General features: G+C 42.2%; 2 protein-coding genes and 1 long non-coding RNA gene across 5 annotated transcripts; 2 read left to right on the forward strand and 1 right to left on the reverse strand.

The window, feature by feature from the left end:
• The first annotated feature begins 12,372 nt into the window (after positions 1–12,372).
• Positions 12,373–14,306, forward strand: LOC311589538. Its single transcript, XR_014776574.1, has 4 exons — positions 12,373–12,511; positions 13,544–13,625; positions 13,840–13,907; positions 14,116–14,306. It is a non-coding gene; the product is annotated as an uncharacterized lncRNA (long non-coding RNA).
• Positions 14,194–46,928, reverse strand: MCMDC2 (minichromosome maintenance domain containing 2). Of its 3 annotated transcripts, none has more exons than XM_084767795.1 (15): positions 46,902–46,928; positions 42,042–42,229; positions 41,828–41,958; positions 41,695–41,754; positions 38,479–38,674; positions 37,739–37,861; positions 37,528–37,632; positions 34,500–34,625; positions 31,455–31,692; positions 27,933–28,138; positions 23,549–23,715; positions 22,077–22,256; positions 21,108–21,250; positions 17,075–17,184; positions 14,194–15,578 (listed from the first exon to the last, which is right to left on the reverse strand). In XM_084767795.1, the coding sequence occupies exons 2-15, from the start codon at positions 42,133–42,135 to the stop codon at positions 15,412–15,414; spliced, it is 2,046 nt and encodes a 681-aa protein (XP_084623921.1). In that variant the 5' UTR covers positions 42,136–42,229; positions 46,902–46,928; the 3' UTR covers positions 14,194–15,411. The 3 variants fall into 3 exon arrangements, with proteins under 3 accessions (XP_084623921.1, XP_084623922.1, XP_084623923.1); XM_084767796.1 differs by having other exon boundaries at positions 46,851–46,922; XM_084767797.1 differs by lacking the exon at positions 46,902–46,928 and having other exon boundaries at positions 42,042–42,357.
• Positions 43,476–44,401, forward strand: LOC311608335 (short coiled-coil protein-like). Its single transcript, XM_084800793.1, has one exon. It carries the CDS (start codon positions 43,580–43,582, stop codon positions 43,826–43,828), a length of 249 nt encoding a protein of 82 aa, XP_084656919.1. The 5' UTR covers positions 43,476–43,579; the 3' UTR covers positions 43,829–44,401.
• Positions 46,929–51,926: the final 4,998 nt, after the last annotated feature.

The raw sequence follows: 51,926 nt of genomic DNA on the forward strand, positions 1-51,926 counted from the left end.
ATTGCAAAAAACACAGTTCACAACTCAAAAGGAATAAGTGACAACTTATTCTGGAGGTGAATATGAGTGACCATGGCTCAGGAACACAGATTTGGGTTACCTCAAATAACATGTTTTAAGACAGCAACAGTTTTCTAGGTGTGGTGGTTCACACCTGTAATCCCAGCACTCTGGGAGGCAGAAGCAGGCAGATCTCTGTGAGTTCCAGGACAGCCTGGTCTACAAATTGAGTCCAGGACAGCCAAAGCTACACAGAGAAACCCTGTCTCAAAAAACAAAACAAACAACAAAGAAACAAAAAAACCCATAGCAACAGTTCATGAAGTTTTTTAAAAAAAGATTTATTATATATATTGTTCTGCCTTCATGTATGCCTGAATGCCAGAAGAAGGCACATTACAGATGGTTGTGAACCACCATGTGATTGCTAGGAATTGAACTCAGGAAGAACATGCAGTGCTCTTAACTGAGCCATCTCTCCAGCCCCCTCATGAAGTTTTGTTGTTTGTTTTTCAAGACAGGGTTTCTCTGAATAGCCTTGGCTGCTTTGGATTCTCTTTGTAGACCAGGCTGACCTCACATTGATCCACCTGCCTCTGCCTCCCTGAGTGCTGGGATTACAGGCATGCGCACCTGGCTTCAACACACTTCTTAAATACATAGGTAGAATCATCAATAGGCTGAGTCCAGCACAGTAGGCAGAGTCTTAGCTACAGGGTCCTATACCTAACAGTCTTAGGATCTAGTATGTTCTAGAGGTCAGCAGGTTATAAACTACATGTGACATCCCCCACTAAAGATGGGTTCTATTAACTGGGAGCTAAAGATAAGAGTCTAGCATAGGAAAGAGTCTGGAATAAATGTTCTGAGTAAGGGCTGCTTCCACAGATAGCAAAAGGGCCACCAGGCTGTTGACAATATCCATCCCAGCCTTCTGTGCAGAAAATAAGCAATTCCTTCTTTGAGGAGGGAGAGGCCCCTGAGCGTTTAACATTCCTGGTTCCCTAGTGCTCTGTGGGTGCATACACACACAAACAGAACCACAAGACATCATGTGAAGAAGAGAAATGTGATTTTTGACTCCATAAAGATTAGTTAGTTCACTACCTGAAAGCTCTAAGCTGGGTCCTATGGCAGAGACCTATATTAGGCAGCGTTTAAGCAAGAGGGTCCTTCGAGCCCAGAGGTTTAAGGTCAGCATGAGCAACACAGCCAGACTCATCCCTAAAACAAAAACAAAACCAAAAAAACCAAAAAGCACAAAGAAGATCAAAACCCAAAAAAGCTAGAAGGAAACCAGAAAAAGAGACAAGTGAAAGAGTTGTTTCCTCTACATAAACCAAAAGAAAACCTAAACAAGAAGAAAATGATGGGGAAAGGATCCCAGCACAGCTGTCATGTGAGAGGCTTCACCCAGCAACTGATGGAAACAGATGCAGAGACCCACAGCTAAATTTCAGGTGCCAGAGGGCTCAAGAATACCACAAAAAACCTCCACAGAATCAACTAACCTGGGCCTATAGGGGCTCATAGAGACCGAACTGCCAAACAGAGAGCACGGGCCCTCTGCACACACGGAACTGTTGTGCAGCTCAGTCTTTACGAGGGACCCTGATAAGCAGGAACAGGAGTTGCTGGACTTTGGATCCCTTTTCTTTTCTTTCTTGCTTTTTTTTTTTTTTTTTTTTTTTTGAGACAAGGTTTCTCTGTGTAGCACTGGCTACCCTGGACTTGCTTTGTAGACCAGGCTGGCCTCGAACTCACAGAGATCCGCCTGTCTCTGCCTCCCGAGTGCTGCAATTAAAGACCAGTGCCACCACTGCCCTGCCTTCATTCCTTCATTCTTTATAACGTAGCCTCCACAGACTCCTCAGGCTTCAGTATAAACTATATCCAAGTAATTTATTTTTAAAAAATGCCCCCACCCCTGGAGATGTGACCAGCTTGTTTCATTCCCTTCAGTTTACTTCATCAGCTAAGGTGAGGCACAGCCCTCAGACCCTTTGAACCCAGAGCCTGTCTGCCTCCATTGACAGTTTTGAACTTTGACTGAGTTACTCTGTGTACAAACACACACTGCTAGTTTGTTTGTTATTTGAAAGGCTGGGGCACAAAGCTCCACATCCACAGCCAGTTTTTGCTGATGTTGTTTTAGCACCAAATTTTATACCAATGACATTTTAGGAAGATTCTTCTGTGCCAGGTGACTTAGACGTGGGGAGAGGAGACAGGGTACCATCCATCTGAGTGTGCCTCAGCCCTCCTGCTCCTCAGCTTCTGCTAGGTCCTAGGATTTTTACAGCTGGTCTCCTTTGTCCTAATATCCTTCTGTAAAGGGAAAGGGAATCAACTTAGATTGTGTTCTAACAGGCCCGATGTAAGAAAAGACCCAGAAGAATTTAGGGGACAGGTGCAATTTTGAAAGCTGCATAGGAATTGACAGAGAAATCGTTAAGGTACAGCAAAGAGAGAGCAAAAGAAACCTACTTGTGAAATGCTGTTTAAACTGAAAACAGCAAGACTCACAAAATCCAATGGATGACTTGTGAAAGAGAAGACATGTGCTTTTCTTCTTTTTACATACTTAAAAAGTGCTGGAGCTGGGCACAGTGGCACACGCCTTTAATCCCAGCACTCGGGAGGCAGAGGCAGGTGGATCGTTGTGAGTTGGAGACCAGCCTGGTTTATAAAGCAAGTCTAGGACAGCTACGGCTACACAGAGAAACCCTGTCCTAAACAAACAAACAAAAAAGTATTGGTAGTATTAGTGTGCATGCACACACGTGTTCACACCTTGGTGGGTGTGTGGAAATTAGAGGACGATTTGAAGGAGGTGACAGTTCTCTCTTTCACCTTTACTCGGACTCAGGAGATCGAACTCAAGACGCCGGGCTTGCAGGGCGAGCTCCTTTTCCTTTATACCCTGAGCAACCTCACCAGCCCCGTTGTTTGCTTTTCTTGAAAAGGGTGCTTGCTATTTGCTCTTGTGCCCTGGGTGGTTAGCAAGCACACAGGCAGGGTGTGTCTGTCTGCATATTCCTCACCAGGAAACTAAGTTTTCCGGGTTCTTGGGAGAGGGGGCTCACAAAGTACGACACCCTTTGGGAGGCAGGCACAGGGGTCTCTGACACATATGCATAATATATGGGAACCAGTGTGTAAATATACACACCGAGGGTATTTAAATTCACTTTCCATGTAGCTGTAATTGCAGTCTTATGCCCTCCAGTTAACTGTTCCTTTCAGTTAGCATACTCCTTGTCAATCATCCTATTTTTCCCTTAGAGACTTCTCAGAACAGCATGCTTATTGTCCTTTAAAAAGGAAGCTGGCAAATTTTGAGAAAAGAGTCATTAATTCCTTATTGTAACTCACTGGAGGCTTAATGGGATGTTAATTGCAGGACATGATTTATATTAGACTATGATGGAGGGATAAATAACCTTAATTTAACCTTAGTTTAAAATTTTCAGTTACTTACATTTTTGACTATGTAATCATTCTTGAATATTTTTTTTTAAAGCAGTGAGAAAAGCTGTATTATTTCATATAACAGGAAGCGGACGCTGGTGGCTTCGTGGTCAGTAAAACCTAGTTCATCGGGAGACTTAATGGGGTCTCTAGGCTGCTTTGCTCTCCGAGGTAGATTTCCCTTCTTGCAGAAGGACTTGGGCAACAACTCCAGGCATTCTTCCACAGTTGAGAACAGACAGGGAAAGAGGAGCTACTTCCTTCTCTTGTATCTATTAGTGCATGTATATGTGTGTGTGTGTGTATATATATATATATATTGGTCTCTCAAGTCCCCTAGGGACTTCCCCCTCAAGTCCCACTGGCCAGTCAGAACAATTTAAAAACACCCCCTTATGCTGAGCACTTCTCATGGTGGGATTTAAGTAGTCGTTTCCAAAGCTTATTAACATGAAAGTTAAGCTAACCGGAGAGGGAAAACCCTAGTGTTTCACGCTGACAATTAAGCGCATGGCTGTTTTAGATCCAGACGGGAATCATAAGTAATTTAGGTAATTTTCAGCAAAATTATCTCAGTAAAGTTCATGGGCTTTAAGTGTTTAAGCATCACATTTCATCCAGATCAATGCCCTATTTTCTGACAATTTAATGTATTTTTCCGCAGATTTGGACTTTTAAATTGGACGAAATATATAAATGCTATGATTATCTCAATGTCAATATTATGTTTAAAAATAACTTTGCTGGAGGGTGAAAGGATTTTATATAGGAAAGCCGTGCGTTTCTGACTAGGGTTATTTATATTCCTCTTGCATCCACTCTACTTTGACATGCTTACCGCTGAGCTCCAGAGCACAAGGGTGTGGTTATTAGCTCTAGTGCCCGGCAGGGCAGTGTTCTCGTAGAACACCTAGGGGGTCTTCAAGCCCCTCACTGCTCTAAGCGAGGCCCACCGGCCAGCCAAAGGGATCAATTTACTAATGGGAGCTCCATGTGGAAGTGCCGGTGACAGGCCTTGGCACCTGGAGAAAAATACTGTCCACATGCGTCTCCAGAAATAATAGCCCACTTTTGAGACAGTGTCACTGAATTCGTCCTGTAACTCAATGTGTAGACCAGGCTGCCCTCGAACTCACAAGATCCTCCTGCCTCTGCCTCCAGAGTGCTGGAATTAAACGCGTGAGTGCACCACTGCACCCAGCTAAATGCTAAGCTTTTAAAATTCTGGTCCTATTAATCAGTGGATAATTGTTTTTTTAGGTCTATATGACTTAAATCAGTATGCTCCCCACTAAGCTTTTAAAATTCTGGTCCTATTAGCAATGGATAGGGTTTTTTTTGTTTTTTGTTTTTTGTTTCTATATAATTTAAATCATTACACGTCTCCCGCTCCCCGGTCCAGGTATATTTGCAGACTGCAGCGTTGACTCGATTCATCAGTTTAGGGGCCAGCAGCCCCCGCAGATCTGCTCCCTGCTGGAGAATGCTGGGTCCTTTTCATGATGTATGATGGCTATCTTTATGTTTTAAGTTTAAATTCCTGTGCTTAAGAGAGCTATTAACACTCCTGACCTGTAAGCCGCGCTTGCCCACAGCCAGCTAGCTTCCTGGAAGGCTGGGGGCTGTTCATGTAAGGTGACAAGCTGCATGTTCTTGATGCTGTAAACAAGCAAGCTTGGTCGCCCCAGCTGCACACACACTTGATCACACCTAGGCAGGACGCTGGTCAGGATATAAGATCCTTCCCCAAGTGAAGGCAGGCCTTTTGGATTTGGCCTTTATAAACTCCTAATGAAGGTAATTTTGTCTGGGAACCTCAAGTTTGGACCTGGCTGCCATCCATCTTCCCGGCCAGTATTTAATAAAGCTTGCTTCAAATTTGGCTCAAAAATTGTGATGGTGGACTTATTCTGTCCTGGTGGGATTAGCAGAAGGTGCGGCAAGATGTGGAGAGTTCTCCACAGGCCTCAGGTACTCTCTGATGCTGTTCTTAGCTTTTGGGTTGGTGTAAGCCAGTGGTCTGCTAAGATAATATATTCCAATTTAAAACAATTTTTAAAAACAAGATGTTAGTTCAGACAGAGAGCTGTCTGTGCAAGGAACGGCTGTTCCAGAGGGCTAGGGCTAGCTCAAGATAAGATAACTGTCCTCTGGACCTAAAGATTTCAGTCTCTCCACAGCACTGAAACTCTAATCCATCGGTTTCTACAGGCACAGCTTCTGTTTAGGAGTTTCCAGTCGCATACCGTATTGAGAGTATAAAAGCAACACACCTTCACAAGATTTTTGAGGTGTTTTGAGTCAGTTTTTATCCATGATGTAAGGTAGGGACCCAACTACATTAAAAATATATAGTTACTTATTTTTATGTATGTAAGTGCTCCATCTGCATGTACACCTGCATACCAGAAGAGGGCGTCAGATCACTTTTGTTTTATTTTTTATTTTTGTTTTTGTTTTTGAAACAGGGTTTCTCTGTGTAGCCCTGGCTGTCCTGGACTTGCTTTCTAGGCCAGGCTAGCCTCAAACTCACAGTGATCCACCTGCCTCTGCCTCCCGAGTGCTAGGATTAAAGGCATGCGCCACCATGCCCAGAACCAGATCATTTTTTATAGACAGTTGTGAACCACCATGTGGTTGCTGAGAATTGAACTCAGGACCTCTGGAAGAACAGTGTTCTAAACTGCTGAGCCATCTCTTTAGCCCCCAAAACTGCATTTTTTATTATCGTTAGTTAATTAGTTAGTTAGTTAGTTAGTTTTTGGGTTTTTGTTTTTCAAGACAGGGTTTCTCTGTATAATAGCCTTGGATGTCCTGGACTCACTTTGTAGACTATGCTGGTCTCAAACTCACAGAGATCTGCCTGCCTCTGCCTCCTGAGTGGTGGGATTAAAGGTGTGCACCATTGTACCTGGCGATGATGATGATGATGATGGTGGTGGTGGTGATGATGATGATGATGGTGGTGGTGATTTATATGGCCGTCCAGTTTTCCCAGCACCATTAGTTGAAAGTCTGACCTTTCCACCATTGAATGTTCTGGGTAGCCTTGTAAAAAGTTAGTCATAAACATATGTGAGATATACAACTCTAAGTTGTTGACATCAGTAATTTTATTAGTTACTTTTCTCGTCATTTCACAGAAGGGAAGAAGGATTCATTTGTACTTATGGCTTAAGAAGGGGTACGGAAGCTGGGAGGTGGTAGTGCACCTTCCAGTACAGAGGAGGCAGAGGCAGGTGGATCTCTGTGAGTTGGAAGCCAGCCTGCTGGTCTGCAGAGTGAGTTCCAGGACAGCCAAGGGTACACAGGGAAACCCTGTCTCTCTCTCTCTCTCTCTCTCTCTCTCTCTCTCTCTCTCTCTCTCTCTCTCTCTCTCTCACACACACACACACACACACACACACACACACACACACACTGCACGGGAGGGGCTGGAGAGATGGCTCTATGTTTAGAGAGAACTGACTACTCCTCCAGAAGACTCGGTTCAGTTCCCAGCAACCACATGGCAGGTCACGGCTGTGTGTAACTCCAGTTCCAGGGCTTCTGACACCCTCTCACAGATAAGCATGCAGGCAAAACACCAATGCACATAAATAGATAGATAAATAATAGATAGATAGATAGATAATAGATAGATAACTGTCACCACCACCCAGCACAGGGGAGGCAGAGACAGGTAGATTTCTGAGTTAGGTTTTTGTTGTTGGTTTGTTTCGTTTTGTTTTTTTGTTTTGTTGTTTTGTTGTTTGGTTGGTTTTTCAAGACAGGGTTTCTCTGTGTAGCCTTAGCTGTCCTAGACTCACTTTGTAGACCAGGCTGGCCTCGAACTCACAGCGATCCGCCTGCCTCTGCCTCCCAAGTGCTGGGACTAAAGGTGTGCACCACCACACCCGGCTGGTTTTTTGGTTTTTCAAAACAGAGTTTCGCTGTGTAGCCTTGGCTGTTCTGGACTCGCTTTGTAGACCAGGCTGGCTTTGAACCTGCCTCTGCCTCCCCCAAGTGCTGGGATTATAGGCATGTGCCTGTACCTGGCAGGATTTCTGAGTTTTTGAGGCTAGTCTGGTCTACAGAACAAGTTCCAGCACAGCCAGAGCTACACAGAGAGACACTGTCACAGAAAACAAAACAAACAAAAACAAAAACCAGCTTTGGCATAGAGCCTAATCAGAGGCCTGGAGGCGCATGCACGGAGGAGGGACAGAAAGCTATGAGCGAATCAGGAGCCGTCCCGCAGGACCTAGGGTAGAGGAGAACGTGTGTTCATGTTTGTCTCTTTAAAATCTATCTTCATTTTGGGTTCCTTAAGTCTCTTTCTTCCTACCCCTCCCCAATCCCTTCCAACAGCCCAACACCAGATAGGAGAGAAAGGTAGGTGAAAAGAGGGGGCATAGTTTTCCTTAGCTGCTTCCTGCTGTTTAGGGTCCTAGTAGATTGAAGTCCAATCTTCATTTCCGGATATCTCCAACTTCTTCCCATCACACGGCATCAACAGCAACCAGGAGCCACAATAGGGACCACTAACAGCCTTCTTCTCTCTTGGAACATCCTGCCGCCCGACCCCGAGCCCGGGTCTGGCATTTATTCCAACCGGCAAAGACTCAGACCCCATACCAGGCAGTTCACAGCTGACAAACATCACTCACCCTCTCATTAGGCAATTATCAGCTGTGGACAAACTGGAGCAGCCCCCCCCCCCCCAAATCCCACACCTGGGATTAAAACAAAAACATGTTTACATATAAACCAAAACTTCCACGGCAGTCTCTAGTACTTTCTCACAAGGCCCAGAACTAAGTGGCCCTAGAACTTGCCTAATCTGTGCCTTAGCTTCAACCAGCTCAGCTTCAAAGTCCCCCTCCTTCTACACCCCACCTCAGCTGCCCGCGGCAAGATACATGTTGTGGGCTGGAGAGATGGCTCAGACATTAAGAGCACTGTCTGCTCTTGCTGAGTTCAAGTCCCAGCAACCACATGGTGGCTCACAACCATCAATGATGAGATCTGGTGCCCTCTTCTGGTGTGCAGGTGTACATGTAGGCAGAACATTGTATAGATAATAAATCTAAAAAAAAAACAAAACATGTTGCACATTAAGTTGTTGGAGGATTTCCAAGAAAATGAGAAGAAATAGCTTGCATTTGGGGCCCAAGACAAAGATTCTAAACTCCTCTGCTTGGGTCTGTACCATTTTTTTTTCAGTGTTAGATTTTTAGAGGATTTTTTTAGGTCTAGTAGAAGGGTGCTGAGACAATTACCCTTCAAAAGAAATTTCTTAAGAGGGTCATATCAGCAATACTATAGAGGAAAGAAATGGGGTCCTGAAAAGACAGCTTTCAGTTCAAGAATGACAAAGGTAATTTCTCTCTTACAAATGTCTGGAGGACTGGGGCCTCCACACTATGTGGTCTATCCTAGGACTCACAGAGGCAGAAGGCACTAGATAAGAGAGTAAAATTGTAATTCAAGAGATGGCTAAGAGGTTAAGAGCACCGGCTGTTTTTCCAAAGGTCCTGAGTTCAATTCCCAGCAACCACATGGTGGCTCACAACCGTCTGTAATGAGATCTGGTGCCTTCTTGTGGTGGGCAGGCACATGTATGGGTAGAATACTGTATAAGTAATAAATCTTTTAAAAAATTGTAATTCAAGGTCACACTGTTCCTCAGTGAGTGGTGGGCTGGGGTCTATGATCTAATGCAGTCTTGTGTGTGTGTGTGTGTGTGTGTGTGTGTGTGTGTGTGTGTGTACATGTTCCTGCATGCACCTACGCAGAGGCCAGTGGTCAATATCAGGTATTTCCCTCAACCACTCCCAACCTTATTTCTTGTGTGTGGAGGCAGGAAACAGACCTCAGATATAGTCCTCAACCACTCGCCACATTTTTTTTTTTGAGACAGATTATTATTGAACCCGGAACTCAGATTAGGCTAGACTAACTGTTGGGTTTCAGAGCACAGAGTAAAGAGAGAGAAGGCTAGAGACCAGAGTCTGACCTCCATAGATGAAGCTGCCTGTTTGAAATAGTGATGGTCAGACAGTACAGCGGAGAGTAAGTGAAGACTGCGATGGTCTTTCCTTCCTGGAACAGTTGCTCCAGCAGGACAGATTATCTTGGGAGACAGGCTCTCTCAGCGAAACTTCTCTAGGTGTGGCTGACCAATAGCTGTTTAGCAAAGTCAGCTGTAATCTCGCAGAAATCCTGTTTTTACAACTGAGGCTTCCTATGACTGGCAAAGTCAGCTGTAATCTCTCAGGAATCCTGTTTTTACAGCTGAGGCTTCCTATGACTGGCTAGCCACTGAGCTCCAGGGAATCCCCGTGTCCACAGCTCCAGTGCATAGTGGCCAAGTTCACTTCTCTGTTACTGTGTTTAAAACAAAGGCCAAAACCAAATTAGAGCGAAAAGGGTTGGTTTTGGCTTGTAACTCTACCTCATAGCTCATCCATGAAGGAAGTCAACACAGGAATTCAAGGAAGGAGCCGAAGCAGAAATGGTAACTGAATGCCACTTCCTGCCTTGCTCTCCTTAGCGCGCCCAGCTCGCTTTCTTATACAATCCAGGACCACCTGCTCATAGGTGGCCCCGTCGCCAGCAGGCTGAGTTCTCCCATATCAGTCACTAATCAAGAAAATGCTCCACAGACATGCCTACAGCTAATCTGATAGAGGCAATTCCTAGGCCAAGCTCCCTCTTGCCAGATGACTCTAGTTTTGGCCTGGCTTTACCAATTTAATAATTTGATTTTCCTTTTGCATGTTTTTCTTTCAGACAAGATCATAAACAACCCCCCCTTCTCCCCCCTTCCCCCCCTCCCCCTCCAACCCGCCGCCCCACCAAGCCTAATGTTCTGTAGCTAGGACTGAAGAATACTGATTGAGATAAACAAGATGGATAAAATATGAAAGTCCAGCCTATAAGATGGCTTAGCAGATAAAGATGTTTGCTGGGCTGTCCTGAGTTCTCACCCAAGAATACATAATAAAGATGGAATGAAAGAACCAAGTCCGTATAGCTGTTCTCTGGCCTCCATGTGAGCACACACGTAATGCACCCTCAATAAAAAAAAAAAATTCAAAGCTAGCAAAGCATAACATATTCATTAACAAGGTAAAGGTGGTGGCTAGTTTGATGTCAAGGTGACATTAAACTAGGGTCATCTGAGAGGAGGGACCCTAAGCTGAAAAGCTGCTTCTGTAGGTCAGGCTCTATGCAAGTCTGTAGGGTATTTTCTTAATTAGTGATGACTGATGGGGGAGGGCACAGCTTATTGTAGGTGGAGAGACCCCTGGGCCATGGTTCTCTAAGCAAGCAAGCCAAGAAGGCATGAGATAAGCCAGTAAGCAGCACCCCTCCTCCATGGCCTGGGCGTTGTTTTCTGCCTTGCCTGAGTTCCTGTCTTGACTTCCTTCAGTGATGGACAGTGATGAAAGTCAAATAAGCCCTTTCCCTCCCCGACTTGCTTTTGGTCTCTGTGTTTCATCACAACCATCAGGTTCAGCAACAGTAACCCTCCTACTCTATGCCTCCTTAAGACAAATTTTAGCTGGGCCTCATGGCACAGGCCTGTAATCCCAGCACTTGGGGAGGCAGAGGCAGGAGGAGCTCTGTGAATTTGAGGCTAGCCTGGTCTACAAAGTGATTCCTGGACAGCCAAGGCTACACAGGGAATCCCTGTCTCTCTCTCTCTAAAAACCAAAACAGCTTTTTTTTTTTAAAGATTTATTTATTATATATACAGTGTTCTGCCTGCATGTACACCCGCAGGCCAGAAAACGGCATCATATCACATTCTAGATGGTTGTGAGCCACCATGTGGTTTCTAGGAATTGAACTCAGGACCTCTGGAAGAGCAGACAGTGCTCTTAACCACTGAGCCATCTCTCCAGTCCCCCAACTTTTTCTCTAACAACCAATTTCTCTCTCTCTCTCATCTCTCTCTCTCTCTCTCTCTCTCTCTCTCTCTCTCTCTCTGTTCAAGTTTAAGGGCGCACATGTGTGCATGCTATCCAGAACACTAACTCTAATGGAACTGCTGTGGGTTGTGGGTTGGAGATGGCTTAGCAGTTAAGAACACTGGCTGCTCTTCTAGAGGATCCCAGCACCCACATAGTAGATTGGCTCACAACTGGCTGTAACTCCAGCTCCAGGGGATCTGAAGCCCTCTTCTGAATTCTGCCACTACCAGACTGCCTCACAGGCAATGCACATACACACATGCAGGCCAAATACTCATGCACATAAAATAAAATAAATCTTAAAAAATAAATAAATGGAAGTGCTAATACAACCATTTTGTTGTTGTTTATAAAGATTTATTTATGTATTATTATCTATACACTGTCCTGTACAGTATACACTGTACACCTGTAGGCCTGAAGAGGGCATCAGATCACATTACACATGGTTGTAAACCACCATGTAGTTGCTGGGAATCGGACTCAGGACTTTTGGAAGTTCAGGCGGCGCTCTTAACCACTGATCCATCTCTCCAGCCCGTGTTTTTTTGTTTTTGTTTTTTTTCTTTTTTTTCTTTTCTTTTTTCTTTTTTCTTTCCTGAGACAAGGTTTCTCTGTGTAGCCTTGGACTCATTTTGTAGACCAGGCTGGCATCGAACTCACAGAGTTCTGGTATTACAGGTGTGCACCACAGCACCCAGCTTGCAACCTGTTTTCAAACACTGAAGTAGGTGAGGATTTAGAAGAGGGAACAAACATACGTACCAGGACTGGGAGCCTGTCCTGTTTTAAGGCATTATTCGTCACTTGCAAAGTCAATTAAAAAGCTCTAGTCGAAGTATTCCCCTAACTCCCACAGCCTGCTCCCTCCGCCCCGCAGACCGGGGAAGGGGGGCTGCGGGGGAGGACGCGACACAGACTGGGTAAATAAGGGACCGGAAGAGGCGGGGCCTAAGAAGGGCCTTAGGGTTGCAGCAAGCTTAGCCACTTCCTTTCGGCGCAGAGCCCTGGAGCGTACTGCATGGCGGGCGGCGGAGGCCCGGGGCGGCGGAACCCGGCCTGCCCTCCGGCTCTAACAGGTGCGAGTCCCGCGGTCTGTCTACCCTGTGGGTGCGGAGCGTGGCTCCTTGCCAGCGGCACCGGGCCCTTGCCCGGTACGGTGTGCCCCGTGGCCTGCTGTGCGCGGAGGGCCGCGTTCCTGCTCGCTCTGGCTTCTAAATAATCTGTAGATCTAAAGGGAGCCCTTAGTTAAAAGGCCTGCGCCTCAGGACACTTGGAAGCGTGGGGAGAAGCGGCCTCTACTGACTACAGCTTTCACCGGGCCTGCGTCGTGGCGGGTGTAGGGGGTGGGGGTTGTGTCCCCAAGAAAAGCCACCGTGCATTTGGTAACTCAGGTATTTCAAGACATGAAAGTGATCAAAGTTTCTCGGTCGAATTTTGTAGGTCTTCATAAGTCTTCTCCAGTAACAGGTTCAATGATTTATTCTCTTGAGTTCTGTAGGACGTGATGTGTGGCCCTGGCCCTTTACTGTTGGAATGTGCCTGTGATGGTCTGCACAATTGTAGTTATGCGTCTATCTAACTTTACATTGTAAGCCCTGAGACCAATGAACCCAGGGAATTGTGTCTTAGCATTGCCGCATTGAAGGGTGTGAATAAAATTGTTTCTGTCTGTGATTGATAAATGATGGGACAGGACTTTAGAAGTCTGGAGTTAGGAGCAGATGCAGAACCCATGGAGGGGTGGTGCTTACTAGCTTTAAGTTCTTGCTTCTTATAGAATCCAGGACTTTGAGCCCAGGGGATGCACCACCCACAAGGGCTCATCAGCCGCCAATCAGTAACTAAGGAAATGCACTAGAGGTTTTTCCAATCTTACAGAGACAATTGAGGCTCTCTCCAGTGACTGGCTTGTGTCAAGCTGAGGTAAAACTCACCAGCAGACTTTCACATGGTGCTAAAACATGGAAGTGCAAATGAGAGCTCATGGCCATATCTAATTTTTAGGTGCAACAAAAGCCTGTCTCTGGTTTTGATTTTGATTTTTTTTGAGTGCTGGCTTCACAGGTGTGCACCACTGTGCTGGACTTTAAAACCTATCTCTTTTGAAGGTACTTGAACAAATGTTTTCCAAAAACTTGTCATGGAAAGTGATTGAAACAACCCACCAGGACTATGGTTGCCAGCAATAAGGTACAAATTGTGTGTTCCTCTTTCCTTTGTGTTTTAACACAGGATCTTTCTTGACATGGGTTTAATAGCTGGCACATGATGACTTAAGTTTTTGCCGTTTACCCAGCTGAGGGTTTCCTTGAAGAAATAATCTTAAGACTGAGATGCCAGCAGTGTATAGATTATGCAAACTACTAAAATGTGATGAGGTTTAAATGAGTGCTTTTCTATCCAGCATGTAGGTGGCTGCAGGTGAATGTTCAACTTCAGAAGCTGTGATATTTTAAAACTTCATTGTTTGGGGTAAGTTTGCTCCGGCAGTCACATCTTGTGATTGAGCAGTATTTGATAAGACTCAAGGACTGGAGCTAATTCCTTTGAAACTGCCTTTGAATGTCTGTTTACTTGGCATTCTTTTGAAGAGCATTAGGATGGATACCTGGGCTTAGTTTGTGAGATGGAAGAAAAATGATTCGGTGAGTTTCTGACTGTCTCTTTTTCTTTTGGGAAGGTGCAGCACACATAAAATGAAGAATTGTCAAGAACCGTGAGCAGAAGCAACTGACTGAAAATTAACTATTTTATTTGGTATTAATAAACAACTAAGTTATGAAGAAATATACAAGTTAATTTTAATTGCTGCGGGCACTATTTGTTTAAAATGTCATTCTCATAGTGAAATAAAGTTCTCACCTTTCACGAGCTGTAGATTTCATTTACTTTATGTCAACACATGCAGTCCTGATGGCTAGTAGAAGAAGCTAGCAGTACACTGTAGATAAAGTAACTAGATGATCTTTCCAGGATCACTTGACAACACTAAAATTAGATTTCCTCTTTGATCAAAGACTTGGCTAAACTTTTAATCACTTGAGTCCCTAGGTTTAGTAAGCAGCATAAAAACACAGCAACAGTCTGGTGACTTGGGGCATTGAGACACCTTGGTAAGGGTGGGGGAAGTGGTTGCTTAATTGGCACAAAGCTGTGGGTTTGAGCCTCAGGAAAAAAATTCCTAATGTTAGATTTTCTAGAGGTAATGTGTGGTGGTTTGTTTTGTTCGTAAGAATTGTTTTGCTTCACTTCAGAGTCCTAGACTTTCCACATATGAAAAGACAAAAGTCAGCCTTAATTTATATGTACTATTGTTAACTTGCTGTTCCAAGCTAGTACATAAAAATAGCAAAAGTCAGGTACTGTGTGACTGTAATACCAGCTAATTGGAGGCAGGAAGGCGATGTGGCCCCGGGAGTAAAATAGTTGTCTTTGGAGTCACTTTTGTGCATAGCAGGAGATGCATGTAAGATTGCCACAGAAGACCCATTATATACACGGTAATACATAAAAAGGCCTCACTTTAGACACTTGGTCATTTAAGTTGCAGTCATTTGAACTCATTAATTTGGTAAATGAAGCTTCTATGTGTATCGTTGATAATGGGATAACCGGGAAGTTTTGGGGTTTAGTTTGGTTTTTTTTGAGACAGGGTTTCTCTGTAGCCTTGACTGTCCTGGACTTGCTTTGTAGACCAGGTTGGCCTTGAACTCAGATTTGCCTGCTTCTGGCTCTCAAGTGCTGGGATTAAAGGCGTGTGCCACCACCACCCAGCACTCCTTGGTAACTAAATACAAAGTTGTTTTTTAGATGTTTGGGTTATCTGTATATATGTAATTAAGGGGCCACATTTTGCAGTCTTATTGGCATTCTAATAACCTTGAGACAACACACATCTGAAGCATTACTCCCAAATCACTCATGCATTAAACCAAGGCTTACAGAGACATGAAGAGGAATTCATTCCTTAAATTGCTTATTCCTCACTAGCAAAGATAGCTGTCCCAGGTCCACACGTGGCAATAAACTGTTGGAGCTGCTGTTGGCACTGAGTCAGGTAGAGATCTCTTTGCTCTAAATATTCTTCATTGTATAGTTCAAATGGAAATAATGCATTGGGAGCAACACAAAACGCAGTGGCCCCTGAATGAACAAAATGCAGTGTGAGACTTAAAAATTAAAACTGGAAATACATTTCAACAAAAGTAATAAAAGGTTTAAAAGTTCTGAACTGCTGAGTAAGTTTTATTTTTGGTCCTTGAGGCAGCCCTTACTCTATAGCCCTGGCTGGCTTGCCTCTACCTCTGAGTGCTGTGATTAAATGTGGGGATCACACCTGACTCTTAAATATATTTTAAATATAAAATGTTATGTGTATTACCCAACCAGGTTGTAGGTCCCTCTACAAGACCAGTCCCCTCTCACATGCCTTAACATATAAAATTGGCAGCACATGTCTTTTTCCTTGTATAGCCTTGGCTGTCCTACAGCTAAGTTTGTAGACCAGGCTGGCCTCAAACTTAAAGATCCACCTGTCTCCATCTCCAATGCCCTGGGATTAAAAGTGAGCACCAGTACCATGGATTTGCTGGTAACACATTTCTTCATGGTCTATACAATAATGTGTCTGACAAAATTTGGCCTTAGGTAAAATGAGACAACTGTTTAGTATTTGTTGGAAGCAGTGTTTAATTCAGGATAACAACCTTTTCTAGTAATCATTAGTCTCCATAACCTACTTTAATACAATTTACAATCTGTCTCCTTTGGAAAGGACACACAGGAATTTGTAGATAATGATCTACATGTCCCTGGGGTTTGAAGCATCCACAGACCTGGTTAAGGATGATTGCCACAGGGCTGGATAGATGTTTCAGTGGTTAAGAGCACTGGCTGTTCTTCAGAGAACACATTCACTTCCCAGCACAGCAGCGCACAGCTGTCTATAACTCTAGATCCAGTGGCTCTGACACTCTTCAGACAAATGCACATAAAATCAAATTTGCTGGGGGCAAAGGCAAGCAGATCTCTGAGTTTGAGGCCAGCCTGGTCTACAAAGCAAGTACAGTACAGCCAAGGCTACACAGAGAAACCCTGTCCCCAAAAAACAAAGAAGACCACTTGCTTCTTTTTCAGAGGGCTCGGTAGAGGGTAGCAAGTCAAGGGTGAGCATGGTCCCCAGTGATGAGGCTTAACTCTCACCAAAACTCCAAACAGCAATGTGCATAATTAGGGTGTTTATTAACAGATATGTCACACAGCTAGAATTCCAGTGCTGAGGTGGTACAATTTTGAATTAATAGCCAGCCTGGGCTACATGATGAGAAAAACAGTAAATATTCAAATTGAAATAAGACATACCCATACCCAATAACAATAAGATTAATTATCCTTTTATGAGCTTTGGTGTTTTGCCTGCATAGATGGCTGTGAGGGTGCCAGATCCTCTGGAACTGAGTTACAGACAGCTGTGAGCTGCATTGCTGGGAATTGAACCCTGGTCCTCTGAGAGCAGCCAGTCCTCTTAACTACTGGGCCATCTCTCCAGCCCCCAAGATTAATTAATTTGGAGTATTTAAAATGCATGTAATAATTTAATAAGCTAAGATTACTTAGGGGTCATTACTAATGTGAATTACCATATTTCAATGTGAGAGATAATTCAAACAGTAAGGCTGCAATGAGTACGTCTTCTTTGAGTACTTTACTCCTTAAGTTCAGCCGAGCATGAGCTTCAGATAAAGAAACTCTAAAAGAAAGAAGTTAACAGAGACATGTTGATATTACAAGAAATACATATTTACACAGGAACAAGCAAGACATGAGCCATGTGCTAACGAGCCGCATCTTTTGTTTTCCACATACCCTACCCCAAGTTCTGCTCCAATAAATATACAGGAGGGGAAACAAACCTAACTAAACATCTCTTATAGCAATATAAGATATATGGATATACAGATCCTCGGTTCTTTCATCAGCTCCTCGTCTATCTATAAAGTCTCCATGGAATCTCCATGTTAGCCTCGGCTATCCTGGACTCACTCTGTACACCAGGCTAGCCTCAGAACTCAACAGCGATCAGCCTGCCTCTGCCTCCTGAGTGCTGGGATTAAAGGCATGCGCCACCACGCTAGGGTTGGCTTATTACTATGTATGTATACAGTGCTCTATGTGCATGTACACCTGCGGGCCAGAAGAGGGCATCAGATTACATTATAGATGGTTGTGAGCCACCATGTGGTTGCTGGGAATTGAACTCAAGACCTCTGGAAGGGCATTCAGACAGCAACATAATTTTTTGTTTTGTTGAAACAAGTTTTTTCTAGGTAGCCCTGGCTATCTTGAAACTTGCTACCAGGTTGGCATTGAATTCACAGAGATCCTCTTGCTTCTGCCTTCTGAGTTATGGGACTAAAGGTGTCCTTTCCTCAATACTCTAGCTGTTTTCCTTATGATCAGATATGATTAACTTTTACAATATAGTACTGTGTGTGTGTGTGTGAGAGAGAGAGAGAGATTTGACTGTCAGAGTGGAAGTAGAGTTATCATTTTCTTGCTCTTAATGTTCTTTAATAGGATAATACAGTCTAAATCTCAAAATGACCTCTCGTGCATCTCTCTCATATTAAGGGGCAGCACTCTTCTTACATTCACACTTGGACTAGGAAGCTTGGGAGCATATTTGGAGACTTTACATTTGCCCTATTAATCTTTTTCTTGCTAGATGAAGATCATAATTCAAGCAGGGCGCAGTGGCACATGCCTGTAATTCCAGCACTCCAGGAAGCAAAGGCAAGCAGAGCTCTGAGTTTGAGGCCAGTCTGGTCTACAAAGTACAAAGTGAGTCCAGGACAACCAAGGCTACACAGGGAAACCCTGTCTTGAAAAACAAAACAAAACAAAAACAATAACAACAAAAAAATCAAATCTGTGAAGGTCTCTCAACGTGGCTCATAACATATTCAATTATTGTAACCATAGCTCTCATTCAAAATCCGGAAAATATGTGTGGAGCCTTCATAAAAGGAGAAATGAATATTCTATAGAAGAGCAGAAAACTGAATAATGATTCTTCTAGGTAGTAAATGTTCTTTTATCTTGCTTGTCCATAAACCCCATATCCACTCAGTATGTGTCCATATACTATGATAAGGTACGATTATATTAAAATTAACTCTGCTTGGCCTGGGAGTCAATATAATGTAACATGAGGTTATATAAATTTAAGTACAGAAAATCTTTTACCACAGACAAAAGACAACATCAAATAGTAGATTTTTCGATTTTTGATACAATATAGTTTTTTCTAAGTATTCTAATTATGGCTTTATTACATAGTTTTGATTAGCATTTGAAATTGTTTCTTAAGGAATTACTTTTTACTTTGGCTTACCTTTTGGATTTTCAGCTTTACTTAAATAATCATATAGTTAAGGGAAGTAATTAAATATACCTATCTCTTGTAGACCTATACTTTAGTGCTTTCTACACTCATCTGTTTTACTTTGTATTGCAGTTATAACAAGAGATCCCATTTGTTGTTTATTGGGTTATTTTACTCTTGATCAAATGGAATAATAGCCTCTAAATGAGGGACTATAACCTATGATAGAGTCACATCATAATGTAATAGATCACAGCACAGTGACACTGATGTGGCTTTTAAAATAGTACTCTATAATGCTTTCTCTGCTCTGTGTGTATATCATTCCATTTGGGAAAACAATGTATTTATTATCAATATAAAATACATTTGTACATACTGACTTATGAATATAACACTTAAATGGGCTGTATTTACTATCAATATAAAATATATTTGTACATACTGACTTATGAATATAACACTTAAATGGGCTGAAGAGATAGCTCACTCAGCAATGGTACAGTGCTTGTTCCACAGCATGAGGACCTAAGTTCAGTCCCCAGGACTTACATAAAAAACCCGGTGCAGCTGTGGGAGCCTGCATGGCAGTGCTAAGGAAGGGGAAAGGAGCATGCCTGGAGCCTGCTCCACACCTAGTCAGGTCCAGTAAGAGCTCCAGGTACAGTGTTTCTACCTGACTTCAACTACTGGCCTTCTTGCCCCCCCCAACATACACACATTTACACAATCACAAATATGTGCACATATACATGCCTAGGGAGACAGTTCAGTGGGTAAAGTGTTTGCTGTATAAACACAAATACCTGCATTCAGTTTCCAGAACCAATGTAAAAAGCTGTGTCTGGTGGTACATGACTACCATATTTTTTGGACTATAAGATGCATCCCCACCCCACTCCCCAAAGTGTGGGAGAAATTAGGGTATGGATGCCTTATGGTCTGATTGCTGGTTTTTGTTTGTTTGTTTGTTTGTTTTACTGTTTTTCTTGTTTTACCGCTCTAAAAACTGGGTGCGCCTTATGGTCAAGTGTGTCTTATAGTGCAAGAAACACGGTAATTCCAAACAGGGAATCCCTGGCCAGCCAGCTTAGTCTACTTGGTGAGCTACAGGCCAGGAAAAGATCCCGTTTCAAAACCAAGGTTGATGGTATCTGAAGAATGACACCTAGGCTGCCCCTGGCTTCCACATGCATGTACCCATACATGTACACATATGAAAAAAATGAATATGTATATGATAGTATTTGATGCTTATCTGTCCATCTATCTATCTACCTACTGCCTTATCTCTATTTATCTGGCCTTGAGCTCACTACAAAGTTGAGGATGACCTTGAACTTTTGATACTACTGCCTCCACTTTGTTTTTGTTTTTGAGACAGAGTTTCTCTGTGTAGCTCTGGCTGTCCTGGAATTCACTTTGACTCAGAGCTCCGCCTGTCTCTGCCTCCCAAGCGCTGGGTTAAAGGTGTGCCACCATTGCCTGCTGCCTCCACTTTCTTAGGGCTGAGACTGTAGGTGTGCACCGTGCCCACTCTGCGCAGGATTGGAGATTGAACCGAGGAACTTGTGCATGCTATGCACATATTCTACCAACTGAACTGCATCTTCAGCCTATGCTGATGTCTGAACGGGTAATTTCTGGAAATACTCATCAAAACTGTTAACAGTGTGATTACCTCTGGGGAGATGGTAGTAATAGACAGTGTTAGGAGGATGCATAAAGTACAGCACAAGGAACAGGGCTGGATATGGCTCAGTGTAGAGTGTTTCCTTGCACATGGAAATCTTGTGTTCAATTCTTAACACTGCGCTAAATACATAAAAGAAAAATAGGACTGCAAGGAATAATGTAGTGTGGTCTCTATCGGGGAGGATGAATGGAGGAGTTGGAGGGGAGGGAATGGAAGTGGATTGGATCCAAACACATTACATGTACATATGAATATTAAATAAGTTACTCAATAGGAAAGTTCTTTAGGCCCAAGTATAATATACTTGGAATAAAAATAACCACATTAAAAAGCAGTCATTCGCATTGAAGTCTTTGCACTTTTCTCAGGCATATCTCATACCGAGGATCCAATAAAATAATTTAGGGAAAAGAATTATTAGTGGTACAAATGACTTACAAATATAACAAAGGAAGTCATTAAGTGATCTTAAATTCTTCTGAAACAAGTAACCAGCCATAAATCAAACAGATAAACAACTACAAAAGCCAAGTTGATTAAAGCCATATCTAAAAGTCAATTTTGGCATTACAGTCCCGAGTGGAATACTTACAAGTATTTTAATGCAGATGCTGACAGCTTTGATCCATGTATAGAATCTGTTCTGACTCTGCGACTCGCTAGATAATAGCCATGAATCATTCTTTCTGCCTCCAAGCTGAATTCCACATTCAAATTCTTTGCAAAAGCCAGAAGCTAAGTTAAAAATATAAAAAATTAAAAGATTTAATTTTATTATGGACTCATTATAATTCCAAAGTATGCTGGCTGATTTTGTAAAGTTTCCATAACTTTTACATCAAACTTAAGTAAATATGTGGGCCATTTCCAAGTCACTGAGCATTTTAAGCCATTGCCATCTGCTTGTAACAAACATGAAATTTACCTAGAATAGCCTCTCACAGTGCAGAAGTGCACTATGCACCAGAACTGAACTACTGGCTGATTTCTGTGCTTCCAATGGGATAAAGTCACACTTTTCCCAGAAGCTCCACACCAACACACACAGACACACACAGACACACACAGACACACACACACACACACACACACACACACACACACACACACACACAGATTAAGAAATTGGGATGGTGAGGTGACTCAAGAGTAAAGGCTCCTGTTGCCAAGCGTGATAACCTGGGTTTGATCACAACAAGCCACAGGGTAGAAGGGTAGAACTGCATTCTACAAAGTTATTCTTTTACCTTTATGTGCACACTAGGTACACTTGTGCACACATACCCACACACACACCACATAAACAAACAAATGTAAAGATAAATAAATAAGTAATTGAGAAACAATGAAGTAGGCATTCTGGGTAAGCATGTTATCTACCTCTACCCCCCCCTTTTTTTTTCTTTTTAGATTTTTGAGACAAGGTTTCTCTGTGTAGCCCTGGCTGTCCTGGACTCACTTTGTAGACCAGGCTGGCCTCGAACTCACGGCAATCCGCTTGCCTCTGTCTCCCAAGTGCTGGGATTAAAGGAGTGCACCACATGCCCGGCTGTACCTCTACCTTTTCAAAATCTTCGGTTGTGAACTGTTTAGAAGCTAAATAAAGCAGCCCCTCAGGATCCATAGCTTTCTTTAAAGTATGTTGCACAGTAGGAAGAAGTGGGTGGCAAGGAGATGACTCATTGCAGTTAATCAACAATCCAAATGCCTCTGCAAGGTTAGCTGGAATCAAACTGCAATCCTACATCAAACACAAAGGTAGGGCAAACAGTGAGCTAACTAACTAGAAGGAGTTAAGTACAAATTGATCATTATAGTATTTAACTCATCTAGTATTAACTATAGTTTAGATTAATTTCTAGAAACAATGTGAAACTTGTGGGATGCAACTTTTTTGTTGTTGGTTGTTTTTTGTTTTGGATTTTGGGTTTTTTGTGTGTGTGTGTGTGTTTGTTTTTCAAGACAGTGTCTCTCTACATAGCCCTGGCTGTCCTGGAACTTTCTCTGTATACCAGGCTGGCCTCAAATTCACAGAGATCCCACTGCCTCTGCCTCCCAAGTTTTGGGATTAAAGGCGTATGCTACCACCCTCTGCCCCTCCCCCCCCCCCAGCGATGGAATGTAATTTTTAAAGAAAGTTCTTATTAAGTACTTATCTATTATTAGTAAAGCCCTCCAGGGCTCAGCAGATGTACCAGTCAGTAACATGCTTGCTGTAGGAAGCAAGAAAGGCTTGATACCACAACAGGTGCCTGTAATCTCACTGTGGGGAGGTGGAGACAGGAGCCTGTAGGCTAGACAGTTTAGCTAAATTGCTGAGTTCCAGGGAGAGACTCTGTCTCAAAAACTAAGATGGACTGCAACTGAAGACATCTGACTCAACCTGAACACACACACACACACACACACACACACACACACACACACACACACACTTGCACTCTCATGTTCACACACACATACGACTTCTCAACTCTTCAAACAAATTTCTACTGACTAGACATCTGATTGGCATGAATGAAAATTTAGGGGTGGGATGTAACGTAGACAAAACAAAAACAAACATTAACAACTGGATCACTATTCAGTAGTAATGTCTGATAAAGTATATAAATGCAAACACATCATGAAGATGTTGCTGGATACAATAGTCATGTCTGCACGCCAGCTCTCAGCACTCAGCAGGATGGCTACTTTGAGGCCAGTCTGGGCTACATAATGAGCTACAGTTAGTTATATGGTAAAGAAGAGGAAGAAATGTAAGAAGGAAGAGGTGAGAAGGGGAGAGGAATGTGAAAGCAGTTCTGAGAGAAGCATTTAAAAGTATTTTTCTTTCTTTTTTTAAAGAAAGCGCTTCTCTCTCTCTCTCTCTCTTTTTTTTGTTAAGAAAGCGCTTCATGTATCCCAGGATGGCCTCAAACTTACGTAGCAGAGGATAACCTTGAATTCTAATCCTCCGACTTCCGTGTCTCAAGTGCTAGGATTACAGGTAGCTTCCAAAACTATATTCTAACAATAAAACAGAGCCCTTACCATCTGACCAATCAGAGTACTGGTTTTCTGCACATTTTTCCTTGAAGGTGAATCCATATCAACAAAAGACCAAAAACTGCACTGAATTGGAAAAGTCATTTGCTGATCGATATCATCCCCGAACTTCTTTCCAGGGATGAACACTGAAATGCTTCTGCTCTCCAGAACTGCATCAGAAGACATGATCATGTGTTACCTAAAGATGCTGCACATCTGAATAGCTTTGATTGTCAATCTTTTAAGATTTTGTTATTCACAAATTGACCAAAGGAGAAAAACAAGATTATTGTTATTGTCATCCCAGTCCCAGATGTTAAGGAAAGAACCCTTCCAAAGGCAAGGCAGGGTGTGGAGGTTCTTGCAATGGTGCTTTAAAGATATGTGTAGCAAAAATAAAAAATAAAATAAAAATAAAAATCTGTGTAGCATGCAAGAGGCTCTGCAGGCGGGGATCCGCATTTCTGAGTGCTGAAATGTGGCAACTCCTTATCTGTAACTTGAAATAAAAACTATCAGATTTTATTTCTTATAATTTAAGGAAGGTGGAATTTGGGGATGAGATTTCTGAGTTGGCTTTTTCAGATCAGTGATTTCAAATGTAACTAGTGGAGATTTTATAGCTCAGACTATATTTGTATATAACTATTAACTAATCTGTAAATTGTAATAAATATTTTTGCAGTTAAAAGATTTTGTTTTTCTAGTAGATACCCTATATGTCTACAAATTAATAACCAATATCATCATGAGATTCTAAAACAGATAGTGACAAGTGAATTTGATTGCTTTAAAAGATACCGCTAAAATTAGAACAACTACCATAAAAAGAACAAGATAAGAAAGATGTCTGAATGTCTGTATGTGTTATTTTTTGGGAATCACCAGTCTAGAGCACAAGCTAGAACTGTGGTTAGGCATGTAGGGACAGGCAGAGGACTAGGACACTTCACACCGTCCAGCTTTCATTAGCCCAGGCTGGCCTCAAACTCCCCATAGAGTTGAGGATAATTAGGAACTTCTGATCTTCCTTCCACCTCCCAAAGTGTTGGGATTATAGGTTTACCCCACCTTGCATAGTGTATGCAGTGCTTGGGACAGCTTTGTGCACACTACACACACACACACACACACACACACACACACACACACACACACACACACCAACTGAGCTACATCCCCAACTCAAGAATGTGCCATACAATGATAGAATGCAGTCCACTCATGAAGGAAAGTCAGGGACAAAGATAGTATGGTCTATGACTGAGGAAAAAGGTATTTCGATTCAGCATGCTCAAAAACAAAGTCATCAAAGCCTCTCCTACTTAAAACCCAAACAAACAATAAGTAGAAATATCCTATTCACATTTTTAATCTATGGATCTAATCTTATTCGTAGGATTCTAACTCCCAAATGGATTTTAATCTTTTAATTCATTTAACCGTCTTTTGTATTCACACATTAGATTTCTGTCACTATGAAACAGTACCTGATATAAGCTACTTCAAGAGAAGGCTCATTTGGCTGTGGTTCTAGAGGGTTCTAGCCCATCCTGGCAGGGAGGACATGACAGAACAGAGCGGCTCACCTCATGGTAGTGAAGAAACACAGAGAACACTGTTCTTAGGTCCAGGGGAAGGGCCACCTCCATGCAGGGTGGGTCTTCCTTCTCTGGAATGACTTCCAGACATACTCAGAGGTGTGCTTTATTAATCTCTTAGGTGTGTCTCAACCCACTCAAGCATATATGTAGTGTTGGTTTGGCTTTGTTCTTTTGTTCCCCCTCTACCTGGAGCTTGTGGATCAGACATGAGCTCTCAGCTACTGCTCCAATGCCTTCCTGCTGCCATGCTCCTCCCCACGATGGCCATGGACTCTAGCCTCGGAAACCATCAGCCCCAAATTAAAAGTTGTTGTTTGTTTGTTGTTGTTTTTCCGAGACAGGGTTTCTCTGTGTAGCCTTGGCTGTACTGAACTCTGTAGACCAGGCTAGCCTCAAACTCACAGTGATCCACCTGCCTCTGCCTCCCAAGTGCTGAGATTAAAGGTTAAATTCTTTAAAAATAAATTGTCTTGGTATGGTGTTTTATCACAGCAACAGAAAAACAACTAAGACAAATACCCATAGCAGATTGTTCACAATTAGCAGAAAGTAGAAACAAGATATCGGTCAACATAAAATGAAATTCCGACTGGAGAGATGGCTCAGAGGTTAAGGCTGTTTTTCCAAAGGTCCTCAGTTCAATTCCCAGTAACCACATGGTAGCTCACAACCATCTATAATGAGATCTGGTGCACTCTCTGGCATGCAGGCAGAACATTGTATACACAATAAATAAATAAATCATAAAAAAGGAATGAAAGTCTATTAGTAGGAAAGTTCATAAAGACAGAAAATGAAATAAATATTACTAGAAGCTAATGTCAAGGAGGAACAGAGAGTTAGCATTTAATGAATATATAGTTTGTATTTGGAGTGTATTTGTATTTTGGAAATGTACAGTAGTAATAGATGTACAAGACTATGAATGCACTTTGTCTTAGTCACTCTCTATTGCTGTGAAGAGACATCATAACCAACTCTTATAAAGGCAACTCTTATAAAGAGAAGCTTTTAATTAGGAGCTTTCTTACAGCTTTTTTTATTTTGTTGTGCTTTTTCAAGACAGAGTTTCTCTGTATAGCCTGGCTGTCCTGGAAATCTCTTTGTGGACCAAGCTGGCCTAGAACTCGCAGAGATCCACCTGCCTCTGCCTCACAAGTGCTGGGATTAAAGGTGTGCTCAGCCATGCCTGGCTTCTCTCTGCTTTCTTTTCTTTTCTTTCTTTCTTTTCTTTTCTTTTTTCTTTTTTTTTTTGAAGACTTATTTATTATTATGTATACAGTACTCTGACTGCATGTTCACCTGCAGGCCAGAAGAGGGCACCAGATCTCAATATAGATGGTTGTGAGCCACCATGTGGTTGCTGGGAATTGAACTCAGAACCTCTAGAAGAGCAGTCAGTGCTCTTAACCTCTGAGCCATCTCTCCAGTCCCCTCTCTGCTTTCTTGATGCAAAGTGATGGATGTGCTGCCTTGAGCTGCCATCTTTCTTCACTGACAGAATGGACTGTACCCTGATTCTATGAGCCAAAACAAACCTTCCCTTCTACACATTGCTCTTGTTAATATTTTGTTGCAGCAACAAGACAATAGCTATTATACTTTGTCAAAGAAATATTATTTTGTAGCAGGCCGCTACTTAGCTGTTCTGTATACTAACAGTAAATGTCAGACTCCAGTTAAACAGTCATCCTTTCCATGGTCTGACAGCGTTTACTAAAACCTTCAAAATGTCTGAGAAGGACAAGGAACAAGTGCTCCCAAAGACAAACCTCCTTTCTGGGGCTGACTGCTTCTGTCCTATGTGAGGCACTTTTAAATTCAGAGCTCTATAAAAGAGGAGTTGGGGAAGTGATTTTGGTGAGTGTAGCTGCCTGTAAGCTAGCAAATGTTCCACCACTGAAATCATTTACTTATCAAGCTGCACTTGTACCTGTCATTCGCTGACATTGTCTAATATGTAAGTAGGCATCTCTTTTATGCCTTTCCAGAACATCTACACAATTATTCCCTCTGACTAAATGGATCGCAGGTATGCTCTGATGGTTCAGTATTCAAAATTAATCAGTGAGGAGCTAGAGGGATGGCTCAGTGGTTAAGAGCACTGCCTGCCCTTTCAGAACACCTGGATTTGCTTCCCAGAACCAACATGGTGGCTCACAACTATCTGTAAATCCAGTTCCAGGGGAGCCAGTGCCCTCCCTCTTCTGGCTTGTGGGAATACCAGGCACGGGAGTGGTGAATAGACACACACACAGGCAAAACATTCATACTCAAAACCAAACAGCAAAAACCCAAAGCAAAACCAATGCAAGCTATAAAAATTACATAATCAAATTAATTGGTATAAGAAAGAATATCTGACAAGATCTTATGCTGATTCATGATAAAACATCTTGGTGGAGTAGGAATAGAAAGAAATCTTTTCATCGTGGGCTTTAAAATGAAAACAACAACAAAAACCCCACAGCCAGCATTACACTTAATGGTGAGAAACCTGAAGATTGGAACAACTATTTTCCACATTGTGTAAAAAGTCTTAGAGAATGCAATAAGACAAAGGGAAACCAATCTGGCCCAAAATAAAGTCATGTATTAGAACCTAGGGTAAAGGCTAAAACAGTGCATTTGCAAATTAAATTCTTATTTTATTTCTAAAATTGAAGTGAGAACTAACATTTGGCCTAGTTTTCAACTCCTAAGCCCCATGCAGTACTATCTCAGCTGCTAAATGACTCTTCACACTGGTAAGACACCGTTAAACAGGAGAAAGCTTTGCCTACCTGACTGAAGCTGTTCCAGTTTATCTTTTTTATGTGATGTCAGGTCTCCTATAAAGCAGATGCCGCCCTTAGCTAGCAAAGCACTGCCAGCTTGAACACTCACTGCTCCAGTTCCATATTTATTTCTGGACACAGTCGGAAAAACTTCCGTAGAGACAGGATGACGTATACCACGTGAGACAAGATTCATGCTAAAATTCAAAAGCCTAGGGAAAACAAATTATTCATTGATGATATTTGATAACTGATTTTCAGAGGTCATTACATGTTAACATGTTTAAATTTAATTTGGCCCAATGTCTATTGAGCACTAAATATATGAAAATTGATAATTTTTCTGGGCAACTTACAGTGTACAGAGACTTAGAAAAATAATTTACAATGGGATAATTCTAAAATAATTTCTTAGCTGGGTAGTGGTGGCTCATGCCTTTAATCCCAGCACTTGGGAGGCAGAGGCAGGTGGGTCTCTGAGTTCGAGGCCAGCCTGGTCCACAGAGCTAGTTCCAGGACAGCCAGGGCTGCACAGAGAAACCCTGTCTCAAAAAACAAAAAAGCAAAAACAAGGAAAAAAGGTGAGAAAAATGTTAACACCTAAGAAGATATACATGTGGAAAATAAACACATGAAAAACAGCTTAACTCAAAAGAAACTAGAGAATTCAAGTAAGAGTGCTAAGCTAATATTTCACTTCTACAACAAAAGCTCATATAAAAAAGGCAGACAACACCAATGTTGGTAAGGACAGAGACGAATAGAATCCCTACATTGTTGGCAGGAATGTAAAATGGCCTAACCAGTTTTTTAAACTGCTTGATAGTTCGTTATAGAATTAAATGTGCATCTATCTGATGCTCCAGCAATCTACTTCAGGTCTTTATCCAATAAAATGAAAGATCTCACAGAAGTTATACAAGGATGTTTACAGCAGGGATGGGCATGTAGCTCAGTGGCAGAGGGTGTGTCTAGTACATACCAAGTCCTGGTGCTGACCCCTATTGCCAAAAGGCTAAAATAGTCAGAACAGAAGAGTAAGAACACTGTGGTGTACTCAAGGGACACTACTCATCAACAAAAATAAGCTACTGATTCACATGAGCAAATCAATCTCTAGAACACATTGAGCAAGACAGACCTTACTCAAAAGAGGACAATTGTTATTATGGCATTCAAGAATGGAAGATTAGCTGGGCAGTGGTAAGCACACCTGCAAGCCCAGCAGAGGAGGCAGAGGCAGGCAAGTCTGACACAAAGTGAGAGTTCCAGGACAGCATGGAACTCAGAGAATGGTGTCTCAAGGGGCACCGTGGGGGTAGGGTGGGTACAACAGGAAAGTTATCTGATGGCAATAAGAAATGGAAGAAAGGAGCTGGGCGTGCTGGCACATGCCTTTAATCCCAGCACTCGGGAGGCAGAGGTAGGCGGATCGCTGTGAGTTCGAGGCCAGCCTGGTCTACAGAGCAAGTCCAGGACAGCCAAGGCTACACAGAGAAACCCTGTCTCAAAAGACAAAAAAAAAAAAAAAAAAAAAAAAAAGAAAAAGAAATGGAAGAAAGACTGAGGTTAGTTCCGAATGATAAAATACTGCTTTACTATGGGAATGGTTTATAAGAGTGTATATGGTGAGTCCAGGACAGTCAAGGCTACACAGAGAAACTCTATCTCAAAAAACCGAAAAACAAACAACAAAAAGAGTGTATATATGTGTGCTGGGTAGTTGTCAACTTTATACAAGTGACTGTCACTTGGCACAAAGGATCCACAGCTGAGGAACTGCCTCCATCAGATTGATCTGTGGGCATGTCTGGCATCTCTTGATGGATGTTTGATGTGGGAGGGCCCAGCCACTGTGGTCTGTGTCACCCATGGGCAGGTGGTCCTGGGCTGTATAAGGAGATAGCTGAGCAAGCCACGGAGAGCCAGTGACCAGTGGTCTTTTTTGGTTCTGCTGTCAGTTCCTGGGCATAGGTTTCTGCCTTGAGCTCCTGCCCTGACTTCCCTCTGTGATGAACTGTAACATGAGGGCTGAAATAGACTCTTTCCTCCCACAAGGTGCTTTTGGGTCATGATATTTATCACAGCAATGTAAAGCAAACTAGAAAAATATGTTAACACTCATAGTTTTTAAATAACAACGTTAATTGGGCTGGAGAGAGGGCTCAGTGGTTCAGAGCAGTGGCTGCTTTTCCAGAGGACCCAGGTTCAATCCCCAGTACCCACATGGCAGCTCACAACTGTCTGCAACTCCTGTACCAGGGGATCTGACACCCTCACACAGACATACATGCAGTCAAAACGCCAATGTACATAAAATAAAAATAAATTAAAAAAAGAAAAATCAAAGTTTGATGACAAACAGAAACAGCAAAAAGGTTTTAAGTTGTAATAGACATCATAAATAAATTCACAAAATAATTTGTTCATGATTACTACTTACAATTAAAGAAATACAAATTTTACTTTAAAGGAATAACTTTTTTATACACTTTTTTATTTCAAAAGCTTGATAATACTCAGCATTGGTAAGACTGAGAGAAGCAGTTTAAAGTTGTTATTGCAAGAATAAATTGGTACAATCTGTTGCATTTAACACCACATTGACATTGCCAGTGATGACTTAATTTTAGCCAAAGATTATCTTCTTAAATAAGCTAATGCTAATTTGAATGTAAAAATATTTATTCTATAAATTTATTTTTGCTTCAAAATTGTACATTGGCTCTAAGGAGCTTACTCCTAACTTCATGATCACTGCAGTAATTCCTTTTTAAAGATCATTTATGAGTGGGACGTAGTGGTGCAACGCCTTTAATCCTAGCACTTGGGAGGCAGAGGCTGACAGATCTCTGTGAGTTCTAGGCCATGGTGTACAGAGGAGTACAGGACAGCTAGGGCTCTGTGTAACAGAGAAACCTTAACTCAAAAAAAAAAAAAAACTGCAAAGAATTGTATAGCTTAGTCATATTCAGGAACCTGTGCCACTGAATGGAATCTGTAATAAAAGTAAAAAAAAAATGGCAATTGAATCCTACATGGAAGATTATTTGAAAATATAAGGATAAAAGCAGAGTGCTGAGATAAAGAATGGAGCAAGGAAGGCTGGGGAGGATGCATTTGTAAAGAATGGAGAAATGGGTTGTAATTTGGGGGTTAGAGTCTTAAAATATTAAAAGAAAATATTTCAGTTCTAAATGCAAGCCTTCAAAGTTTCAGACTTTAAGCTGGGTGGTGGTGACACATACCTTTGATCCAGCACTCAGGAGGCAAAGGCAGGTGGATCTCTGTGAGTTCAAGGCTAGTCTGGTCTACAAATCCAGGACAACCAGGGCTACACAGAGCAACTCTGTCTCTCAAGACCCAACTACCACCACCACCCCAAAAGAAAAGTTTTAAACTTTATTAATAACAGTTTATTTAAACAGTTGCATACTAAATAATCATCATATAGTAATATCAGGAGGAAGACCTTATGCAAATTTGTGAGCAATATATAATTTGAAAACTTCACGCCACACATCTTACCTGTCTACAAGCAGAGAGTCACTGGTTATAATTAAAATATCTAAGCAGTCTTCTTGTTTCCTGTTGCAGGCCCTTGTCTGCACTAGACTCATCAACAAACAGAGTTTGAGCAAATTATAGGTCCCAGGAGGAACAATCTGTGATGCAAAGATGTTGGCAAGCACTGCCGTGAATTTCCAACACGAGCTGGAAGTCAGGGAGAGGAGACACCTGAAGTTGTCACTAATTCCTGAGGGAACTGAAAGAAAATAAAAATGACAGATATTTGATTCCATTTGTTCAAAATAATATAAAAATATAGTTCTTCTGGTGCATGCCCTTAATCTTAGCACTTGGGAGGCAGAGGCAGGCGGATCTCTGTGAGTTCAAGGTCAGCCTGGTCTACAAAGGGAGGCCAAGACAGCCAAGGCTACACAGAGAAACACTGTCTCAAAAAACAAAACAAAACAAACAAACAAACAAAAATATATAGTTCTTCTAATGCGCCAGACTCAAATCGTACGGTATGATTGGTGGTCCTGCTTGTCCATCATTTCTTGTCTCCATCACCTCACGCACTCACATGAGTTGCTGTAAGCCAAAAGGCAAACCATTTTGTTCTTCTCTGAAGTCTCGTGTGAGGCACGCAGGCATGAGGCTTCTGAACTGCTGCTTTGGTTCCTGTCAGGAAGCTCCCAGATGTGGTTTGAAGGATTTATATTCTCCTACTTCGAAAGCACTGGATTATGCTACATTGTAACATTCTAAATTGTCTTCACCTGGACTCTCTCCAGCTCCTGAGAAAGGGAAGTGACAGAGGAGGAGCAGCCAGGTGGCCCTGTGCTCTTTGGGCTGGCTCTCGCTGCACATACCTGCAGGAAGTCCCAGCTTAGCTTAACTCCTGAACCTTGGAGTTCAACATAAGAAAGCAGACTTTTGGGGCTGGAGAGATGGCACAGAGGTTAAAAGCACAGGCTGCTCTTCCAGAGGTCCTGAGTTCAGTTTCCAGCAACCACATGGTGGCTCACAACCATCTATAATGAGAACTGGTGCCCTCTTCTGGCAGGCAGGCATACACGCAGGCAGAATACTGTATACATCATAAATACATCTTTAAAAGTAAAAGATTTTCCACCAAATGTAAATTGTGTTCTGTTAGCAAACCAGTAAGTTGTGAAGCTCTTCACAGTACATGAAACTGTTGGTTTATGTTGCTTGCTTTCTTCAATAGTTCCCTTCTTTTAAGAATTCTTCCCACCAGGCAGTGGTGGCAGCGCACACCTTTAAATACTGGGAGGCAAGAGGCAGGCTGATCACTGTTGAGTTTAAGGCCAGACTGGTCTACAGGCGAGTCCAGGACAGCTAGGACTACACATAGAAACCCTGTTTCAAAAACAAAAACAAACAAGCAAAAATCTCTCCATGATAAGCTGCAGTATCTAGAATTCACTTGGATTTAAATTTCAGCTGGAGCCAGACATGGTGGCGCACACCTTTAATCCCAGTGCTTGGGAGGCAGAGGCAGGCATATCTCTATGACTTTGTGGCCAGCCTGGTCTACAAAAGGTTCCAGGACAGCCAGGGCTATTACACAGAGAAACCCTGTCTTGAGAAACAAAACACAAAACAATAATAATAAAATACATTTAAGTTGGGCTGAGCAGTGGTGGTGCACACTTTTTAATCTCAACATTCAGGAGGCAGAGGCAGGTGGATCTCTGTGAATTCAAGGCCAGCCTGGTCTACAAAGCAAGTTTCAGGACAGTGAGGGCTACACAGAGAAACCCTATCTCAAAGAACAAACAAACAAAAAAGTAAATTCAAATTATTTTATTAATGCTTCTATTAATGCAGATTCTAAACTCGCCATGCTATTCAGATACAAGCAGCCTTTCCTGTTTAGATATCAAAGCAAATGAAAAGAGCAAGGCTGCTCTCCACTCTGTAGTTACATAGTGCTAAGTTATGTTACAGCTGTCCAAGGATGCTGTTGTAAGGAAGGCGGGTATTGTAGTCTTCTTACTTTTATCTGTTCTTCTTTCAGGATCCAGGAAGAGAAAGGTACTGCTACTGATCTTTTCCTCAGACCACAACCATTACTATGAAGTGCCTTATCCAGAAAACAAATCTTTCTTTTTTTATTTGTCATGTATATGATGTTGTGCCTGCATGTACACCTGCATACCAGAAGAGGGCACCAGATCTCATTATAGATGGGTGTGAGCCACCACATGATTGCTGGGAATTGAATTTAGGATCTCTGGAAGAGCAGCCAGTGCTGCTGTGCCATCTCTCCAACACTGAGAAAACAAATCTCTTAACCCTTGGTACCCTGAAAGATTTTCTGTTTCTGCCACCAAGCACTAGGCTTGTTAAGTGTGCACCACCATGCTCAGAAAAATGTCAGAAACATTTTTCTCACTGGTTACTTACAAAAAGTCAGTGTAATATCTAGTTCAAGAAAGAGGTCCTCAATTCCATTAAGACTGTAACTACCTTCTTTCCTTCCTTAATAACACTTAGGAAGCTGGGCACAGTGGTGCATGCCTGTAATCCCAGCACTCAGGGAGGCAGAGGCAGGTGGATCTCCGTAATTTCTAGGCCAACTTGGTCTATGAAGGAGATCCAGGACAGCCAGCACTACACAGAGAAACCCTGTTTGAAAAACCAAACCAAACTAAACCAACCAACCAATCAACCAAACCACCTTGTAGCAGGGACTGTTTCATTGGCTAGTTTTGTGATTTGTACTTGGACGTAGAGCCTTGCTATAATAGCACCCCCATTACCTCCCCCCCCCACAACACACACACTGCGGTTGAGTGGCAACTCATGTAGCTTGTGCTCCTCCTGCCTCATGCTCCCAAGTGCTGGGATTACACGTGTGTGCCACCACACCTGGATGTGGCCATCTGACTGATCACCTACCATGAGAGTTAGGAGTAGACAGCCTGATGTTCTGTTTCGGTGTTTCTACTGCTTAGAAGAGGGCATAGCACAAAAGTAAGCAATGCTGACTGCTGAACAAATAGACTCAAATATATTAAAATATATGGTTTTCCTTACCTGCTGCCTTATAAGGAGTGATACTATTTGCTTCTACACAGAGAACATTTTGTGAAGTTTTGACACAGACTGGAATTCCAATAATTTTATATTCATTTCCTATTTTCATTTTATCCACTAGTTCATCTATGGTTATTAAACACAAAAGAAAATAGCATTCACTAAATGAAAATTGCATATCATCATATGGTTCAAAGATCTGGAACCAGTGACAATTCAGTAGTTGAGTTAGTAGTGAAGTATTTACATTTGTTTGATACAGTATACATACGCAACGGCACCAACAGTGGGAACCGGGGCCATTGTACTGCTGATAATATGTTGGTATTTATAGGCAATAGGAGTTAGTTTCAAGAGCCATGTGAAACAGCAACTAAGATAGTTAAATATTGATATATAATGTAGTCAAGAGGAAAAATACCATTCTATGTAAGATAAAACATATTTCAATTACATGCTAAAGAATGTTAATCAACATTAGCATGTATGTAACAATATTTATTTAGAATCTAAGTAGTTTTAAAAGAAACCGATCACTTTCTACAGCATTTCTAAGATCCTGTCTGTGTACTCTCTTGCATACTGTAACTGTAGATATTCTTACCTGTACCTTATTCACAAAAAACTGAGCAAGCAAGCAATTTGTGCAGAGCCAAGTCACTAGTAAGTGGCAGAACTACATGAGTCTTCCAATCCACCCTTTTATACTAGGCCATGTTCTTCTCATACATGGAGACTTGGGCAGAGCTTTTAAACTCTATCACATGTGTGTGTTTATGCCATATGCATGTGAGGGTGTGCTTATGCCATGGTACATGTGGGAGGTCAGAGAACAACTTCCAGGAAATGGTTCTCTTGTTTTACCACATGGGTTACAGTGATCAACTCAAGTTGTCAGGCTTGGCAGTAAGCATGTTTACCTGACAAGCCATCTTACCAGCCCTCTAAGCTTAGGGCTGTTTTGTTTTGTTTCTTTCTTTCTTTCTTTCTTTCTTTCTTTCTTTCTTTCTTTCTTTCTTTCTTTCTTTGTTGTGTATTTGTGTGTGTGTGTGTGTGTGTGTGTGTGTGTGTGTGTGTGTGTGTTTAAAAAGAATGTATTTGCTTATTGAATGTCATGATCTGGAACATTTAAATTGGTTCTCCCAGGAAGGTGACTTGGGGGGAAATGTGAGCAGATGAGAGCCAGCAACCTTTCGGCATAGTAAAAGATGCTGAGCTAGGGCTAGGCATGGTGGCACACACCTTTAATCCCAGCACTTGGGAGGCAGAGGCAGGAGGATTGCTGTGAGTTTGAGGCCAGCCTGATCTACATAGCAAGTCTAGGACAGCCAAGGTTAAACAGAGAAACCCTGTCTCAGGGGGGGAAAAAAGCTGGAGTAAGTGGTATAGGGACAGGACAGGCCAATCCCTCACAGGCTAGCCAGCCTAACACAAAGGATGGGAGCATCACATCCTGTGAAAGACCCTGTCTCAAAAACAGGGCTGAGAGAGCTTTGTAAGACACCAGGCACGATGGTGCACACCTGTGTTCCTAGCACTCAGGTAGGCAGAGGAAGACAGATCTCTGTGAGTTCGATGCTAGCCTGGTCTACAAAGTGAGTCCAGGACAGCCAAGGCTACACAGAGAAACCCTGTCTTTGGAGGGGGGGTGGAGGGGGCAGGAAATGAAAGAAAAAACAAGCAAACAAAAAAAGACACACTGTATTGACCATTGTACATGCCCAGAGGAACAAGTGCATATAAAGCAAGCATGCGCGCGCACACACACACACACACACACACATGCACACTCACACACACATGGTCTTCCTCTCCTCTTTCTTCTCCTCTCTCACCCTAAAACAAGCACTGAAAGTCTCAAGACAACCAAACAACAATGGAAAAACACAACAATTACAGGATGTAGAATTACAATAGTCATCTTTCTAAATGAGTATTTTTATTTTCTCACATTTTAGTCCAAGGAAAAGGTAAAGCTCTATTGTTGTCACAACTTTAGCTTCTTTCCCAGGTGCCTGACCCTGTGAGCAATGTCCTATTTCCTGTCAGACACTTGTATCCTTGTATTTCCCCATCAGTTCTCCACATATAGTCATAAGTGAACGTCATTCTCATATTTAACAAATATTTACTATGTGCAGCAAAATCCCCTAATCTTTCTTTCATCGTGTTCATACACTATTTTTTTTGAGACAAGGTTTCCCTGTATAGCCTTGGCTGTCCTGGACTCACCTAATAGACCAGGCTAGGCTGGCTTTGAACTCACAGAGATCCACCTGCCTCTGCCTCCTGAGTGCTGACATTACAGACATATGCCACCAGGCCTAGCACATAATAATGTTTTTCTTTTTCACCAAAGGCAGGGTTTCTTTGTGTTAGCCTTGGCTGTTCTGGACTCACTTTGTAGACTAGGCTGTCCTCAAATTCACAGTGATCCACCTGCCTCTGCCTCCCAAGTGCTGGGATTAAAGGCGTGAACCACCACGCCTGTTTTTTAAGATGGGGTCTGACTGTGTAGGACTGGTTGGCCTTGAGAGCACAGAGCGTCTTTGAATGCCAGGATTAAACAAACACAAGCACACCTGGCTCTGTATGCCAATATTAACACAACACACACACACACACACACACACACACACACACACACACACACACACTAATGTGATATCATTATCATAAAGTGGCCATGACCACTTGGCATTTTCAGATAAAGATGACTTTCCATTCTTATTTTTTTAAAGATTTATTTATTTATTTAGTAAATAAGTACTGTCTCTGTTTATATACCCACAGGCCAGAAGAGGGCATCAGATCCAGTATAGATGGTTGTGAACCACCATGTGGTTGTTAGGAATTAAACTCAGGACCCCTGGAAGAGTAAACAGTGCTCTTAACCACTGAGCCATCTCTCCAGCTCTGACTTTCCATTCTTAAGCTGTTAGTACAGTTTACAATATGTGAGCATAAACAAGGTGGTTCCATATTTTATAAAAGCTTTTGTTTTGAATTGAAACAGAATTTTACATACCTCTTAGGAAAATACTAAGTGACTGAAACCTAAATGGCTGGTTTTTAGAATCTCCTTGAAAAGCATGAAGCACTTTTGTGGTAATTATTTCAACTATCTGCTTATCTTAAGGTAAAGAACAAAAAAAATTGTTAATAGAACACATATTCAGTTCCTATTAAAATATAAGACACCATTTGAAAATTATTACAAAATATAAATACATTTTTACCACCAAGTACTCTAAATTTTCTGTCTTCTTGAAGTGAAGATGAGCATAGATTGCACAAAAAATCATTTCTTACTGTTGCAGATTCTGTAGCACCAGGCACATGGACTCTTATATACTGAAAACCTGAAAGAAAACAGTAGTGTTCAGCCACTCTCAGATTTGACTATTTTCAACCATTTAATATTATCAATTAGTGTGCACTGTATGTTTCATTCATTCATGAATTGATTCATTCATTTGCTTACTTACTTATTTAAACAAGGTATCAATATGTAGCCCAGGCTAGCCTTGAACACACCGTCCTCCCGCTTCAGTCTCCCTGGTGTAGCAACATGGCTGTTTCTTTACAGGCACTGTGCTAAGGCATTAGTAACATGGAGACTTAAATACACAGTGTGTGACATCATTTGCAGAGAGCTCAGGGAAGAGTGAGGAGGCATCCAGCTCGCCCAGCCTTGAGGATTAAGGGGAAGGGTGTCTCACAGAAGGCCGGGCTAGGTTAAAGCTTAAGCAGAGGGAACTGCATGAGCAACCAGTTTGCATTTGCTCTCTCAGAACATATAAGCACTTATTAAACTGTGGAGTGCAGGGAAGACTGTTTCAGGATTATGCATAGTAAACTTATAAACATTAGAAGACACCAAAATGTCTCCGTTTACCTCATTTTGGTTAGTCACCAACTGTAAATGTGGTTTGTGGTGAAACAGCTTGATGTTTTCATTTACCGTTTGAACACTGACCTTTTGAAAAAGGGCATGCTTCATCTGAGCAGAGGAATCTTGCGCCCTGTGTGTACTTGGTTATAGTTGTCATTGCAATCACAATTCCTTGCATCATGTAAAACCTCTGAGATGCGTAATTAAGTGGAAACTCACAAAGATCAAGACTATAACTTGGCAGTGGAGGTAAGTGTGTTAACTTCAGCACAACATTGATCTGATAAGAACAAAAGAAGATATTAATAAAACTTGCAATCCAACTTGACTTGACTTATTATATAAGAATGCTATATAAAATTGGTCACTGTTGCTATGAACCAAATATTTTTTAAAGATTTATTTGTTTATTTTATGTATATGAGTACACTGTCTTCATGAACACCAGAAGACGGCATCAGATCCTATTACAGACGGCTGTGAGCCACCATGTGGTTGCTGGGAACTGAACTCAGGACCACTGGAAGAGCAGCCAGTGTTCTTAACCTCTGAGCCATCTCTCCAGCCCCATGAACCAAATACTAAGCCAGAGAAAAACATATAATATTTAAATACAAATTTTACATTATTTTAACTAAAAATATCACAATGAACTCATTATTTTTTCTTAAAAAATACACATTCTCTGGATATATATATATAGTTATATATATATATTAACTAAAAACAATGTACAGTTAATAGCATTGGACACTTTAGTGATCAAATTGTGATCTTAAAATATTAATTCTTGCTAAGAGGAATCAGAGCTGTTCAGAGGGAAATTACTGATTCCAAGTCTAGGACAGAAAAATAGGAGACGGTGCTGGGGCATCTTCTTTAAGGTTTTAAAAAATTATACTTATTGCATACACACAAACACACCAATGCAACAGCACACATGTGAAAGCCAGAAGACAAACTGTGAGGATCAGTTCTCTCCTTCTACCACGTGGGAACTAGGGATCAAATTCAGGCAGTTAGGCTTGGAGGCAAGTGCTTTCACCTGAAGACATAGTAAAGCGTTCATAAATCCTCTTGTTGAAAAAAAGAAGACGCAGCTGGATAGATATGAGTTCCAAGCCAGCCTGGTCCACAAAGCAAGTGTAGGACAGCCAGGGCTACACAGAGAAACCCTGGAGAGAGAGGGGGGGGGGAAAGAAGAAGAAGAAGAAGAAGAAGAAGAAGAAGAAGAAGAAGAAGAAGAAGAAGAAGAAGAAGAAGAAGGAGAAGAAGAGGAGGAGGAGGAGGAGGAGGAGGAGGAGGAAGAGGAGGAGATAGATCCAGATGTATCCGATGCATAGTATTTTACAGGCTAATTAAGCAGTGTTTTGAAGTCAGTGGTATACAGAAGGAAGGAGTGGGTAGCTCTAGACTGAAGAAGATTCAGAGAGCCATAAAGAAGAACCTGCTGCCACGTGTGAACCTTGTTAGATACTGATTGGCCTTTTTTCCCTTTTTTGGGGGGGGGGGGAGGAGGGTTTTCAAGACGGGGTTTCTCTGTGTAGCCCTGGCTGTCCTAGACTCGCTTTGTAGACCAGGCTGGCCTCAAACTCACAGAGATCCATCTGCCTCTGCCTCCCGAGTGCTGGGATTAAAGGTGTGTGCCCTGATTTGTCTTTCTTTGGAGAATGGGAGGCTTTGGGTTTTTTTTGTTTTGTTTTGTTTTTGTTTTTGTTTTAGTTTAGTTTTTTTGTTTCTTTTTGGTTTTCTGAAACAGGCTCTAATGTGGTCCAGGCTGGCTTCAAATCCCCTAATATGGCTGAATATGATCTTAAACCCTTAATCTTCCCATTTCTACCTCCTAAATGATGGTACTACCAGGCCTTAGTACTGGCTCAAATAAATAAATGAATAAATAAAATTAAAATCTCTTGAGATAAAATTGAAAAAATTAAAATATGGCTTAGATATTGGATTCTATCAAGAAAATAGCACTGTTTTGTTTGTTTGTTTGTTTGGTTTGGTTTTTCAAGACAGGGTTTCTCTTGTAGTCCTGGCTGTCCTGGACTTGCTTTGTAAACTAAGCTGGCCTCGAACTCACAGAGACCTGCCTGCCTCTGCCCCTCTGAGTGCTGGGATTACAAGCATGTGCCACCAAGGCCAGCTCAATACCACTGGTTTGTCAAAGGTAACGGTAACACTGTGATTATATAAGAAAACTGCAAGAGTTTTAAGAAGTTGATCCTGAAGTATGTATGGGGTGCAATAACAGAACATCTGGGATTTGCTTTAAAATATTTCAGATAAATATAGATGGTACATATATACTATATCACTGAGATTAAATGATAGGTATATGGAGGCCTGTTGTGTTAATCTCTTTACTTTTTGGAAATTTTTGAAATGGTTATTATAAAAATGTTTATTTATTTATTTGTTTGTTTGTTTCAGGTTTTTCGAGATGAGGTTTCTCTGTGTAGCCTTGACTATCCTGGACTTGCTTTGTAACCAGGGTTGGCCTTGAACTCACAGAGACCTGCCTGCCTCTGCCTACCCAGAATTAATCCCCTGGAATTACAGGATGAGCCACCAAGCCTAGCAAAAAAAAAAATTAATTCTTAAAAGTGATGCTATATCCAGGCGTGGTGGTGCACGCCTTTGATCCCAATACTCAGGGAGGCAGAGGCAGGCAGATTTCTGTGAGTTTGAGGCCAGCTTGGTCTAAAAGTAAGTCCAGGACAGCCAGGACTACACAGAGAAACCCTGTTTCAAACCAATCCTCCTTTTAAAAAGTGATATTATGGGGGGGGGAAATGAAACATATTAAGATATTTGTGGTTAATGCCGGCTGTCAACTTGGACACAGTAGTATCTAGGGGTTAATAGAATACACTGGTAAGTGTGTTTCCGAGATGACTGTGGCCATGGCAGGCCGACCTGCTCTGAATGTTCACAGCACTGCAACAAATCCTTCCTCCCTTACATAGTTTCTGTCAGAGATGCTGATACAACTTTGACCATCAGATTGATGACCTAACCGGAGTTCCATCCCTGAACCCGCATGGCGGAGGGAGAGAACCTGCAGGACTCCCACTGTCCTCTGGCCTGTGGATGCTGGGGGAGTAAGCATGACCACCCCTCAAGTAAAAGTGAGAAATAAATGTAAAAAAAAATAGGAAACAGAAAAATATGACATAGAGCTTTGTAACGTGTACTCTACTCTTTATTAACTTATTAATTGCTGTGAAACAGTAATTTATAAGCTATCTTAAAAGTTTGTACCTGAGTTTTAAAAACTTAAAGTTAGTTAAGACTTACTTGCGTTTCAGTCTGTAACTGTCCAATTAGTGAGAGAGTCTTAACAGCGACAAAGCAGACCTGTGATTTCAAACAAGCAAACAAGTTACCAAAATGTCCATGGAATGTGGAAATTGCTTCTTCTTTAACTTACTGATTGAAATACTTGAGCAGCTTCTAAAGGATGGTGTAAAATGTGATTTCCAAGTTCAGCATCTAATTCTACAACATCATAGGGGTTTATTAGAATATTGAAGCGATAGACAGCATAACTTTGTTTTGAATCTGTAAAGATATAAATGTGGTGGTCAGGGTCATTATGTGCAGGACATGTCTGAGGGCTCTTGGCAGCCCCTCTGCTGACATACCATTGTAGCGCTTGCAGTCATCCAGGAACTTCTGGAGGCCTCCGCTTCTGTCAAGATAGACAAGAGCTGCCTCTCTCAGTTGTCGATTTGCCATTCCTCCTTGTTGATAATCTCTGTTATTAGCAACTTAACCACAGCTAGTGGTAAAGCTTACAAGTGATTGAGACCCATGTAAAGACTGAGGAAACCTAGAAACAAAATAAAGCTTACTTTTGAAGCCAACTAATAAAACTTAAAGCTGAGAAAATAAGTAGGTAAACTTTCCAGCTCTAAAACCTTGCAACTGAAACAAAACCGTGTGACTGAACCCAACCTCACGCATGCAAGCACTGTACTATTGGCTCTACTCCCACCCACGAGTGCCACTCCAGTCAACACTTAGTGATGGGATCTTGCAAATGACCACAAACTGAACAGGATGCTCAAATATCTTTCCAGGGCAGGTGCTCCAAAAATGCAAATTGAAACTAATAATTTTGGATGATGATAGTCCCATGTAAATATAGTCTGAAGATGAAAGTGATATAAACTGTTTCATAAATTCAGTCTGGGCTGGTAAAATGACTCACTGGGTAAAGAACCCAAGTCTGATGAATTTGACCCCTGGGACCAACGATGGTAGAAGGAGGAAACAATTTTAGCAGTTTGTCCTTTGACCCTCACCTTTGAACACACATACACATGTAAAGAAAATTACATTAAGTAGTAAATGTGGTACCATCAGCACTAACTTGGAAAGCTTGAGAAATGGCTCTTGACCCAGCATTTGCTGGGGAAATTAGCTGGCCTTACTTGGCTCAGCATCTTCAGTTGAAGGAGACCAAGGCATTAGACAATTAAGAATACCTCTTCCAGTTTTAAATCTTTGTCAGTGACAAATATAGAACATTAAACTGTAGAAGTAGAGAGGCGGATATAAAAACCTCACTTAAGCATAAAACATTAATAGAAACAAGATATACAGTCATTGTTATATTCTCTAGGAATGATATGATTAAGACTGGACCTGCCTTTGAGGATTCCAATTTATAGAAGTCAGAAACAATGACTGGCACACTTATCAAATCGTTATCAACTGTTTGTTTGATGTCTGCTATTTATTGGCTAGCTCACCTTCCCATAGGCACCAGGAATACAAAATGAGCAAATGTAGTTAGTGCCTGTCTTTTACAAGTAAAGCAGCTATGCAAACAATTATATGGTATCATGTAACATGAACATGTTAGCCACCACAGAACATGGTAAGTGGAATACTTCACAAAATCTGGGTCTTCCAGCCGGGCGGTGGTGGCGCACGCCTTTAATCCCAGCACTTGGGAGGCAGAGGCAGGTGGATCTCTGTGAGTTCAAGGCTAGCCTGGTCTACAAAGCAAGTCCAGGACAGCCAAGGCTACACAGAGAAACCCTATCTTGGAAACGCAAATAAAGAGTTGGTGCTGGAGCCGCGGCCTGAGGCGTCCTACCCATCCCGCCCCCTCCCGGTGCAAGACCGTTCATCTAAGAGTTTGCATCCAAGAGCTGAAGGCCTGTTACCCAAGATGATGAACGCCGACATGGACGCTGTTGATGCTGAAAATCAGGTGGAACTGGAAGAAAAGACTCGACTTATTAATCAGGTGTTGGAGCTCCTGCACACACTTGAAAATCTTTCTGCAAGAGTAGATGCAGTTAAGGAAGAAAATCTGAAGCTAAAATCGGAAAATCAAGTTCTTGGACAGTATATAGAGAACCTCATGTCTGCTTCTAGTGTTTTTCAAACAACTGATACAAAAAGCAAAAGGAAGTAAAGGGCTCACTGCCCTCACTGCTGTGGAGCTGCTGCTTCCTCCCCCCCCCCTTAAGGCTTGGATATGATCTAAAAGTTAAAGTATCTTTGTTTGCTTCCCCAATTATTTATAAAGAGAATGTGAGATCTAGGTAATACTAACTGCTTAACAGGACCATCCCGAGTTAACGTTAGTCTATGGAAATGTGCACATGTAGAGACTTTATAATTATTAGAATTACAGATATTTATGAAACTTGAAGATGAATGTTTTGCCTATATATATATATGTATATATATATATATATATATGTTTAGCACTGTCTTTTATCATATGCCTAACTAGTAAAATATACAAGAAACTAACCATGTTGTGAAGAAGTGACCAAAACTTGTACTGAATGCACAGCTTCTGTACCTTGTCCACCATCTTGTGCCTCCTCCATCTGCCTCCTCTTCCATGTCCCCTCCTGACAGTGACTTCAGTAGCTGTCACCTTCAAGAGTAGCCTGACCGTAATTGTTGACACTTAACCAAAATAAGATACTGTATTATCTAAATACTTGTGATATTTAGTAATAAGATAGGATTGCTGGTTTCTCTTTAATCAACTGAAAATAGATGAAAGCTGTAAAAAGTGACACTTAACCAAAATAAGATACAAGTATTTATCTAAATACTTGTGATATTTAGTAATAAGATAGGATTGCTGGTTTCTCTTTAATCAACTGAAAATAGATGAAAGCTGTAAAAAGTGAAAGGTTTTCTTTGAAATGTTCACTGTCACATTGAGAAGCTAAAAACTCCCTTTTGCACATAATAGCCCACTTGGTGTTGAAAAGATAAGAGTACTGGTCATATGTGTGTAAGAAATAAAAAATCTCTAGGAAAGATAGAAACTGGGAGGAAAACTGCATAAACAGAAGTAACCAACTCCCAGTGTTTCCCTCCAGATGCGTGTTACCTCTCTGAGCTGCGCTTTTGGGACAGAAGTGAAAGCAGACTAAGTCTAATGTGAGTGGGTGAAGTATGCCACAGGTCAGAGAGCCCAGCTGAGAGTTTGTTCTCAAGGTTCGTTTGTACCCAGGAGATGAACTTTTTTGCAGAGTTAATTGAGAGTATATTAGTATCAGAATCATGACTATAAGAGAGTTTTGTATGTGTGATAATTGTAATCCTTACTATTTCATCTCAGTTGTTTTCTCAGAATTTCTGTAAACCCAGCTACTTGGTTTGCAGAACTTTAGTCATTCTTTTAATAAATTTAAAATTTAGTTTGTAGCTTCCATTTGATAAAGGAATTGATATCAGAAATAATAATGAAATATGTTATAATAGGAAAGATCCACTAAGGCAGCTAATGGCTCTTAGATTCGACTGTTTTGAGTGGTGGTGGTATCAGATGTATCAGTGTAAGCCTTGATGAGTGACGTTAACTATGACATGTAGTCCTCACTTTGCAGACATTTTGCAACCCTTTTGTGACCTTGTTACAAATATTTAAAATTGTGTTCAAGCTCTGCTTTGCTGTTTAATAAAAAGCTGTTTCAGAGGTAAAAAAAAAAAAAAGCAAATAAATAAATAAATAAATAAATAAATAAATAAAACACATAATTTGGGTCTTAATTCTTTTGGTTGATGACAATGGTAACAAGGAAGCTATGCTGTGAAAGGAATAAAGTGAGTTTATTTCTCTGTGGCATTACACACAATAATGTTGTCCTAGCGCATTTGCCCAGCATTCACAAGGCTGGGCTCAGCCCCAGCACCAAATTAAATAAAGTTGGTTTTTAGTAGGTATTTCTCTAATGGGGAGGATTTTTCCAAATATAGCGCTGGCACTCCCATTATGAATCATACATCACTGAATTCACCCACTCAGTACCTGAAGTTCAGGACACTTTCCACAGAAAAGTGCTAGGCCTATCCTTTTTGCTATTACATCCCGATCAAAATCAATAATTTTGAAGGTTGACATCATATCAGGTTTTTGCCGGGTGTGGTCATGCGCATCCTTAAAGCCAGCACTCAGGAAGCAGAGGCAGGTGGACCCGAGTTTGAGGCCAGACTGGTCTCCAGATTGAATTCTAGAGCTGCCAGGGCTACACAGAGAAGCTGTGTCTTAAAACAGAACAGAACAGAACAAAACAAAACAAAACAAACAACAAAACAGGTTTCTGAAGTTGGAGGACACTGAGTGAAACGGTTGAGGAAAGCCAGACTTTTTTTTTTTTTGAAGTCCAAGATAATTACATAGGGAAAGAGAAGGTTACAATGTTTTTGAAAATAGAAATTATGTCCATTTTATTTTTATTTCGGAAATCAGCTCCTTCCTGTTGCCTGTGTGGAAAATGTTTTGAAACAGCGAATAGCCAATTGTCAGTTTTCAACTAGTGTTGTATTTCTAAGAGATGGATGAACCAGTCCAGGGCCTTTAGAAAAAATAAAAATAAAAATGGAATGGAGGAGATAAATTCTAGAACTTTAAAGACCTCAACTCCAGGCTTCATGATCAACCTGTACAACAGAGAGAAGAAAATATTCAGTCGAGGTCAGGTCGTGGTTGCAGACATTCAGGAGGCTGGGCAGACTGAGTTCAGAGCTAGTCTAGGTCAGGGGGGTGGTGGTGGCGCACGCCTGTAACCCCAGCCCTGGGGAGGCGGAGGCAGGTGGATCGCTGTGAGTTCGAGGCCAACCTGGTCTACAGAGTAAGTTCCAGGCTGGACATGGCTACACAGAGAAACCCTGTCTCAAAGCTCGCGTGCGCGCACGCACGCACACACACACACACACACACACACACACACACACACACACACACACACACACATCTTGGGAACGAACACATTTGCAAGTAGGGGATTATGAGGAGAAAAGGACACAGGACAGGCGAAAGGATAATTCCAAGTCTTGTGTCAGCGCCGAGGGAGGCGTGAGGAGATGCGAGACCAAGGCTCAAACCCCTCAGAACTCAGCCACGAGAGCAAAGACGCCTGGCTCGCGGGCCCTGAAGCCCCTCAGGCGACCCCAGTGCCCTCAATCACCTCTGGAACGAGACCCAGTGCCGCTTCAGCCACCTCTGGAACGAGACCCACCTGCACCGCAGGGCCCTCGCGCGTGGTCAGCACAGGGCCTCCTGCGCATGCGCTCTCTTAACGGTTGGCTGGCGCGCGGGGTCTGCCGGGACCTCAGCCCCTCGGTCACCAGGGCAACAGTCCCACCTGTGCAGTATATGCAGTTCGTTACCCCGCCCCCCGCCCCGTCCCCCACCCCCACCCCCGCCCCGCAAAGCAAAGAGATGGGGCTATCTTTGCTTTTGTTATCTAATCCAAGACATATCTGTGTGGGGAAAATTCAAATTCTGCTGGTGGGGCAACACGAAATAGTACTGTAAACTTTGGGATCATTGCGGCAGACTCTTGAAGGGCTAATTCCAAGAGGACTGAAATATGTGTCCATGGAAAAGCTAGCACATGTAAATTCATACTATTGCTCATAATTGTCCTGAAGTGAACACCTTCGCTTCCTGCTAGCACCGAACAGCTGTCGTATAGCAACGCAAGGCAACAGGATATTCCTTGAACTAAAAAGAGGATTAAGGACTAGCACACTATGGATGGTTCTTGAGTGCACGGTGCACGATGAAAGACATGAAAGTCACGTGTTGTGTATGAGATGCCACGAAACATCCAGTATAGGCAAACATGAATATAAATTTGTAATTACCTAGGGCTTTGTAAGGAAGTGGAAAGTGACTGATAATGGGTAGGGGCTTTTTCTCCCCTAAAATTGTGGTAAAGTGCATATAATAAAATGTACCATTTTAACCATTCTCGAGTGGAAGCTGAATGGCATTAACTTCACACTGTCATGAAACTATGTCACTGTTTTCAGAACTTTCATCTTCCCCAAACTCTGTACTCATTTAATGCTTTCCCAAGTTCCTGCAATAGTCATTTTGTCTTCTTGAAATTAGCTACTCCAGAACTCAAAAGTAGAACCATGCAAGCACTTGTTTTTTCTTAATTGAAAAAAAATTTTTTTTGAGACAGGGTTTCTCAGCGTAACCTTGTCTGTCCTGGACTCGCTTTGCAGACCAGGCTGGCCTCGAACTCACAGCGATCTGCCTGCCTCTGCCTTCCGAGTGCTGGGATTAAAGGCGTGCGCCACCACGCCCAGCTCATACAGCACTTATTGTCTTGTGCTTCTTATCCCACTTCATAAAATGTCCTTAAGGCTCATCCATGCAATAGAGTGCTAGAATTGTCTTCTTTGTAATATTCCATTAAGTGGATAGCATGCTGTTCACTGTGCATTTTCTTGGTGCTGGGACTGACACTGAACTGGAACCCCGTCCCCCACAGGCTGTTTGTGAGGAAAGGGAGTTGCTGAAGTAATTTAAGAAAAAAAAAACTTTTTAAAAAAAATTTCCTATCTTTATTTTTTGGTTCTTTGTTTTTTGAGACAGGCTTTTCTCTGTAGCCTTGGCTGTCCTGGAAGTCACCCTGTAGACCAGGCTGGCCTTGAACTCACAGAGATCTGCCTGCCTCTGCCTCCCAAGTTCTCCTACTGAAGGCATGTGCCTCCGTTGCTGATTCTGAGACAAGGTCTCTCGATTACAAGCCAGGATGCCCTTCCGTTTACTTTGTAGCCTAGGTTGGCTCTGAACTCAGTTTGTAGCAGAGGCAAGCCTTGAACTCACAATTTTGCCTCAGCTTCCAAGGGCGAGGCTTGTAGGTACCTTCCACAATATCTGGCGAATAGTGTATTTTTAAATGGATGATTCATATAGGATGAGAATTAAAGATCAATAAAAGTCTTACCAAACAATGAAACCACTGAAACTTCTGATGGTTCAGGTTTACCTCTTGGCCCAGTAGACCTCCTTCCTCACCAGGTGAAAAGCCTCCAATTAAGTGGACATCTCTATATAAGGTATGTCCCACATACTCATGTCACATGTGCTAGCATATTTCTTTACATATGTTGGTGTCAGCTCTCAGGTTGGTTTGCTAACTCGGTGGCTGTGAATAGTGCTACAGTGAACATGACAACACAGACAGTTCTTCTGATGCACTGGTTCCAAAATTGGGGGACAGTTTTTCTTTTCTTCAAAGGTGAGTGAAAAGCAAAGCAATTAAAGTCACACTGACGGCAGTATACTGCCACTGGCTCACGTTATCAGCAGGGTTTTTAATCCACTGCTGCATTAACATCACTAGTATGAATGACAACATAGTTTTTTTTAAAAAGCAAATAAGATTTTTTAGGTTATTTGTATTCTTATGGCCTCTGCTGAAGGGCTTGGGTAATGATTCATCTTGACTATTGGAGTTACCATGGAAACATGAATCTGGGTGGATCTGTGAGAACTTTTCCAGAGTGTTAGTTGTTTTAGGTTTTATTTTGAGACAGGGCTTCTCCGTGTAACAGCCCTGGCTGTCCTAGACCAGGCTGGCCTTGAACTCAGAGAGCCACCTGTCTCTGCCTCCCATGTGCTGGGTCTAAAGGCGTGCATCACGATGCCTGGCTAGAGAGGTTTAACTGAGGAAGAAAGACCCATCCTAAATGTGGATGCACCACCCTGTGGACTGACGTCCTGCACTGGACAAAAGGAGAAAGCATTTATCTGATTCCTGACTTGAAGATCCAATGTAAGCAATGCTTTGCCCTTCTGTTGTCACAACAGTTGTACCACGTCTGCACCGCCAGGACAGACTGTGCCCTCAAACTGAGCAAGAGCAAATTCATTTTTAAAAAATGATCTATTTATTTATCACTTATACAGTGTTCTGCCCAAATGTGTGCCTGGACACCAGAACTCATTGTAGGTGGTTATAAGCCAGCATGTGGTTTCTGGGAATTGAACTCAGGACCCTTAGGAAGAACAGACAGTGCACTTAACCTCTGAGACATCTCTCCAGCCCCACCAAGTTCACTCTTAAGCTGCCTCTGTTTGCTGCTCTGCCACATTATTTGACGCAAGTCAAGGACAGTTTGGGATTCTCCCAATCTCCCACTCATCACACACTGAAAACCCACCGTATTCTAAACCAGTTTTGACCGGGGAGTGGCTGTGTGCTGTAGCTCTAGTTGGTGAGACCTCAAGGAATGAAGCCTGCTGTGGCAGGGAACTGAAACAGCTTCCCCTCACTGGGTTAGTTTTTCTCATATCTGAATGCAGCTTCTCAAAATGCTTCAGGCCTCTCAGAACACAAAAAGAATTACTAAGAAGATGGAGGTAGGAGAAACATACAGGACCAAGAGAGGCCATGGGGGAGTTCTGAGGGAACCACCAGGAAAGGACTTCCAACCCTCCTTACACATATGCCAGAACCCCAGGGACACCGAGGCTGCCAAGGCCAATGGCTCCCACTTGCCACTCCCCCACCTCCAGCATAATATGTAACTTGCTAGGGCCAGAGGGGTCTGAGAACCTCGTATCTCAGATGTGTGTCCAATTCATTTCATAAGTATTTTTCTTATCTTCTGCATTTTGATTTCCTCTTTTCTGCTTAAGTGTCACAATGGTTTTGCTTTTGTGTATCACTCGGATGTTTTAGGATTACTGTTTCTTCCCCAAGTTTACTTCTTTTTATTCACTCTACATCCCAGTCGTAGCCTCCTGCCTCCTCTCCTCTCAGTCTCATCCTCCCTCCCTTTTCCCTCTCCCCTATTCCTTAGAAAAGGGGAGCCCCCTACCCACCCACTCCAGCTTATCAAGTCACATCAGGATTGAGCGCATCCTCTTCCCGTGGCCTGGCAAGAAAGTACTGACAGGGGAACACGTCAAAAAACAGGCAACAGAGTCCATGTCAAAGAGCACCCAATCCCCTTACTAGAGGACCTACAGGGAGCCTGAGCTGCCCATTGGCTACATTGGTGTAGGTCTTCATTGGCTGGTACTTCAGTCTCCACAAGGCCCTCTGGGTCCTGGTTAGTTGGCTCTGCTGTTGTCTTTTGGAGCTCCAATCATCTCTGGGTCCTTTTGTCCTTACCCCCACTTTTCCACAAGATTCCCGATGCATTGTTCAATGTTTGGCTGTAGGTCTCAGTATCTGTTTTGATGCACTGCTGGGTGGAGCCTCTCAGAGGACAACTCTGCTAGGCTCCTGTTTACGAGCATAGCGAGAGTATCATTAATAGTGTCAGGGGTTGGCTTGCTCCTACAGGGCGAGTCTCAGGTTGGGCCAGGCATTGGTTGGACATTCCCTCAATCTCTGCTCTATCTTTATCCCTGCACATGTTGTAGGCAGGGTAAATTTGGGGGTCTAAGTTTTTGTGGGTGGGTTGGTGTTCTCCTCCCTCCTCTAGTCTTGTCTAGTTAGAGGGCATCCTCTTCAGTCTCCATGGCCCCTGCTACTAGGACTCTACGCTAGGGTCCCCTCATATTCTCCTAGAAGCCTATCATGACTTAGGTCTCCAACTTGTCAATGAGATGCCCCCCCCCCAATTTCTCTTTTCTCTGCAGGCATTCTGCCCTCCCTCCCCTGGTCTGATCTTCACCTCTGTTTCTCTCGTTGGTCCCTCTCCTACCTTGTTCTCTCTCTTCAGCCACTACTTTCTATTTTATCTCCCCAAGCATCCACCATTGCGTCCTCCTTGTTACTTACCTTCTTTGGGTCTGTGCATTTTAGTGTGTTTATCCTGCACTATATGGCTAAAATCCACTCCTAAGTGAGTAGTACATACCATGTGTGTCTTTCTGGGTCTGGGTTACCTCACTTAGGATCATCTTTTCGAGTCCCTTCCATTTGTCTTCAAATGTTTCTAGTAGCTGAGTAGCATTCAATTGTTGTAAATGTACCACAGTTTCTTTATCCATTCTTTGGTTGAGTGATATCTAGGTTTCCAGATTCAGGCTTTACGAACAAAACACTATGAACATAGTTGAGCAATGCCCAGTTTACTTACTATAACCTTCAGCCACATATATTCCCCTTCTTACATCTGTCTTTTCTTTTTTTTCTCTCATCTTTACCCATTCTTTTTACTTAATTGTAACTTTCCATGGATCTAACAGTAACTTGATTTTTCCTTTCCAGCTATCTTACTTGTCTGGATTTTCCCCAACTGGACTGAATACTTAATCTTTGTTCTTATCCAAACAACAACAAAGA

The sequence above is a fragment of the Acomys minous genome, assembly GCF_964271855.1.
Source record: "Acomys minous genome assembly, chromosome: 1".
Lineage (NCBI taxonomy): Eukaryota > Metazoa > Chordata > Mammalia > Rodentia > Muridae > Acomys > Acomys minous.

Excerpts from the sequence above, each read along its gene's own strand:
- LOC311608335 (XM_084800793.1), top strand. The coding sequence starts at position 43,580 with ATGATGAACGCCGACATGGACGCTGTTGATGCTGAAAATCAGGTGGAA.
- MCMDC2 (XM_084767795.1), bottom strand. The coding sequence starts at position 42,135 with ATGGCAAATCGACAACTGAGAGAGGCAGCTCTTGTCTATCTTGACAGA. Across the intron at positions 37,633-37,738 it reads AAAATTTAGAGTACTTGGTG|ATAAGCAGATAGTTGAAATA; the intron begins GTAAAAATGTAT and ends CTTTACCTTAAG. Across the intron at positions 21,251-22,076 it reads CAACCGAAGATTTTGAAAAG|CTTCTGGCTTTTGCAAAGAA; the intron begins GTAGAGGTACAG and ends TTTTTAACTTAG.